Below are 72,089 nucleotides of genomic sequence, written 5' to 3'. Positions count from 1 at the left end.
GTAATGATCGTAAAGATTTATATTGTTCCTGCATGCATTACTTGCAACGAATAAACTCATTTCTAAATATACCTACCAATAATGTTCGTTTGCATTCAACGAAAACGAATAGGGTAATTCCAGGATAGATGCCCCAGTGGGATAGATGACTTGATTTTTATTTCACTATGTTAGGAACACTGTAGGAGTTAAATTTTACTGTAAGTAACGAGTCCTCCCCCTGCAAACCTTAGTGTCGGGAGGAATTTCGACCGGAGTGCATGAGCTTCGTCTGTGTGAGTAAAAATGTTCCGCGGTGAGACGACAAAAGGCGCCAAAATAAGATTCGTAAGTACTTTCAACAGTGTATTTTTTCTCTCGCTTATAATTTTAATTTTTTTTCTATTTGTCTGCTTGCATTGAAGATTAGCCTATGTAAACTGATAGATTTTATAGTAATTGAAACTCAACTTTTGTTTTTATTGATAAGGGCATCTATCCCCTACAAAAAGTATAGTTGCCCCGTTTTTTATTAGGATAGATGCCCCTAAGGGCAACTATCCCCGACTGTTTATTATAAGTGTTGTGTTGTTGCAGGAGAGCAAAATGCCTCGTAAATATAAAAGGAAACAGGGTGTTGTCCCTCGTACTATAACCTAGACCGAAGACAGTATGCTAGCAGCATTTGAAGAGATGAAAAAGGGAGAGAAAGGCGTAAATCAGATTTCTAGAATATAAGAAATACCATCTAAAATATTAAGACGAAGTCTTGCCATTAACAGCAATTCTTATTTTCAAAGTTACTGTATGTGTACTGTTGTTATAAATTGGAATTACTTTTACTTTGTATTGTATTGCATCATATCATTGTAGTTACTGTCTGGCATAATTATTACTGAAAAAAATTATATATATCCAGCATTTATTTTTATTTGTTTTATGAAAACATGCTGTAATAACAAAAAACGACTCGTGGCTCTTACATTCAAATTAGGAGAAGCTGGATTTCCACTGGACCGAACAGCAATACGTCAGTTAGCATACCAGTTTGCTAAAAAGCTACAGCTAAAGTATAACTTTGACAAAGATGGCCAAGAAATTAAAATGAAATTTATTTAAAACACCATAAAGACTGATTATAATAATATAGTTGTTTGATTTCAGAACAAACCGATTACAATGTTCAATCTAAGTCGCCAATCCCCACTAAGGGCACCTATCCTCAGAAGCTTTTTCATGATAAGTCTTCTATCCGCCACAGTAGGCGTCTATCCCATTTTTTAGAGGTCCATAAAATTACAATTTACACAAAATCTACACAGTCTATATCAGAAAGATTCAGATAATATAGAACATTAAGAAATATATTTAATATCTCCCAAAGAACGCAATGCTCTAAGATTATAAAATTCGGAGTTATTTAGCATTTTCGAAAAGTGGGGCATCTATCCTGGACTTACCCTATTGCTATACGCCTCACTGATTACTAGCTCTGTCCCGTGGCTTCGTCCCGTATTTCCTGTAGAAATGACGACCTCCGTGGCGCAGTGGTATCCGCGGTAGATTTACAAGACGGAGGTCCTGGGATCGATCCCGGCTGGGCCGATTGAGGTTTTCTTAATTGGTCCAGGTCTGGCTGGTGGGAGGCTTCGGCCGTGGCTAGTTACTGCCCCACCCGGGCATATTGCTATCACAAGATGTTTAACTAGTGTAGGCACGTATAAATTATATATACAACATGAAAAATTCTTTCTTCATTACAGATTCATACGAGTCATCGAGATAGGTATTGCATTTTTGTATCTATGAATTGCACGATACTGCTATTACAGGCTCTCATTTCATTGGTACTTATCATGTCAAAGAATCTACACTTTGGGTGCTATAAGATACGTAACAATCTGACGACCTAATTTCGTAATCTGCTCGGTTTCCTGACACGGTGAATCGAATACAACGCGACCAACGCAGACTATTTTCGGTTGAGAAAACCAGATGGAAAAAGGGAGAGGAGTGCGCTTACATTTTTAACACACATAAAACACTTGATTGTGTAAGTGAAGTTAATTCATTAAATTTCCTCATTGGTTTAAAAAATTTGGGTTTTTATATAACCGTAGATGATAATAATTAATCTTTTTAAAGTCACTTTTTAGTACTTGTGACAGCACTAAAAATTGCCTTGAAAAAATGTAATTGTACCTACTAAAATCTACTCTGAAAATGATGCATTAAAATAACGAAAAATCATTCCTATCAAAATTGGGTCAGTAGTTTTTAGAGACCGTGGACATGGCTTATCTACGTACGTAATAACATAAAATTTAAAATTTTGAAAAGCCCCCGAATTTCATGAAATTATTAATTACACTCTCGATCAAGTCGTCAACATTCTCTTTCAGTGCGCCATTTCTTTTATTTGAGATCCCACTCGAGTATATTCGCAGACATTCGGTTATTCTTCCCCACTTTCACCTTTCCCCCTCACAATTTTTTAACGGCTCAATCGATTTACATCAAATATGTGTAAGAACAAAATGAATACAAAAAAAAAATGAAATCGCTTCATCCGTTCGCGAGCTATGGTGCCATACACAGACTGACAGACAGACAGACAGATACGTCAAACTTATAACATCCATCTTATTAGCTTGTTTTGTTCTGAGCAATTAGTCACTATGGGACATTAATAAGACAAATAATACCGATAGGATAAAGTTACATATTTTTCCATCTACTATCACTTTCCACTGCAAAACTGGAATTTTTCTAGAACGATCTATTTTAAGTTCGAAGACTGGGTTCGTTGACGTTAAGCTTACCTGAATGACGCACGAACCAAACAAATGCTCGCCGCGTGTGTCAGACTTATAAAATTACTCTTCATTGTCATCATTCAAACGAATAACTTGCAAAAATTCTCTATAATCAGCATATTATTATTATTACTAGCGAAGGTCCAGGACTTTATCCGCGTGGTAATCGGAATTTTAGGTACCCTGTGGTATCAGAGCTCAATTCAAATAAAAAAATTTGACGGCCTTCGTGGCGCAGTGGTATGCGCAGTGGACTTAGAAGACGGAGGGCCTGGGTTCGATCCCCGGCTGGACCGATAGAGGTTTTCTTAATTGGTCCAGGTCTGGCTGGTGGGAGGCTTTGGGCGTGGCTAGTTACCACTATACCGACAAAGACGTATCACCAAGCGATTTAGCGTTCCGGTACCACATCGTGTAGAAACCGAAAGGGGTGTGGATTTCATCCTCCTCCTAACAAGTTAGCCCGATTCCATCTTAGAATGCATCATCACTTACCATCAGGTGAGATTGTAGTCAAGGGCTAACTTGTAAAGAATATAAAAAAAAAAACACAAACAAACAAAAAAAACAAATCTTTCTTCTTCATAATATTAGATTACTTTATATTATACTAGCGCACTAGCTACTAGTGAAATATAGTTTTTCATAAATCCGTCGGCAACCATGGATTTTTCCGGAATGGAAGCCTATGTGTTAATCAAGAGTAAAATCTATTTCCATTCCAAAATTCAGCCAAATCGGTTCAGTGTTGCGGCGTTAAAGAGTAATAAACATCCAAACAAACATCCATACAAACTTTCGCGTTTATAATATTAGTAGAATAAACCATCCAGACACTGAAAAACGTCCACGTTATTACACGGGCTGGGAAAATGCGACTAGATGTTAGCTCTCAAGTGTGAGTCAGAATCGCCTAATGAGGGTTCCGTAGGTAAATAGTTCAGGAATTGAATTGCGAAGTTTTCGCCGAGCTTTTCCCGAATTTCAGACCCCCTGGTTTATAAGATTAAATTACAAATGTGTAGTTTGAGATTTTTTCTTGTATACAAAATACATACATACTTGTTTGTGTTGTGTGTCTTTAACGATGTGTTAAAAGCCAGTTTTCATAGTTTTATCTAATGAGGGTTACCTTTTTTCCATTTTGAGGTAAAGAATCCTAAAACTTTTATAGATCAATAGTTGAAAATAGTAGATTGATTCTTAAAAGTCCTCCTCACTCCTCCTCCTCAAGAGAGTTTTTTTAACGGACGTTAAAAAAGCGTTAAAATATAGTTCTAATATGTGGAATCAATATGGCAACGCTTTTGCATACAAGTGTGAACTTCGGCAGATATTCATCGAAGCGTAGAGAACTATTTGCCTAACTCCTATCATGGTAATAACTTTATAAGTAAGATCGTTCGCAATCATTCATCCGATTATGATAAAACTTTGGATAATTTTTGTCCACAGGTACGGGAAAGCGCGTCGAGTACGCGTGTCACGATTGCTTCTGCACATATCTGAGGCATATACCTACTGAAAAGAGCTATGAATACCTGTAGAAATGTTATTACGATTCTATAAATACCCTACTTGTAGGCTGCGACTTGAAATCATCCACTTTTGATTAATGACAAAAACTATATTGACTTGAAAAAAAAAAAGAATATTTGCCATATCTTTTTTGTATTAAATATTAAATATGACCAATGTTCCCATTTTCCTCCAACTAGTCGGGAAAGACTGTATTAGGAGTGGGTACGACAATAGACCAATAGAGCGAGGATCGAACCACCACCCCTCGGTGATGAGTCCGACCGATCTTACCGTTGAGCTATTAAGGCTACTTGAATAAGAGTAAGGTTGAGGCTACTTGAATAAGTACTTTAATAAATAATAATTAATTTAAATGATGTTGCCTAATTATTTGCTAATAAAAATAATGACAATATTTTTTTCCCACCGATAACGAATAGGTAAATTGATCTGTTTTTGACCACATGGGCCTACTGAAACCACTAACATAGACCTTACGACTCAATCTTATCTATAAATAATTAATTGATAACAGACTCGATTGTTACATGTACAAGTCTAAATTCAAGTTCAAATTATTTATTTGCATCAGAACATGTTTATAAGATGTCAAAAATTTAATAGTAGATACCACAGAACAGACATCGCTAAAAGCTAATGCGTAGATACAATGTACTGGGGTCTAGCATGCAATTTGGTTAATTAACCACTCCGATTAAGTATCTAGAGGAAGTGGATTCGAGTTTAGGTTTTAATTTAAACAGTTTGTTTTAATTTAAATTTTATACCTACTAAAGTGTAATTTAAACTATAGTATCGTCTGTGATATCGTCTACTGGAACGTGGTTTTAGCGACTTTGGGTTAGTTGGGAGTATCAGAATTCAAGGATCCAGACCCTCAATTGTCCAATCATAAAACTTAATTTATTGATATTTTTTCTACGGGATGTCATGAGAAATCTTGTAACCTTTTGAGACAAACCTTCGATACAGAGCTATTAGCCATAATTAGCTTCCATATTAAACTATCCAAAGTCCATTTAAAACAGAAAACTATGTTAAATATCTACTTATCATAATTTTCTTTAGTATAAAAGATTATTCTTGAGTTACTACGATTAAGCTTCTCAATATGATTTGTTTGGAAATTGCGTAATTTTATTTATTGATATGAATTTAGATCGCTGAAACTAAAAAGGCTTTTTGTTCATTTTACATTTCAGCAAGCCATTATGTTGTAACTAGCGGACGCCTGCGACTTCGTCCGCGTGAAATTTAGTTTTTCACAAATCCCTCGGAAACCATGGATTTTTCCGGGATAAAAAGTAGCGTATGTGTTAATCCATGCTATAATATATCTCAATACCAAATTTCAGCTAATTCGGTTAAGTAGTCGAGGCGTGAAAGAGTAACAAACATTCATATCATTAAAATCATCAGTTTTCGCAAATCTCGGGAAACCATGGATTTTTTCGGGAAAAGTAGCCTATGTGTTAATCCACCACCAGATGGACTGACGACATCAAGCGAGTCGCAGGGGTTCGCTGGATGCAGGTGGCTCGGTATCGTGATGTTTGGAAGTCCCTACAAAAGACCTATGTCCTGCAGTGGACGTCCATCGGCTGATATGATGATGATGATGTGTTAATCCAGAGTAAAATCCATTTACATTCCAAATTTTAGCCAAATCGCTTCAGTAGTAACGACGTTAAAGAGTAACAAACATCCAAATATCCATACAAACTTTCGAGTTTATAATATTAAGTAGGATAAAGGGTTATTAATTAGGAACGAAAACTTGGCCGCAGCCCGCACGCCGGCCGCCTCGCTTCTGGAGTCACGTCTAATTTTAGTTCGCGATTAGCAGTTCCTACCTCGTTCTACTGCCGACTTGCTGACATGCGCCATTTTTGGACCGGAATAAAAATATATCAAATTTGTAACAAGCTATATGAGGAAATGTTATATAGCTCATTTTGACGGCCTCCGTGGCGCAGTGGTATGCGCGGTGGATTTACAAAACGGAGGTCCTGGGTTCGATCCCCAGCTGGGCCGATTGAGATTTTCTTAATTGGTCCAGGTCTGGCTGGTGGGAGGCTTCAGCCGTGGCTAGTTACCACCCTACCGGCAAAGACGTACCGCCAAGCGATCTAGCGTTCCGGTACGATGTCGTGTAGAAACCGAAAGGAGTGTGGATTTTCATCCTCCTCCTCTTTCAAGTTAGCCCTCTTCCATCTTAGACTGCATCATCACTTACCATCAGGTGAGATTGTAGTCAAGGGCTAACTTGTCAAGAATAAAAAAAAAGCTATATGAGGAAATGTATTTAGATTTATAAAAATTCTATCAAGCTTTTGTTTGATTTATCCTTTAAGTAACCATGTTTTTTTTTATAGAAATATACCTAATTGACAGACTAAGCAGATGACCCTGTTGGTAAGCGGTCGATCACTATAAACAGAGTCTTCACATGACATGAAAATGTATTGGTGAAATCTTAGAAACCAAAGTAAAACCACTTCTTGACGTTAGATTGGACTCCAATTTGGTTGGCGTGGTTCGAAGATATACAAGTATATCAACACTTGTATATCTTTGATAGATATAGAATAATATGGACCAGCTGGTCTAATGATAGTCTGAAGGTCAAAGGAACTCTTAAATTAAAGAAGATAAGCCTATAGATTTTGGACTTATTTATCTTGTTTATTAAAGTAATATCACTAAATCTACGTTTATCTTAATTATTAAAGTAATTATATAAAAGATTGTTTAATATATTTTTAAATTACTTGCTGACCCGCCAAAATACTAAATTTAAAATGGAAGTAGGGGTAAAAGGGTTAAAATTACTTTATGCCCAAAACATTTGAAAAAAGTCATCAAATTCAGTCGAACCCTTTCGAAAGAGCGCTACCATAAACTTCATGACACAAGATTTTTATTTATATAGATTATTTATTCAAACTCATATGAGTAAGTTTAATTAAAATAAACTTCGATTACAGAAGCTTTTATCAGGTCTGTCCATTTGATAAAAATTATTATAAATAAGCAAGCAGCTCAATCAATAAATATCTACCTCAATAAGTAGACGTTTAATCCTACGCATGTAACCGATTAAGAAAATATAAAAAACGAAAAAGGAAGTGCATTATTAAAAAAATCACAAAGCATCAAAAGCTGGATCACTGAATCAAAGTATTCCTAAAGCTCATAAGTATTTTATTGTTCTTTCTATTAATACAGTTTATATTTACTTCCATATTTATTTATCACGTGATACTGCGTATCTGATACGAAACCTATAAAATAACCTCTACTATAATTTATAGCTCCCGCAATATTTTTTTCTTGAAAGTTAAACCTTTTTTAGCATTAGCAAATTACAGGTCAGTGTCAAAGGAATAACACAATATCTTAGTTCTATTTACAACTTTATTAAACGCATGACCGAATCACCGAAGTGCGTTAGAATTACCTAATTTCAAACCGACAAGAAAAATAAAAAGCTATAGGCTATAAATAATAAGGTGCGCTACCAATTAGGATCGTGGTAGCATTTTTTCTCAAGTAAATTCAGTTAGTAAAAACCGATCTAAAGACATATACATACGATTGGCTAGCATATCTCAAAAGTCACAAATAAATAATTTGTAAATGTTACAAAATAGAAATAAAAATTAAAACTACTCACCTCGCTACATCTAGTGGCGGTATCTTAAACTAATTAAAGGTACAAAGGGAAAAATACCCTTTACAAACAGCTCCATCTAACAGAGCTCAACATAACTAGGAAAATTTGAACTGCAACACACGCCATCTGTTGGTTGACGTTATAACGGAATAACGGTGCGGAAGGCTCCGAAGCTTTCGTCTGACTGAATATCAGAGGCTTCATCTAGTCATTCTATTAATAAATTCCCACGCTGAAATCGAGAACGGCAAGCTGAGTCCTATTTTAAGGTTGCGTGCGAGGCTATAACGAGTAACGACCGCGTTAGACGCAATTCGTAACGATGTGCGTCGTTATTTTCGTTCGTCGTTGGAACGGCGCGATTCTCACGTTGCCTATCACCCACAGCAGATGGCGGGATAGTACACATTTATTGTGCGCTGAAAGCTACTAAAAATATATATGATCTTGAGACTTAAAATAATTGCAAGGATAAACACTTTCCTAAACATCATAATATTTTGAGATGTTTATTGCGATTTCTTAAACAATTTATAAATACTCACTAATCGTCTTTTTAAAATTTTTTTGAGGAGTGAGTATAATACCAAACTATATGTTTTCTATTACTGTAACAATACTAAGCTTTTTGCTAAGCTAATAAGTCCCAAAGGCGAGTCTTTTCTTCTGCTGTATGTAAAGAGGATTTGCATGGTACCTAGGTATATTTTTATTTTATACTTGCAGATCCTCGCAGTTTTGTTTTACTCGCGTAGTACATAATAATGTGGGTATACGGGGATAACACATAATGTTACTCCATGACCATGGAATTTTCTAGTTCTAGCAGTAGTTTTGAGTTTATTCGTTTCATACACAAATACAAATCATTCCTCTGTACAATATATTATGTACATATAGAAGTATCGATATTATGATAGGATGATAAGCATTATAAAGAATGATGATTTAAAAAAAAGCAAGTGCTGTGTATAGCCGGCTTTTCTCATCAGAACCTGCCTTTCGACACAAGTGTACCTATAACTCTTTGACAAAAGTCTTTACAAATAGTCAAACTTGACTTCTTTAAAGAAAGAAAGAAAGATCTTTATTTTTAAGTAATGCCACATATCACATTAAATTTAAATTATATTATGGCTTAAATGTCCACTCAAACAGTGGAGCACTAAAGAATTCCCTGTAATCTCCACATGTTACAGGAAATTCTTTATAGCTTTTTCTAGGTTATGGCATAACCTAGAAAAAGGCCACAACTCAGTATTTTGCAGGTTCAGGTAAAATAGCCTAATTGAAATAAACGAATCTTGATTTTGATTTTTAATCTTTATCATCTGTATCGTGGTTGCAATTCGGTGATATATTTGGGGGAGACAGAGGGATCTAAATTTGCAATAATTAACTAAAACAAAAACTACTGGAGACGTAATGACTTGATGATCATTTATTTGGAGGATTGTATTTCCGGTAGTAGTTCCTGATATCACTACATTGCTCTACTGAAATTTTAGTAGTAGTTTAATTACTCTTTTATCTCAATCTTATCTATAAAAAAAGCCCGCCTTCGCACGAGTATTTTTTTAGAGGACTTTAAAAAAGCGTTCCAATATAATATGAAGTTAAATGAAGGTATATTTCCAACGCCCAAAATTGAAAATGCAACACTGCACGAAAAAAATCGTCATGCTTTAAAAACGCTTTCGTGTGAATGCATGCATGTTATGTATTTAAACGCTTTTTTAACGTCCTTTAAAAAAACTCTCGTGCGAATGAGGCCTTAGGGCTAGTTAAATGTGGCTTAAGATCGCACACATCCGAATGTCCGTCATTTTTCGTAGTATCTAAGTAGGCTTTTAGTACACATATCAATTCATATGTTTTTTTCAAGTGCTCATTTACACGAAACTAAAACACAATCAAGCTTTTTAAAATTCCATATATTTGTGCTTTACAAAAGCTTTAAATTAATGAAGTGGTTGAACTCTTAATAAAACTTACCCAAACTTAAATTTCCTAACTTTTAGAAGGTTCTTATACGGCAGGAAAAATAAGAACATTGGACTTAAAGACTGAAAGTTATTGGTGTTTGTAAATATATCACGGCTAAACGGGTAGCACCACTCTGGTTAAAACTTGGTATAGATCTATTTATTAAAGCTTTATATCTCAATATTTCTACAGGAATAGGATATACGATATAGTAGTAGTAGATAATCATCATCATCATCATATCCGCCCATGGACATTTACTGCAGGACATTAGGCCTTTTGTAGGGACTTCCGAACACCACCTGGTGGGGTCGACTAACACTGCGCTTTCTAGTGCGGGGTCGCCATTCCAGCTCCTTGGGATATACAAGTGCCTATTGTAAATATATATTGATAATGTATTATCTATATAACATAACATAGATATTAGTTTTTCTATATAATCCTCAAAATAATTAATGTAATTAATTATTTCTTTCATGTTTCTCAACAGAGAGGTTCTTGGTTCGGTTCCGAGCTTTTATCAGTTTAGGAGTTTTTATTTTCTAAATTAGCTCAGCTCTGGTCTCATCTGGCGGAAGGCAGCAGTCGTGGCTAGTTACCATGCTACCGGCAAAGATGTACTGCAGCCAAAACATTTAGCGTTCCGGTACGATGTCGTGTAGACACCAAAAGGGCTGTGGATTTTCATCCTCTTCCTAAAAAGTTAGCCCGCTTCCATCTTCCAATCCGCGATGAGATTGCAGTTAAGGGCTAACTTCACATTCCATAATAAAATCAGGCAAAGATTATGAAATTCGTTAGTTTTGAGTTTAAGATCAAATTATTATTTCTAATAATTTAATATTAAACTCCGACAGTAATAAATGAAAAATATTGGATAGATACAGTATATCTTGGAGCATTATATTTATTTAAAAAGAAAAACATAGCAATAATGTTCCAAAGAAAAATATAATTTACACAAATTAAGTTAATTTAGCTATGCCCAATGATAATTTTATACTATAGATTGGTTACGTCCCTACAAAATCACCGCAAAAAGTGATCCGAATAATAGGGTACAAAACAGAGCACACATGCACAATTTTGTCTTTAATTCTATTATATATTTATGTATAGCTATATAGTTTTTACACTTTCTGAACACAGATCTCGACATTGTAGACGATATTTAGGTAATTTAGGTATTATTTGTTTAAATAACATTCGTTGTTGACCACAACTAAATAAAGTTGACTATCCTCTTTTGAGCGCCTCATTTTTCATGTTCTAGTTACACATCAAACAGTATTTAATAACATAGTTATACATATAAAAGCGAAATTCTTTACATTCCCATAATGTTATAAAGTATTATTTAAATGATGTTCTTGTTATGTACACAGTACACACATTTTAAATTTTGTTTTTCTTGCATCATCACACTAATATTTAAAGACGTTAGTTTGTGTATAAGTGTGTATGTGTGTGTAAGTGTGTATGTTTGTTCCTCCTTTGCGCTGCGGCTACTGAAGCGATTTGGCTGAATTTTGGAATGGAATTAGACTTTACTGTGGATTAATACTACTAGTTTTCATCCCGAAAAATCCATAGTTCCCGCGGGATTTGTGAAAAACTGAATTCCACGCGGACGAAGTCACGGGCGTCCGCTAGTACATCCACTAGCGGACGCCTTTTTCAGTATTTATCATCGATATATGCTGAAAAAGTCTCGGTTGTAATAACAAGAAACAAACTTCTTTATTTATTTAAGAAATTCTTGGTTCCTTTGCAGTATGTCTGAATCGTTATAACCAATTTATTTCTTTCTTCCTTACAATTCTAAAGTTTGGACTATAACTATTAATAAGCCTCAATAGCAACCGGACTCAAATCCAAGAAGTCTAGGGTTCGATTTGATTGTAGAGCCCTTTAATTTGTTGAAGAGTTAAGGATAAGTCATGTTTAAATAAAGACAAAATAATGTCCACCATTTTTTTGGTGTTTAGATATTGTAACATTAGGAATAGGTATTTGATGACTAAAAAATACTCATGTGTAGATACAAAAATTCTTTTATTATAAAAAAGGCTATAATAAATGGAAATAAATAAATTTTCTTACCCTAGATACGAATCCAACTTGGTGCTACATGATAGTATAAGATATTACCAGGTACCTAATAGGTAATTCATCTGGATCTCTTATCGGGAAAGAGATCGCACAATCTTACACAACACGCATGACTAGAATTACACGTGGTTACAGTTGCAGTCTTACTACAGCGTCCGTGCACAGTTTTTATACAAAATTAACTTAATATTAATATCACTTGTTGGGATGGGCTGGGTGTTCACTTGCCGAGGAGGATTTTGCGGCCAGCGCCGATGTTCTGTCCTGACTGTGAGGCGCCCTTGTTGGAGCCAGCCTGGAGACCGACGATCGTTTGACCAGCCTTCAAGACTTCCTCGGAGAAGTCACGCTTGCACTCCTCAGAGGGCTTGGGTCCGAGGTATGGGCCGTTCCATTCGGGATGCCTGTAAGTCTGTAAAGAAACGACACGTTAATAATATTGACAAATGTTCCTACTATAACATTGGCATATCTCTACGTCTCTACTCTCTACCACTCCCCATCATGATAATCATGATTTAAGCGAGGCTTGAAGTTCGAGTTCTAGATACAAATCTCATTCACTAAACACTAACTGTTTATTATTTAATTGTTAATTGATTACTATATGACAAGGATTTCTTTCCAAAGCTAACTAACCGAAGCAAAACCCTAAAGTGGAAATTATTTTGTGATAACATCAAAAGAATGCATGGAATCCTTGCAGCAAATATTCAACCGGCCTCTATCGCCTTGGATATTTCTGAAAAGTGAGGTAATGTTACGCGAAGGTCGTAAATCTTTGTGGATATTGGCAAAGTTTCAACTCAAATTTCTAAACGTGTTCTCAAAGCAAACATTTTGTTGCGCGTCATACAAACCTCTAGATTTTTATCATAAACGGATGCATAAACTTCAACAGAATCGTTGATGTTGATGGGTTAACGTTCAATTTTGTAAATAATCTAGATTTCGACCTCGAATTATTTCAAAGTGCAAAAAAAAATCAAGTACCTATGTATGTAATCATTCATACATCGATAGCCACTTTAGGACTTTAATGACGACAGTCCAAAGCATTGTTGCATTGCAACGATGACTCTATGACTGAACCTTCTTTTATGGGAGATATATTGTATCACAAATATCAGTGTTTGGAAGACATTCCAAGAAGCCTATATTCAGCAATAGACGTCTAACGGCTAAAAATTATCATTGTGTATCAAAAATATATGTATGTCTTATGCATTAGTAGTCGGTTTTCTATGAAGTATTTAGTTATATTTGTATACAAAATTGATGAAATGTGAAATTACCTCGCGACCAAGGGCATACAGTGTGCTGACAACTTGCGCGATGTCCTTCTTCTCCCAAAGGTCAACGGTCTGGAACACGTCGATGTCTACGACACCGTAGGCTTTGATGGCAGCTTGGAAGCTGAAATTTAATTACACATTATATAAAAAATCTTAAATTTAATTTAATACACCATGCCGAGATCGAGATTTTCGATAATTTAGACGAATGATAGATTTTCACGCAATTTTTCATATAATTTTTCAGTCAATAATGTTTTTTAATGCCGAAAAGAAAAAAGGACTACTCCTACGAATTCCGTTGACGACAAATAAAAATCAATACTTATACAAATAAAATTGATGCGATGTGATTTCTAAATAACTGTGTTTTTTCAAGTGCTTACGTATAGCTTTTTACACTATACTACGAGTAGAACGTAAACAAGCATCTTTTTTCAATTTTATTCTGTCCGTCTTTCTATTTGTCCGGCCCAATCTGTGAAACAGCTAAACGGATTTTAATGGGACTTTCACTGGGACATAAAGGGGCTTATTAAGCAACATATAGGCTACTTTTTATTTCAGAAAAATCCGTGATTCACGTGGGATTTGTGAAAAACTAAATTTCAGTCAAATACAATGATGTCGCGGGCCTCTGCTAGTATAACATATAAATCTAAACTTTAATCACCCATTTTGTATCGTAACTTTAACGTTGTTTCATCATCATCATTATCAACCCATATTCGGCTCACTGTCTCACTGAGCTCGAGTCTCCTCTCAGAACGAGAGGGGTTAGGCCAATAGTCCACCACGCTTTTTGTTTGCAGGTTTGCAGGTTTCCTCACGATGTTCTTCCTTCACCGTTTGAGACACGTAATATTTAATTTCTTAAAAATTACGTAGTAATTAGTAGTTTAACGTTGTTTATTACTTCTCAATTAAATCGATATTATATAATATATTAATATTAAATTGTGGAAAAGTTCAACGTATGAATTATTATGGAATGCTTAAAGAAGGCAACTCACTTGGTGATGTTTTCCATCATCTTGAACTGTCCGCCAGATGTGTTGATCTTGGGGACAGATCCAGGCTTCAGCTTGTTGATGACCTGGCAGAGGACGGTGCCGTCCTTCAGCACATCCTCAAAAAGTTCACCTGGGGGGAACTTGGCTCCAAGGATGGTCTCGATCCAGGTCTGAGCCTCCTTCTCTTGCTCAGGGTTACGCTTGGAAGCGAGCTGTTGTATAAACACCAAGTTTATTACATGTTCTAAAGTATTATTAGTCAAGGTCAAAGCTATCTTATTTTGTTATTTGTAATATAATTTCCTATTTATAAATATAAGGTTTTATTGAAATCGAATGGAAATAAAATAACCTACGCAGTTTCAAACTTTACAGATTTAGTTATTAAAAATAACATCATTAACTTAATAAAAGTAATAATTCTAGATGAAAATAAAGGTAGATGAAAGTTTTTTGTGTTTTAATTGAATTGTCCAATTTATTTAAATATTTTACTATAAATTATGATATTAGGGGATAAGAAATAAAGATATTTGTAAAATTATATAAATGTAGAAAAGTTATAATTAGTGATGTCTGACCTTAGCGCGGACTTGGCGTTCCAGAGACATGTTTGTTTAGTTGTGTGGTGTTGTGCTGTGGAGTGGTGATCTCTCTTCCGATAGCACCGGTAGACTGAACTCCTGAAAGCCAGATCGAAGTATTTATAGAGCGTGCAGGCTGCGCCCTTCTGGAAGACTCTTACAGCGCGTTACCGCTGACGAGGCTACGGAATAAGCTTCTGACTCAACAACCTTTATTCGAAGGCGCTAATCTGACTATTTAGAGAAATGTCCAACGCCTTTCTTTCTTCTGTAAAGCTATAAATATCTGATTGTCATCGTACGTATTACCTATAAACAGCAGCCAACGACTGACAAAGAACAAAATTAATATTTTGAGGCTTAGAGGCGTTGTTATAGACTTTCTTTTTTTTATTATTTAAATTATTGCAAACATTTCTTTTATTGTTTTGCCACGATATACAAAACTGAATTGGATGAAATTAAATATAGGTAAACAAAATGACCACAAAATTTGTTAGGAAGGTCTGCAAAAGTCAAAAAGTAATTCATAATAATAGAATGTCCTTATGTATGTGAATAGTGTATACTTCAAATTCAGTAAATTAAAAAATATATTAGACGTAACTATTTTCCTCTGTGGTTCTTGAAATCTTATTTTTGTGATTTTTTCTTGATTATAAATTTAAAAAAACAACTGAAAGATCGCTAACGCCTTTAATTTGTCCAGTTCTTTTTTCATGTTCCATAAAATAACATTGTGTATATTTTCGAACAAACTTTACTTACACGTGAGTATTTTCAAACGTATATGTAACCTTTAAAACTATTTCAAGTTTTATATAAAATAGTTTTATGCAAAGAGTATATTTAATGTATGATGTAGAATTAAGTACCTAGATATTAATATATTGTTATTTTTTTTTAGCCTGATTTCTACTGAGCCTATTAATAAGCTATTCGGTATACTAACTTCAGATGAGCTTCGTAGCACCTAAAATGAATGACATCTTTGAAAGTAATCTGAATTAGCAGATTCCTTATTGATTCCTTTCTTACTTACCTTATTTTCTTTTCTCTTTTTTTCTCTGTATCCTTTTGCGTTTTCCTATTTTTTTCTAATAGGTGGCTATTGAGACAAACGAAAAACTACAGTTCAAATCAATTGAATATTTTTTTGAGTTTTTGGGAGATCTATACTCGTCAATTGTTTTATATTATGTAGAGGGAGATCTGGGGTGCAATTCCGCTATTTTTACACTCGTTGATGAACTTTTCGCCTTCTCATTTGAATTTAATTTTTTATGTTTATATGGTACCAAAATTAAAAAGTAAACGGAATTCCCATGGAAACGAACTCTGTCACAGCGACGTAATTATACAGAATGCTGAGGGGTAAAATACAGGCGCGATCGAGGTCTAACAGCAAGGGCATACGGTACCACATTGTAGTATATATTGGTCTAAGATCCGGCATCAGAAATATATACCCTCATCTGTTATTCATTAGTGATAAGAAATAAATTTTTGCGCTCTCAGCGCGATGGAGGTCTAAGCCCTCATTCGCACGAGAATTTTTGTGACGAAGGTTAAAGAAGCGTTCGAATACAACAAATGCATTCCCAAGTATATTACACGACAGCGTTTTTAAAACACACCGCTTTTTTCGAGCAGTGCTGCATTTTCAATTTTGGATGTTGAAAATATACCTTCATTCAACTTAATATGTAGGTTTTATTTAACGTCCGTTAAAAAAACTATGAGGGCTAACAGCAAGGACATGCGGTAGCGCTGTAGCACTAGCCCATGTCTACGAAGTGGTGAAGTAGTGTAGTAGTAGAAGTAAAGGTTTCCACTTAACATCAAGCGTGGCTCGCTTATAGTACCATCTTAAATTAAAAAAAACAAACCCAACTACAAACAACTTCAAACTACTTGAATTCACTTTATATGAAAGGATATTTTCAAAATGAAAGAGAGAAAATTATGAGTGTTTTTGTAAACTTTGTGGTTTGTATAAACAAAAGTTCTATATTTACTCGAATACATTAATTTACAGTAGCTTTTCTCTTGGACTAAGAGACTGTGCTCCCACATAAGTAAGTTAAAAATAACAGCAGGCATTAATGAAGTTGAACCGTGATGGCTTTTTTATATTCCTCTACAGGATATCATGGATAAGTTTATAAAGTAAAAGAACTTTATATATTTCGAATTATTAACCTTTTTTTTATGTGAAAAAAATGGATATTACCTAAGTATAGGAAACAAATATCACCTATATTTTTTTGAAGTTGGCTAATACTCGCTCTACTTAGTAACTAACTGAAAACTTCGTAAGGGAAGTACCAGGGCCAGTAGTGCAATTGGTGAGGATTTAATCCGAGAACTCTCAGATTTGGACTCGGATTTTTTTTTAGTTATATTAATAGTCACTAGTAGACGTCGCGCGGTTTCACCCGCGTGGTTCCCGCTCCAGTAAAAATACGGCGATAATATATGCATGCATATAGCCTACCTCGATAAATGGGCTATCTAACACTGAAAGAATTTTTTAAATCAGACCAATAGTTTCTGAGATTAGCGCGTTCAAACAAAAAAAAAACAAACTTCAGCTTAATAATATTAGTATAGGTACATAGATGTCTTTCGGCAGAAGTATGTTCATTTGACGTCATATATTGTGGGCTCATTTTATTGGCCCATTATAGCCAGGCCTCCCTCCTCTCTTAAAGTAGAAGGAGGCCTGGCCTCCTATATAGAGCTTAGCCCACTCTCCTATAGGAGATGGAATACAGAGCTTAGCCCACCACGCTGCTGCATTGCAGGTCGGGGGCAGTAAGACATCATCATTAACTAACCGATATTCGGCTCACTGTTGAACACGAGTCTCTCAGAATGAAAGGGCTTAGACTAATAGCTCTACAATGCGAATTGGCAGACACATAGACAATTTAATTGAGGCATGCTGTTTTTTTTCGATGTTTTTTCTTCACCGTTTGAGAAACGTGATATTTAATTTATTAAAAGGAACATAACTGAAAATTTGGAGATGTATGGGAATGACATTTGCTATCGACAGGTCACGTGAACAAGATCTGTCATTCCCATACATTTTTGTAGTTTTCGAAGCGTTAGCGATCGTAGAAAGAGAATCGAGCCACTTGGCTAGGGGGGCTGGACCTGATTCGAACCTACACCTTCCTAATAGTAGGCAGAGGTACCAAAACATATTGGATGAAAATAGTTCTTATCTAAAGAGCATAACACCTCTATTACGAAAAGCCAAGAGGCCGCTTTAGTAACGTCTGGTATTTTTTTAGGCAAATACTTGTACGCGTGCGCGCTCCCGTCAGATGAATCATTGCACTTTTTAAACAATCTTTAAAATTATCTCCTCATGTAGCAACCAGAATTTCCATTACAATATTTATTACCTCCATGAAATGTTTAAAACTGTAGCTACAGAGCGGTATTGTAAATATTTCAATTAGCGAATCTAAGCGAAGTTTAGATACATTACGATATTGTACGAATATATGACTGCATAGTAGGTAGATGTTGTAACACATGGGATCGAATCCAGGACCTCCGTCTTGTAAATCCACAGCGCATACCACTGCGTCATGGAGGCCGTTAGAAACATTTTTACCAGCAACTTTGTAACTACAAGGTGTAGTTAATTTTATACGTAATGTTTAACAAAAATCTGATTTTTAAAATCATAATTACAGAAGTTACAGCGTAGAAAAAAATTAAAAAATCCGAATAAAAAATATAGGTACCTAATTTGGTCACCGTAGTGATTTTTTCAAAACTATTTAAATTTGTTTTAGATTAAGGTGGTGTTTCATTTGCGTTTTATCTATTAACTACGGGACAACCTGTATAAAATGGTAACTTACAAGTACAGACTGATAGTTAACTCAGCGCAAGCAAAGCTTTTGCTCGCGTAAAAGTTAAATGGTAAGTAATAAACTGCAACTGAAAATGTTTATTTAGTGAAACACTTAAGCCTACTTTATGAGCAAAATAAAAACATAAACGCTTTTTCTCACATTTTTTATTAAAACACCCTCCACATACTCTTCGGTAATATTACATACACTCAGGGTACAACACTACAATGCATGATACATATTTACAAGAGTTTACATATTTACAACACTGTTTGGCTCCATTGCATTGTTGTTAGTACGTAAACAACATTATAAAATACCGTCCACTTACTATAAATATAAATAAATCTCTGATAAATTAAATTTATAACATAATTCAATGTAAATTAAATTGACTATTACTTTTATTTTGACTAGATCGTATTTTTTTAATTATAAACTATTTCTTATCACAACGCAGTCGCCTGCTAAAATCAGTAAGGTATAAAGGAGACTACATACTATCCAGAACATAAAGTAACATGCTTGCGTCATCCTTGTCCTAGAACTGCTAGAAGCCGTGGCATCCTCATTTTCAGTTTACACGTAGTAAATATTATTTGAACATAGAAATAAAACATACACATACACATACATTGAAGAGAATTATGGACTATCGCTTCTGAAGTTTGTGTAAATAACTCAAACACACTAACAAATTATCCTAATGCAAATAGCATTATTATTTGTGCAGTTTTAAAGCTAGCGTAGATAGATATGCTGGTTATGGTTGTGATTCTACCTTTATATATACCGCGTAGTTTCCGTTCCCGTAAGAACATGGGCATAAAATATAGCATATGACACTAATAAATAAAAGGATCTACTAAACCGATTTTGTTGAAAATTTTTATTCAAGTGGTATAAGAATTTCATCATCAAAATCGGTATAGTAGATCCAGAGATTACCTCCTATAACACCACAAACTTTACCTCTTTAGTATAGAAAAAACTTTCAATTTTGCAAACTATAAATAATGTTTCGTAGATAATATCATAATTTCTACAATACCCTTTTAAAATAGTTAAATTTAAGACTGTGAATGAATAATTAGTGATCTTTTAGTGAGTGCAATTATAGTACAGTACTCATATTACGATGAGTACGGGTCACTATCATGTGTACCGGCAAAGCTTCGCTCGTTCAAACCCATCAAGTTGCAGCGATTCCTAAAATAGTATACAGCAAACACAGTATTATTATACAAGTGTGTAGTCTCCTTTACTGGTTTACACTAATAGCTAGAAAATTCAAACGGTTACACTTATCGTATAAATCCAGTTAGCGTATACAAGACTATATTTACATTCTCGACACTCATTCATATGTTCCTAGACACTAAAGTTTTATTCCCCGGGTATATTACAGGTGCGGTAAGCAGGTGATTTATCACCGCATTAAGATACAGATCCAAGCGGCAATTTAATGGCGCCGACGGTTTAAAAATCATCCCACACAAGTATTACGTTCTTTCAATATAAATTAAACCAAACTACTTAACATTAAATGCAAGAAATTTTTCTCAGTAAATTATATATAATTTGCACAAGGTATCGCAATACATATTAAGTTACATAAATACACAACAAAATTTTTAAAAAGCAAAATGCATTTTGTAATGAGATTGACAAATATCATGATCATAAAAATGTAAACATCACTTTTTATGGAGTGCGAACATTGTTTACAAATTCACTCCCGATTAGAACACCTATTGATATAATTGAATATATTGCGAGTCATCTATACTTAATGGACACAATTGTTTGGCACTTGGAATGTTTCACTTTAAATATTCACTAAGTTATAAAGTTCACTTCTATTAGTTTTTGTCACTTAGAAAACATTCACTATCACTTAAGTGTCATTGACTACTTGGGAATTTCAACTCCGTTTTAGGATCCTGGCTTGTAGGCTTTTGCGTCAACGATATCTTCGAGAAAAGAAAAAGATATTATCGACCAATAGCGACGAAAACGAAAATAATGCTCTCTATTTCGTTGCAATAATAGAACAGAATATTTTGGATGTCGCCGCTACAGGTTATGTCTTTTTGTCATGACGAGATATCACGTGGTGCGCATTGTAAGCCTACAGATCTGTAGCCAAGTTACACTTAAATTCTATTTCTACAATCGCTAAGGCTTAGCTAAAATATGTATGGGGATGACATTCGTAATCGATAGATCACGTGATCAATCATCAATGGGATATATCATACGCATGTTTAGTTTTCAAAGCGTTAGCGCTTGTAGAAAAAAAGACGTGTAACTTGGCAACAGTAGCGCTATACTGCAACGATGTTTTTGTAATTCGATAGAGTGAGCTTCGAATTTGCCTTATCTCTCTCTATCTTTAGTATGGGATTAGACGGTGATAGATAGAGATGAGTTCGAGACACACTGTCGAGTTACAAAAGCATCGTTACAGAATGAGCCTTCAGGCCGTGGTTAGGAGATTGATTAAAGTTTTAGAATAGTTGTGACCATTAGAAAAGATGGTTGTTCGTTTTGGCGAGGGTGCCGAGGTGGTCGGACAGCAGGTAGTTGGGGGGCGCCACGCCGAGGAGGGGAAAGCCCGAGGGCTGGCGCAGCAGCCCGCAGCCTCCGGTCCACTTGCCGCTCATGCTGCTCACTGACTCGGCCCCGCCCACGCCGTTCAACTCTTCGCATAGCTTGTTGGCTGCGAAAATAAGAAAAAATAGTTAGTTTGTTTTTATCTATAATAATATTATAAGGCTGAAGAGTTTGTTTGCTTGTTTGATTGAACGCGCTAATCTCAGGAACTACTGGACCGATTTGAAAAATTCTTTTAGTGTTAGATAGCCCATTTATCGAGGCAGGTTATAGACTATATATTACCCCCGTATTCTTACGGGAACGGGAACCACACGGGTGAAACCGCGCGCTAGTTAATGTGATAAGTCGGGTCAAAATAATGATAACCAGTCAAAATTAATTAAAAAGGGGCAATAAATTGAAAGTCGAAGTAACCAATCGTTAAAGCTACAACTTATTTTTATGGTAATATTTTAATCTCATACTCGTAAATAGAGTCAAACAAAACAAGATTTAAAAAGAAAAGATAATTTTATTTAAATTTGATATTGAGATGATATGATTATGAAATAGTTATGGACTCTGTGAAGGGCACCATGAACCCCTCGCAGTTTTAATTGATGTAACGTACTTTTCACACCCGAGGCTCCAAAAACAAAGATGCTTTATAAAACCGGCCAAGAGCGTGTCAGGCCACGCGCAGTGTAGGGTTCACACCCACAAAATTATATTACAGCTTACTAGTAGTAATAGTCTCTAAGCTAAACCGTAAAAACTGTAAACTACGAAAACCTAGAAAAATACTTTGAATTACGAAAATAAAACACGAGTGTGTTACTATTATTATTTCATTTACTTCTCAAACTCATTTTGCCCTTTGAAATTCATGTTTTATTCGGAGCTCTAATTTTTTATTTGTATACCAAAATGAATTTTTTTTCACTATATTTTTGTTTTTTTTTATTCTTTACAAGTTAGCCCTTGACAACAATCTCACCTGATGGTAAGTGATGATGCAATCTAAGATGGAAGCGGGCTAGCTTGGTATGAGCAGCAAAATCCACACCCCTTACGATTTCTACACGACATCGTACCGGAACGCTTAGTCGCTTGGCGGTACTCTTTGTCGGTAGGACGGTAACTAGCCACGGCCGAAAGCCTTCCACCAGCCAGACCTGTACCAATTAAGATAACCTCAATCGGCCCAGCCGGGGATCAAACTCAGGACACTGCGCCACAGAGGCTGTCAAATTCAATCGTCAATATTTTAGATATATCTGAATATAATAGAGAGAAATGCCCACAAGGGAGTAGTTGCGGCCACTTTGAGTCTATGCTATAGTTTCTGAGATTCTAATAAAATTATTATTAAAATTTCAAAATTATCAAACAAAGTTTAGTAATCGTTAAGTACTAAGATTTCTATTACAGTTACAGAAAATAGTTAGAATCAAGATTCAAATTAAAATAAGACAGTGCCACCCTTCAATTAGATCCCATAATTGGAAACCACTTTTACAGTCTGCTCTAAATTGCAATTACCGCAATGCAAAACTCGTGCATACAAATCCGGAACGCGAAATCAGACTGCAGGTGCGCGGGATATGAAATAATCGTGGTAACACAATTAGGTGCTAATCACCTAATCCTTGCCGCCGCTCCGTTGTTTATTCAAGCCTGAGTGACAATCGCGTGCACAATTAGCGCAAATGAGCCGAAGTGAAAATCTGGCGCGAACGGCGCAACGCGGAACGTTGGAGTAATGTGATTAATCCAGCCGCAAGCCATTATACGCCCTCTAGTTTACCGCTGCCGCACCTGTACTCTACCCGTCTGCTGTCACGGTTTTATTGTGTGACATTGTGTTGTCGCGGCCAATAACAAATTGATATGTACATAAAAAACGTCGTGTTAATCTCTTTAATATTTCTCTTGAGTTGTAAACTCTTTTACCAGTAGTTGAACAATTTTCGCGTTTAGATACCACCATCATCTCCTTACCCTTATCCCACTTAAGTGTGGTCGGAAAAATATGTCAATCTTTTCCATTCATCTCTATTACTCATCAACTCATCGTCCACTCCTTTTACACACATGTCTTCTTTTACACAATCCAACCATCTCTTCCTTTGGCCTTTCTCTCCTTTTATGTCCTTCCACTTGCACATTCAACATTTTTCTAGTAATATGACTTTCCTCCCTAGTTCCCTACGCATAACATGTTCATACCTAACTAACCTCTTCTACTCCTCAATTTTTCTGTCACGTGCGCCACCTTCAGACTTCCTCTTATATACTTATTCTTTATTCGCGTTTAGATACTTAGTTTTTTTAATAAAATTGTAAATTATCTTGCTATTATTTTATTTAATGGTACAATGCACTTATCAACTAAATGTATAGTGCCATTGAATTATTGTGTTGTTAATGTTAAGACAATATTATTAAAAAAAATCAAAAAGATTAGTCACAAATCCAAAGCAACTAAAAACATCTTGGTTAAGTAAGTTCTTAAGCTTGCTTAAGCTTGGTTAAGTGATATAGTTGTAGACCAGTGGATATGACCTCTGCCTTCCTGCGGTTCCGGAGGGTGTGGGTTCGAATCCGGTCCGGGCCATGCACCTCCAACTTGTTAGAGATCAACTTATTGTTCGGAACAGATTGCGAAGGATAAGGCATCATGCTACTGTAAATTTATCGGATAAATCGCATCTAACTATTAAGCTTCAAATTATATTAATAATTTTTATAGTAAAAATTATTTGTAAAAAATAAAAGTTTATTTACACGTATTTAATTTTAAGAAATTAAATATCACGTGTCTCAAATGGAGAATGAAAACATCGTGAGGGAACCTGCATACCAGAGAATTTTCTTAATACTCTGCGTGTATGGTCTGCCAATCCCCATTGGACCAGCTTGGTGGACTATTGGTCTAAACCCTCTCATTCTGAGAGGAGACTCGAGCTCAGCAGTGAGCCGAATATGGGTTATGAACAAACGAAAGTAAGTTCATCTTTCAGCAAGTACAAAGCTTTAATGTATAGCTAGGAGCGCCAGCTGGAACTAAATGAACTACGAAAAACATTGCAAGATAGAAAATTGCTAAGATGTAAAAATGTTACATTGTGTAACCGGTATCGTTCATCCACACACATTATTAAAGATTTAATGATTATACCACGATCATTGTGGCATAATCGTTAAATCTTTTTATACATTAGAAGATACGAATTGTTCCTATGCATTGTAGTATGTAAATCACTGTCATTAAAAACGTTAAATCTCTACCAAAGAATTACATGTAAGCGAAATTAATCGAGAAAATAAGCCCGAGTGAACTGAGCGAGTGAATTCTACCTTCACAAATACGAGGTACACAAATTCTACGGAATAGGAAAAATAATAAAAATGTCCTCCTCCCGACCGATTTTCGACTACGGCATACATACGCAAGATAATATTATATTACAGTGCATAAGTGAGTACACAAACACAGACACACTCAATTCCCTGACACTCATACCCCGATAAGACGGTAAACTGACACGACTGGAAAAAGAGACCTGAGGGTTTTACGTGCTCTACGAGGCACAGGGTGTACCAACAGCTCCAGTTTGCCATTGAGAATTTTCTTGTAAGAAAAATCTATTTCTTTCCGGGTTTTCAGTTCATTGGCCTAACAGGGACCCGAACCTTGGACCTGATTATCGGTAGCCGAACTAGCAGACTGATGAGCAGTAGAATGCCTTGACAGCGTAAAAATTAACATAATTTAATCAATGAATCAATTATAATCATAGATTTAAGAATCGATACAGAGTACCTAAATGTATTCTGTGGACTCGCATAAACCTAGATTCCAGGATACAAATTATGGAAAAAGTCGCCAAAGAATTCTACGAACTTGACCCGATTTGTCGCATGCTATTAATAGCCATATTATTAACAAACTATCATTCTAATGGTGACATTTCAATGCATCATCTAATTTTAAATTCTATTTTGAGGACACGTATTATTTCTGTTGTCGAAATCAGCCTTGTTATGTTCTCCCACGCTTGAACCTGAAATAGTGCGCATTGGGCGATCTAGCGGAATGCGTGACTCATTACTTTATAAGACGGCCGATCAATGTTCATAATATCTTAAAGATTCTGTAGATAACATCTAAAAATACGGTAACAGGATCATCGACGTAATTTGGGTTGGGTAATCGGTGATCTGATGGTCGTAATTTGGGTTTATCGGTGCGGTGTTTTTCTTTGAACTCCGTTTGGTAAATATTGGAAGCGTTTATTTTACGATGATAAAAATAAAACGTATAAAGCGATGAGTTAGAATATATTAGACGTAGCCTTTCATTTGCTGGTCTAATGCGAGCTGCCGTGATGGTGCTAATGTTTGACTTAGTAACGATAACTTTGACCAACCAAGTACCGTAGGTACTTCTTCTACCTTCCAAACTCTAAGCTGTTACTGAGAATTTCTTAAAAGAAAGATAAGTTCAATATTTTATTAGCCAAGCACAGTCTTCAAACTTAGGCCCTCATAATTCGTAGCTATAATAATTATGCTAGGGAGTCAAGTATTACGCTACGCACTATAGCGGGGCAGGGGGTATTTGTTTATTTTTGATGATATGGGGGGTGGGAGGAGAGGGTGGGGGTGCGGTCAAAATGATGAATACGTCAGCAGTAGTTATTTACTTTTTTACACATATGACAATCCTCACATTGTCTATATTTAAAAATAAAACTAATTTTCGAAAATTCCCACAAATAAAAAAATGTATGTTACAATGTTTACGTAAGCATGAAATGGGCGGAAGCCGTATCAATATTTTGTATAAATCTGCTTAATACTTGATCGTCCCCTATTCAGTGGACCAACGGGGTAGTTGAAATCTCTAGCAAGCAGACACCAATTACGAGGATGATAAAAATAATGAGTATTACTCAGAAAACGGCTGAAGCGTAACGGAGTAAACATCTCGATAAGTATACGTCACAGATAACGTTAACACTCACAGTGGGCAGACTAATTTTTCATCGACCACGCTCCTTTCAACGAACCGCCAACATAATTGAATAAAAATAAAAATTATTTCATTGTTATTGTAACACTGTATGTAAAAATAACAGACTGTTTCGCTTCTATTATTTTTTGAAGGTTTGAACCTTCGGTTCGGAGCAAATTTATTTTGTGTGTATATAAAAAATAAGTAAAAATATAGTGTAAACCGAAAATTTTTTATCACAAGAAACATTACATAAAATTACCGAATAGACTAGTGCAATATAACTGTGGTAATTCATTATATCGTCAGTCACTACGGTGATAAGCAAATCGATTAAAATGCGGATTTTCACATATTCAAGGTAACTCTAGACCTCTTTTCTTTTGTCTTTTTGTCAAAAAAAAAATGATTTTCAAAAAATACCAGTTTGCTCTATAATAGTTTTCTTTATGACACGTATTTTCTATGACTATAGACAGTGGCATGCACGTACGTAAAAATTGAACAGTAAAAAAAAGTCTAAGCTTTTTAAGACAATTTGTTCCTTAAATATTGCGGCCAATGCGGTTAGATGAGTTGAAAAATGCGAAAATAAGAAACATTAAAAAAAAAAAAAAAAGATTCATGATGCCAACTTACATGAATATTTTCTCGAGAGACTCAATGTTTAGTTTTTTAGCGTTACTGCGGTTAGCTTCGTTATGATTGATTACTAGTTAACGATGATGACGTGGTTTTTGTTTCGTTTTTACACTAGGACTGAAACTGGTCTGCCTGTTTAATACAGTTGCCAACCAGTCTACTGGTCAACCAGTTTTTGTTACACTCTTTGTTAAATTATAGGTAACACAAGTATAATAGACGTTTTCGGAGTGTGATACTTCGAACACACATTCTTATATACTAACACCTAAAAGAAAACCCTTCAAAACTTCTTTAATGTTATCTCTTCTACAAAACCGAAAAAAATATAATTCTTCTATAAATACTTATTTGAGTCATAACATGATATCTATGTTTTATATTTAATCAAAAAACCCCTTAATCTATACTCTATACTAATATATAAAGCTGAAGAGTTTGTTAATTTGTTTGATTGAACGCGCTAATCTCAAGAACTACTGGTCTGATATGAAAAATTTTTTCAGTGTTAGATAGCCCATTTATCAAAGAAGGCTATAGGCTATAAATTGTCCCTGTATTCCTACGGGAACGAGAACCACGCGGGTGAAACCGCGCGGCGTCAGCTAGTAACATGATATATATGTGTTAAATTAAATTGTCCCTGTATTCCTACGGGAACGAGAACCACGCGGGTGAAACCGCGCGGCGTCAGCTAGTAACATGATATATATGTGTTAAATTAAATTGTCCCTGTATTCCTACGGGAACGAGAACCACGCGGGTGAAACCGCGCGGCGTCAGCTAGTAACATGATATATATGTGTTAAATTAAATTAAAAAACCCCTCAATCATACAATAAAAAAGGCTCTCGCCACCATAAATATTCCTGCGCTATTCGAGCCGTCAGGAATAAGTCGGGATGATGGCAAGAGACCTGATGGATTGACGCTGGTTCCCTGGGAAATGGGGCGGGCCCTAATGTGGGACACTATATGCGTTGACACATTAGCACCGTGTTATATCGGGGAGACAGAATCAAGACGGTAGCCGCAGCAGAAAAAGCTGAAACCGATAAGTGGCACAAATATGCGCCCCTGAGTGAGAGTTACATATTTGTACCTTTTGCCGTAAAGAACCTTGGGCCATTGAGTGGCAGTGGCAAAAAATTTCACCGAATCATTTCACCGCGGCTAGTTGCCTCAACTGGAGACAGAAAGGTTGGCTCATTTTTTGCGCAAAGGATCAGCCTGGGTGTCCAGCGCGGAAATGCAGCCAGTAATCTTGCCACCATTCCACGTGCGCATGATTTGTATAGTTATTAGGATAAGTTAGCTTAAGTTCCATATCGTATTCTTTCTCAATAAAAAAAAAGAAACCCGAATATAAATTATTATGAGAAGAAATAATTTTAATATGAAAATTATCTCATCCACACTTTTAATTTTAACATGACATGTGACAAACGGATTTCACACTTTAAGTGAGCATGACGGCAAAGCAGGTGTTACAGATCAAAATTTCACAACGTTTGTACAAAATGTAACTAAAATACTAAAAAAAATAGCAACAACAGATGGCTTTCACCAAGTAAACGGAAACGAAATACATAAAATAATGATATTACCGCGAAACTACGCCAAAAAAATTCTAAAAACATAATAATTTGTGTTAATCAGATATACAATTATGACCTCTGCCTCGGATTCCTGAGGGTATGGGTTCGAATCCGGTCCGAGGCATGCACCTCCAACTTTTCAGTTGTGTGCATTTTAAAAAATTCAATATCACGTGTCTCAATCGGTGAAGGAAAACATCGTGAGGAAACCTGCATACCACAGAATTATCTTAATTCTCTGCGTGTGTGAAGTCTGCCAATCCGCATTGGGCCAGCGTGGTGGACTAGAAATTAAATATATCGTTTGAGACACGTGATATTTAATTTCTTAAAATGCACACAACTGGAAAGTAGGTGGTGCATATCCCGGACGCCGGACTATTTGGCCTAACCCCTCTAATTCTGAGAGCAGACTCGAGCTCAGCAGTGAGCCGAAAGTGGGTTGATAACGAACCAACGAACTATATAGCGGACTCCCGTGACTTCACGACTGTTGTTAAATTTTTCAGCTATTGGCAGATGGCAATTTCTGACGTAAAAATCGTTATCCTTCTAGTTAAATATTCACGTCGCGTCGGTGGTTTTCTAAATTTTAAAATTTGAACTTGTATTCTTACAATACAAGTTAAAATTGATATTTTCGAAAATGCAGTGAAGATTCTGTAATAGGTATAATTATATAATATATAGGTATAATGACGATAATCTGGTTAAAGCCGACAAGGAAAAAGTATCAAAATACTTGGACCTTGCTCACGAGATTACCGCCATGTGGAATGTTGAGTCAACTATTATTGTTCCGATAGTTGTTTCAGTCAATGGTCTTATAGCGAAAAGCTTCGACCAACACCTTAAGAAGCTTTCGCTTAACTGTTGGATCAAGAGTCGGATACAAAAGGCAGTGATTCTTGAGACAGCGCGTATTGTGAGGAGTGAGTGAGGTTCCTCACTCTGGAGCCCTGAACACCGCAGCGGGAGGGTGAATTTTTTTATGAATTTAAAAAATAAGAAGTAATAAATGAATGAGAGATTTAGTATATGTAGGTATAATATAGGTATAATAAATTTCAATTTGAAAGAACGCTGAAAAATCTAAGTGGATTGTTTGTTACCTGCAGAGGTGATGGGTTTCAAGTCGGGAGGTGATAGGTGCGGTAGCGTGTGGTGCGAAGGCTGCGCGGGCGCGGAGGCGGGGTGCGGGGAGGTGGCGGGCGAGCCTGGCTTGTCCCGTTTGCCTTCAGCCTTTATCGGCGCCTCGCCGGCTTTCTGCTGCGCCAAACGTTCTTGTTTCCGGAATTTTGCTCTTCGATTTTGAAACCATACCTGAAAAATTATAGAAAATTGTGTTTAATTACATTTTCCTGAATAGACAAGAACAACATTTTGTTTATTGAATTTTCCCAAGAGATATTATGAAAGCAACTTCGTTTGTCCCGTACTTCACAAATAGGTTAATTGGACATAAAGAATAACCTTTTCTCATCAATCAATTCATTTTTATCTATGGTTCCTGCGGGTTTTTTGGAAAAAACTGAATTTCATGCCCATTAAGGAGGACGATCGCCATTAAAAATCTGATATCCATGATGCCCGAGTTAAGCAGTGTAAATCTATATAAAAATGAATCATGAATCTTCCTAAGCGCAAATCTCGAAAACGGCTGAACCGATTTCGCTAAATCTTTTTTTAGAGTACTCCTAGAAGTACTAGGATGGTTCTTACTACTAAATAGATTTCACTCTGGATTACACTACTACTTGTAACACTATTACTTTTCATTCCGGAAAAATCATTGGTTCTCGTGGGATTTGTGAAAAACTGGATTCTACGCGGACGAATTCGCGGGCTCCCGCCAGTGTTTAATAAATTCAACTCCGAATAAGTTCAAGTGAGAGCCGTGATAGCCCAGTGGATATGACCTCTGTCTCCGATTCCGGAGAGTGTGGGTTCGCATCCGGTCCGGGGCATGCACCTCCAATCCAACTTTTCAGTTGTGTGGATTTTAAGAAATTAAATATCACGTGTCTCAAACGGTGAAGGAAAACATCGTGAGGAATCCTGCACACCAGAGAATTTCTTAATTCTCTGCGTGTGTGAAGTCTACCAATCCGCATTGGGCCAGCGCGGTGGACTATTGGCCTAACCTCTCTCATTGTGAGAGGAGACTCGAGCCCAGCAGTGAGTATGGGTTGATAACGACGAAGTTCAATTTATTATATACTCACGCTACTACTAACAACCGTTCGAATAGATAACCTCGTAAGGGACAATAAAACCTGCCCAGCGCGAATAAACAAAGTTAGCCGGACTAATGGGAACGCATCCCATGCATCGCACAAAATTTTAATGCAAACCGTTTTATATTCGTTCCGATGCGCGCAAATCCGAATTGATCGTAATTCGATTTGGTGCCAGCGATAATTGCAACTGCCACTGGCGCTGATTGGGCGGCGCAGTAAAAAACTCCGCACGAGCCGACCCGACAATCATACGCACGCCGTGTTTGCTCATCGCCGTCCTCACTGATGATGTTTGCACGCCTTTATGTTTCCCGAGTTCCGGCGACACGGAAACTCTATTAGTGAACTCTTCGGCTGATCCATGTCATCGAGCGTCATGATTTTTAATTTTAAAATCTGTAATGGCTTACATCGAAATGCGTCTCAACTATTTAAAGTTTATCAGAATTGTTAGGACTTTCGTGTACTAACTTTGGAATTTGAAGCATCAATCCACCCCTAAACATTATTTCTGACTAATTGCAGGGAAACGGGAATAATGGTCATATTCTAAAAAATTGCCAAATGTTTTTTTCTAATTTACATTTATATTTTCATCATCATTAATCATAAGTAAGATTGGACATGACATGGACAGCCATGCCATGTTTGCTCATCGCCGTCCTCAGGATGATGTTTGCACGCCTTTATGTTTCTCGAGTTCCGGCGACACGGAAACTCTTCGACCGATCCATGATCCATGTGACTGATGTCATACAACATGATGATTTTTAATGATAAATGTTTGAGATGTATATTAAATTAATGAATGTGTTTTAAATCAAAATATAGAACTTTCGTGTACCTTTTTTTTTGGTTCGTCATTAACAACCCATATTCGGCGCACTGCTTAGCTCAAATCTCCTCAGAATGAGAGGCCAAATAGTCCGCCACGCTGGCAAACCTACTGAACCTACACCCTTTGGTTAAGGGGTGGGGACTACTAAAACCCTCTCAAAGGCTAGCGCATATAATAACTAATTGTAGGGGAATATTGTCGTCATTCGGAGAATAGATCAAAATTCAAAAATATCTCGAAAACGTGTCTCATCCGCTAATGAAGAATTGTCGTCATTCGTGTAATAAATGATTTAATGTTCATGAGTTCACATGTACGCGAACGTAAATTCGCCTTGGCACTGATATTGCAAACGTTAATGAACTCTACGTCTCCAGAAACAATTCTGATGGTTTATTAGTTTGAGAAGCAAACTGTCACTATGCTAACACTTGGCCGTGTGGAGACGTTTTTCATAATATATTTCTGCTAGAAAAAGCTGAACGAGAACCTGTTATAGGCACACCTTCTTCAATTTATAATAGGTGAAATTTACCCAATAGCAAACCTTCGAAAAACATAGATAAAGATAAATATTTTAGGGTCTAGCAAAGAATTGCCACAAAGTTAAGTGTCTGGTTTACTCAAACAATAAGTTTAACAAAAGATATTAGTAATTTTGTTTTTTATTTTTACACTTTTACCGATCTCTCGCAGCGACGACGTAATTTTTTCGTGCCATTTAGTGTGGAGCGATTTTTAGCTATCTCTGGCAACGCCGCAAAATTGACCCTTTAAATCCCTGTAGCTCCGAAAGTAATGATCGCAAATACCCTTGCTAAATTACTTTACTATTAGCATACTCTTAATTTATATACAATTAAAAAAAACTGTCATCATCCCTTTTGTAGAACCTTGAAACCTGCTGCCTCCCATTGCCACCACACTTAGTATAAATTCCTACCCTAATTACCAATAATAGGAGCTGGCCAATTTTTAGTTTTGAAAAAAAGAGGAAGGTATAGTCATCACAGCTCATAGTCCATATGATGTTAGTTGTAATTACTTAATCACACATACATACGTCTAACAGTCATGTGTGTGTGCGCCATAGAGTACCGCCTACACTCTTGTCTTAATAATGATTTGCGCACCTAAATATGGCCACCTGTATATGAGCCACGAGTACCATCAATGTCTTTTATATATCAAATTATAATCAACGTATGTTTTGACATTTCCCTAAAACAATTTTGACATATTTTATATATCCACACACCTGTTAAGTGCATCGGTTATGATGCGATGTATAAATTTAATTTATATAGTTTTACTCCTGACGCAAGCTACATAACCGCAAAATTTGGTTTATTTTAACATGCGCGTTTGGAACCCTCGCAACTTTAATTTTAAGTTTTCGACTTAATTTACCGCCATTAAATCATGACATAACTTGATGTTTCAAAAGTGTTTGTAAACTAAGCCTAATTGCAATAAATGAATTGTGAATTTTAATAATTATCTCAATAATAAAATAAAAGCTAGTAGTTTTGGAAGAATAGCGTGAACAGACTTGTGAGAAACCAAGTAACAAAACTACTTGTGTGCCAAATATTTTCGAATTCTCTTAAAATTTTCGTACTTCATCATAATCAACACATATTCGGCTGCTGAGCTCGAGTATCCTCTCAGAATGAGAGTTCAGCCAATAATCCACCACGCTGGCCCAACGCGGATTGGCAGACTTCTCACACGCAGAGAATTTGGAAAGTCCTCTGGTATGCAGGTTTCCTCACGATGTTTTTCCTTCACCGTTTGAGTCACGTGATATTTAATTTCTTAAAATGCACACAACTGAAAAGTTGGAGGTGCATGCACCGAACCGGATTCGAACTCACACTCTCCGGAATCGGAGGCAGAAGTCATATCCACTGGGCTATCACGGCTCTATTTTGCATACTTAGGTAACATATATTCAAACATACATTTAACATTTGTATTCTATTCATAGAATGCATTGTGTTCATATCACTAAATTCATACAATAAACCATATGTTCGCGTTTTAACCAACATGTTCTATTTATTTGCTACTTATCCAGTTACGGGTTTACCAATCATTAGTCAGAGACATTTACGAGTAATGCTTGTAATTGACTACCCGATATTTCACACACTTAATTTCCTACTTGATGGTATTCTGGCAAAGTATCATATTTACTCAAATATTTCCATAATGACAATATGTATGGCTCTATAAATAGTTAATTAATTTCCTTATATTAGAATGACTGTATGACACATGCAAAATATGACATGTGTCTGACAGATTTAGTGCTGCAATGAAGGCCAAGGTCTATGTGACAACTAGCATCACGATGCATCAAATGATTTCTGCGACAGGGTCGTCAAACGATATTGAAAATTATTCTCGAATAATATTTTGTGAAAAGGTGCATGAATGTAATAAGTTAAAGTGTTTTCCAGATAGCATGGGTATGGTGACAGTTGCCTTATGACATTCTTAATACGTAAAAGTAAGTCTGTCTGTCTGTCTGTTACCTTTTCACGGCTAAACGGCTGAACCGATCAAGATGTATTTTGGTATAATAGTAAATAGGACCTTGGAGAATATAGGCTATTTAGTTTTAATTTAATTAATTATCAACCCATATTCGACTCACTGGTGAGCACGAGTCTCCTCTCAGAATGAAAGGGGTTAGGCCAATAGTCCACCACGCTCGCCCAAATTGGTAGGCTTCACACACGTAGAGAATTAAGAAAATTCTCAGGTATGCTTCCTCACGATGTTTTTCCTTCACCATTTGAGACACGTGATATTTAACTACTTAAAATATACATAACTGAAAAGTTGGAGGTGCATACCCCAGACCGGATTCGAACCTTCGCCCTCCCATCGGATGCAGAGATCATTTTGCACTGGGCTATCGCTGCTCATTAATTTAATTATTAATACTTATGTCTTTGCCTTTTTGTTGTATTATTTTTTATATACATATATTTTTTACATATATTTTGTTGTAATAATAACACGTCACTGTTATTTAAAAACATAAAAAAAAATTCAATCAAGTAAATTTTTTAAATTTTAATAAAAAAAAATCTGTAAGTTGAAACCTTGAGAATAAATAGAGATGCTCTATATTTTTATAGGTGACATTGTAGTTAGCTATAAAAACAATAAAATTTTAATAAAAAAAATTCAACCGACTTCCAACTCAAAAATTAACCTAAACTAAAAAGCAAAAAATAACATCTTACCTATGTGCTACCTTCTGATCAGTTTGAAGGCGGTGCCAAGCCAGTGATGTTTTAATTCAAGCCGTTTAAATTACACAATTTATGTGGTTCTTACAGAAACGGCTTTAATTAAAACATGTCACTGGATTGGCACCGCCTTCAAACTGATCAGAAGGTAGCACATAGGTAAGATGTTATTTTTTGCTTTTTAGTTTAGGTTAATTTTTGAGTTGGAAGTCGGTTGAATTTTTTTTATTAAAATTTTAATTTTTTAATTTTTATTGTTAGCACACCTACTGAGTGTGAACAAAAATTAATGAGCAATTAGTTGAAACGTTATTTTCTACAACTACAATACCAATTTTAAAAATACCTACCTTAACTCATATACAAAATTTCACTCCCCCTTTATCCACACGTAATATGAATATTTAGAAAAACGTGAAAGGTGACTGTCCTCCGTCTTCATCACCAGACCTCCTGTGCAGTCACAATCCATATGGGTGGAAAGTTCTCATAAATATAAAATTTATCAAGTCCAAACACAAGGTAGCTACTGTGAACCGTCGAGGAGTTCCCTTAACTCTCCTTCTTCTCCATCGCCAGACCCCTAATACAGTCACAATCTATCCAGGTGGAAAGTTCTCATCAATACAAAATTATCAAGTCAAAACACAAGGTAGCTACTGTGAACCATGGAGGAGTTCCCTTAACTATCCTTCGTCTTCATCACCAGACCCTTAATACAGTCACAACCCATCTAGGTGGAAAGTTCTCATCAATACAAATAAATCAAGCCCAAACAAAAGGTACCTGCTGTAAATCGTTGACGAGTTCCATCGTCTGTGTATCGGCTCCATCATCAGACCAACTCCAGACCTTCATAAAATTGTAGTGGTTTAAAATACCTTATGGAAACACTAACAAACGCACTAGCCGTCTTTACGATTTTCGAAAGTTCCCCTCGATTTCTCCAGGATGCCATCATCAGATCCTGACATGAAAAAAATGGGACCACCCTGGAATCAAACCCTTCAAAACAAAAAAAGAATTTTCAAAATCGGTCCACAAATGACGGAATTATCGCTGGACATACATAAAAAAAAAAAAAAACATACATACAGCCGAACGTAGAACCTCCTCCTTTTTGGAAGTCGGTTAAAAATATGTGTTTTTGCTTGCGGGAACCTCGTCTCATGGAAAAAGAACTCTTTTTGTGAACGAATTTGATCCAAATTCCAATTCAAAAATTTAAAATTATCGTCATATTTCAACCCAGTTACATAAAACCTTGACAAATTATACGGTGAATGTCTGAAAACCATATAAAAATCCGTTCAGTAGTTTCCGTATTTATCGCGAACAGATAGACAGACGGACGCGATGAAGTACAATGTTATAATATTTTCGACATCCCTTAACTATCACATACATTTTCGTTACTAAATAACGTCTCGCCACGCCTTGCGTTACTAGTAAATTATGTACTTATGCTGCCTCATTTGTTTTGTAATTAGAACATTAATTATTAAGCATAATTAAGTCCAGCATTCGATTTTTACCCGTCAAAATCCGTCCAGTCGTTTTAGAGGTTTTTTTAGCCGGAACGAGCAGATAGGCAGACAAATATTTATTTTTTTCTAAATACTCATACTTTCATATAGCATTTAATGAGAAGCTTTTAATTTAAAATTAAAAACATTTTTTTTTATTAGTCTGATGTTTATAAGATAAAACATGACCAACATCGTGGTTTTAAATAAATATCGATAAAGATAATAAAATTTGCTGAAATACACATCTAAAAATTTTCAACAAATTTTATTAAATTCTATTAGTAGAAAAAGACACGCAGTCGCATTGATATTCGAGAAATAGTTGTTGAAATAGTAACGGTTTTTGGGATCCGCACAATACACATAATACAAATAATAAAGGAAAAATGACAAAATTTGCTGGAATCTAAGAGAAAATCAGTGCTTCCGAGCGTAAAGGTCCCACGTACGTGCGCGGGTTAACCAAGCGACAAGTCTCTGCTAGACTAACGAACGGGGCTCGCTTGATTGGCGCTCGCGAGGCACCGATCGCCCCGGGCTCCACGCCTTCCGCATTATTTCCGAATTGGAAAAAATCAAAGCTCCGCAACGTATGCGGCATCCGCAAACAAACAAATAATACGGAACCGCCGCAAATACAAATGAGCAGCGATACGACGCCGTGCGGAATGCGAAGTCGGAGTCGAGTCGAGCGTGGGATCGACGCAAATAAACGTCCGCCGATGTGTTTGCGGGAATTTGTTGCGATGTTTATTGGATGCGATGCGTGCTTATAATGTAAATATTGAGGCAACATTCGGCGATCATACTTGTTTTAACCCCTCACGTAAAAAAAACAAGTCTTATAACTCTGAAGCGTATGTCTGTGTTGGTCTGTGGCAAACGTAGCTTCTAAACGAATACATCAATTAGTAAAATTGATTGAATAGATCACTAGAAAAATTCAAACATGACATCGAGATACTTCTGTATACGATAAAGATCAGATAAGCCAATACGAAGATGACGTTTTTCATGATGGAAAGAAGTCCTAAAGACATTGTTCTTTAAATTTTCGTCGATAATCGCTAAATTCTTGACTGTTGGTGATTTTTTTAATTTTGACTTTTAATACAAAAACTATTCCTCCTCCTAGATGTCGAATAAAATTTTAAAGACAGTAGTCCAATGGGTAGGAGTAAAAATCATGACCCTCTAACCTCCATCCCCCCTGATCGTGGAACTAGTGAGGCGTATTTTAGCTCCGAAAAGGATGGTTTCTGATGAACTTACAGCCACATGTGGCCTCATTAACAATTAACCTCAAGCTGACGTTAAACAAGTATCAAGGAGGTTTCATCCTGAATGCGTCATCGTCGCCGTCAACAGCTTACATGACCAACTGCAGGGAACAAACAAGCCTCAAAAAAGTAAGAGGAATTTGCAGCTTACACCCACCACGCCACTCCAGTGCGGGTTAGTTGATATATGATGATATATTTTCTATCACTATCAATCATAAATAATATTGATCGTGATCAGAATTGATGGATGCCCTTCGAGGCTCTTTTACCAATTCCAGACTGACATTGAAAATTTCTTGGGGGAAAGCTAAGCCTAGTATTTTTGTTAATAATTAATTTAAACAGGAGGTAACTGAATGTTATCTACAACTAAATAATTAATTTTATTGAACACTAATATACATGATATCACTTATTAACAATAAACAATAATGCTGCCTCATAGGATCTAACGTCAATAATAAATAACATACAGACAGTGGGCAATTAAACACGGGGTTGGGACAATCGGGCAGCATCGAAATGCACTTTGCAAATGAACCGAATTGCAGGCGGCGGGGCGAGAGGGGCACAAATGTAATTAAACGAGAGATGCACTCTGCAGATGCCACCTCTGACCTACACGCTCCAGATGCCGGGTTAGATAAGGGCCCGTTCTAATTGGTGCCAATGATTTTGGACTATTGATAACTATTTTTGGAATATTGATTTTAATCACTGTTATTACGTAGGAGTACGAGTAACTAGGGTGAATAAAATTATTAAAGCAAGTTTCTATGACATACCCTTATTGAGCGTTGAAAGAGTAATTAAAATAAATATCTATGTTTGAAAATTAATGAGTGCGCTGTAAATGTATTCCATACCATACATATTCATAGCTACTATATCAAGTTGTTGTTGTTGCGTTAAAAAATGTCTTATTGACGAGTCGAGACGTGTTTTTGACGAGCAAAAACTTTCTTTTAAAATAAAGGTGGCCAGCTAAATGAAAAATTAAAACTGTCAAGGGCCAATTTTGTGATATTGCGTATTCTGTTTTATTATTTCCTCTAATATGAAGTACTAGCGGACGCCTGAACTTTGTCTGCCCTTAGACCTCTTTAATTCAGCCCTATCGCAAAATCCGTTCTTAGTGGATACCTACTAACTATAAACTACCTCCCTGCCAAATTTCAGCTTCGTACATCAAGCGGTTTTCGAGATTTCGTGATGAATGGCCTTTCACATTTATATGTTCGGGTTTTTGTTGTAAATGATGACAGAATCTGTGGACTTATCTTCTCCTTTAAGTTGTTACGATTAATTGAAGGATTATAGAGAACATTGGTCATGTTTATAAAATGGCTATGACAATATTTGCTGGCCTATTCACTATATTTTTCTTTGTTGAAAACCTAATTAAAATAAACATAAAATTAATTGAGAAAGGTCATATACCTACTGTTATCCACCAGTAGGCACCGGCTGACATTTGTTACATAGAATCTCAATTTCGTATATGTCAACTAGCATACGTCAAAGATAGTGAATTAGCCCGCCGGTGTCCTAATAACAATAATAGTTATGTATCTATACTAATATTATAAAGCCGAGGAGTTTGTTTGTTTGTTTGATTGAACGCATTAATCTCAGGAACTACTGATCCGATTTGAAAAATTCTTTCAGTGTTAGATAGCCCATTTATTAAGAAAGGCTATAGGGTATATATTATACGGGAACCACGCGAGTGAAACTGCCCGGCGTCAGCTAGTACCAAGATAAAGCCACTCAAAATTGTTATCAAAAAGCTTTTGATACAAAATAAATCCAAATAATTGTAGGTAAATAATGAAGGCCGTCTGTCGAGTTGAGGGATTTAGAATGGTCGAAATATTAAGCCAACAGTCTAACAGACACCTTAAACAAATCCGCAAGGGTAGTTTAACACGGTTCCCTCCGCAAACAGCGAGCGAGCGGCGGCCAACAATGGCTGAGTATTAAAATAAACAGTAACATCGCCATGTGGCGCGCCCTGGCGAGCAAATAGCGAACAGTTAATGTATTCAGTTGTGTGTTGTTCTAAATACTGCAGCTAATTCATCTTTCGGCTACTCTGTGCCTTTGGTTAAAACAATTATAACTTTACAAGCAGGCTTTGTAAAGTTAATAATTCTTTCAAGGATAATGCTTTCAAGGTTTGTAGAGCAAATACTTACAGGGCAAGTACTTAATAATTGGATAATTGGGTACGTTTTTATAACAAAATTCCCAATAAAATCACGGACATTTGGAACAACATTATAGATGTTTTATGCAATACTATTATTAATATACAATATACGAACGGACGATCACCATCTTTTTATATACAATATATTTTTATAAACATAAAGAACTTTATTTTCAATAATAAAGTTGGTTTTCAAATACATTCTGTTACCTACTCGTAGAACGAGAACTAGTGAGGCCAGATCAACATCATTTTATTAAAGTAAAATTTTGTCAGCCCAAACTTACCGCAAGTAGGTAAGGCAAGTAAAGGCAAGTATGGACTTTATTTGAAGGGTCACCACAAAGGTTTCAACCTGGCGCTGGGGGCATGATGATATTATTAAAAAAAAACTTCAATAGGTAAATTTATGTACCATTGTTCAGTACTACCTTCCAGAGCCATCATAGTCCTTCACTCTATAATTACCTACTAAACTTACCTCCATGGTAGGAAATATCAACTTTTGTAATAGTTAATACCTATGATGGAGATTAGACCATCACTGGTTCTAAGACCATCATAATATTGCAATATACTGACAAAAACGATAACTATTGTAAGAAAATCAGATTTTTGTAAAGTATTTTATATTTTATAGGACAATTTTCAGAGCCGCATATTTGTTATCGGACACCTAAAGATTGAAAAATTACTTGAAAGATAACGCAGAAGATTGAGCAGTTTTGGCATTAATAATCATTTTGTTCCTGGACCTAAGGACAACTACGTGTTCGCAATTTAGCTTTACAAAACATCATCATATTGTTAGAAAAAGGAAAGATTTGATTGTATACTTGAATTTAATAGGCCCTGAAATTACTGGACCGATTTGAAAATTTATTTCATCATTAGAATAGAATCCTACATAACCTCTAATCCAACGAATTCGCTGGATGTAGGTGGCTCGTGATGTTTGGAAGTCCCTACAAAAGGCCTACGTCCTGCAGTGGACGTCCATCGGCTGATATGATGAAAATCTCTAATACGGGAACGGTAACTAGACGGGTGAAACCGCGAGTCATCTGCAAGTTAGTGTTAATAAAACAGAAAACTATTTGAGAACTCAAAGAACAAAACCGCAGTGATATTTACACGCGTTAGAAATCTCCTACGACACGTCAGAGGGTTTCCGCAGGGCGTATGAAAAACGTGAGGCCGCGTGGAATGATCTAATTGTATTCATTAGCCGGAACGGAGAGCAAATATTGACTCTGCCGACAGCCCCGGGCAGCGCCACTTTGATCCCATATCTATACTGCCCACTGACACTACGACTAACTTTGGGGGTAATTCTGTCGCCAGAAAATCATACGAATATTTTTAAAGAGTTCTTCGTACTTCTCAATGCGAATATTGTTTTAAAAAGCTCTTCATCTCAGAAATGTTAACATCGATGCTAACTTTATATTTACGGTTACATTTTTAATTAAATAACATTGTGACGTGGCGCAGTGGTAAGCGCGGTGGATATACAAGACGGGGGTCCTGGGTTCGATCCCCGGTTGGACCGATTGAGGTTTTCTTAATTGGTCCAGGTCTGACTGGTGGGAGGCTTCGGCCGTGGTTAGTTACCACCCGAAGTACCGACAAAGACGTACCGCCAAGCGATTTAGCGTCCCGGTACGATGTCGTGTAGAAACCGAAAGGGTTGTGAATTTTCATCCTCCTCCTAACAAGTTAGCCCGCTTCCATCTTAGATTGCATCATCACTTACCATTCGGTGAGATTGCAGTCAAGAGTTAAATTGTAAAGAATAAAAAAAAACAAACATTGAGTTTTACAGTTTTCAAAAATTAAGTACTAACGATTCTTGCAAAGAAAATCCTCTTTAAATATTCATATCCTCTAAATATGCGTAGTTTCCATTTCCATGGGAATACAATATAGCCTATGTTACTCCTTGATAATGTAGCTCTCTTTTAGTGCAAGAATTTTTCAAATCGGTCCAGTAGTTTTGAGTTTATTAGTGTAAAGTTTTGTGTTAGCTAGAAATTGCTAGGACAAAAAAAACGAAACTATATAAAATGGATTTCTGTGAAATTTTTCACTCAATCCATTTTAGACCAAAAAAGCTTTAAATCTAAAATATAAATCTGAGGAGCGTGGTAGGCTTAAGCTCTATATCCCGTCTCTTTTCAGGACGGAGGCTTGTGACCATTAAAACATAGCTGATAATGATGATGAGATGGTTGATATACGTATGCCTCTTATAAAAAGAAATCTTAACTTACTATTAAAACTATTGACATCAATTAGATGTGTCTCAGAAGCTCGCAGTTAATTCAATTTAATCCCGCTATTTACCCCATAATAGCAAGTACAAAGTTAATCAATCGCCGAGGCGAGCGATCAAGCGCCAAACACACCCCCTGTTTATACTTAGCGGATGAAAAGGCAACACTGAACGCCCCGGAATAATATTAGCCACCCCTAATAATAGGCCCATTTGCGCTTATCACAAAAAGCGATCTTAATTCGAGTGCAATAAAAACTTTTATAGTTTGTATCGGGATAGAATGATAAGTCATTTGTGGATGATCGCGTTTTTTTACTAACTGGTAACATGTGTTAACATTTGCTGATAATCCAGGATTAACACATCATAATAAAGAGATGAATGCATAGTTTATTTAGTCCGTCTGTCGACGCCATTCGATGGTGTTTAGCGCGAGGCGGCGAGCGACAGGTGCCGTGTGCTAACTCATGCTGTTTAATTAAACCCTATTTCAATAGCTTATTAATTATGCTTACATGTTTGGTAAAGTGTTCATGTATTTTATTGAAATGTGATCTGACTGATAAATGTTCATGACATTGGGGTATTACTCATATTATGAACATTATACCTACACTACGAGTATCATTTATTATATCAGCTAGAATTATTTGTACGAGATCGGAAATTAAGATACTATGAAAATAATTTAACTTGGTTACCCTAAAATATAATTATATTATACTAACTAATATACTACTCTTATAACACCTACTTACATACCATAATTTCTCTAAAATACCCTGGCAAAATGATACAACATAATTATTTAATGTTCAATTCTATTTTAAATAATCATCAATTTATTTCATAAAATCTCTTCACTCTATCCTTATTTTTACAAGAGTTCAAAACCAAACACAACACTGTTTCAAAGGCTTAACAGTGATTCCTCACCAATTTATTTATTGTGTAATAACTATGTTTTACTGGTTTAGCATTTTATATTATGTATCGATATATTGAAAAACTTTTATAACACGTTTTCATTTAACACTATAGTTTATTGCAGTACTCAACTCTGCCCGAGCTTAAAGCTTGTCGTTACGTCTTAAATTAGAAACTTTAAGCATTTATATTATACCTTTTTTATATTATACCTTATTAGGTATTATATAAATACTTAAAGTTGCTAATAATTAAAGATGTTACGCGCGGTTTCAACCGCGTAGTTCCCTTGCCCGTAGGTATTTGGGGATAATAAGCAGGCTAAAGAATTCCTCAATAAATGCTTCCTAAATAAATGGGCTATCTAACACTGAGAATTTTTCAAATCGGACCAGTAGTTCTTGAGACTAGCGCGCTCAACCAACCAAACAAATTCTTCAGCTTTATAATATTAGTATAGATAGTCTTAATAGGTCAACAGTAAAGCGACCGCACTCACCACCGAGGGGTGGTGGTTCGATCCCCGCCTTGCTGGACTTTTTGTCGTACCCACTCCTAATACAGTCTTTCCCGACTAGTTGCACGGGAATGGGAATATTGGTCATATCAAAAAAATATATGGTAAATATTTTTTTTTAAGTTGTTAGAGAAAAGGGTAATAATAGACAAGTATGAAAAATATCTGTTGTCTACTGTTTTACAAAAAGTTTAAGCACGACAGATGCGCCCCCTATGATGGTGTTCGCTCCATTACCTTGAGCATTGAGTAGCCCTTTGCACGGTTTATAAAATAAACATTATTGAATCACTGAAAGAACTGTCACCAACATCATTATTATCCCTTTTTTGCAAATGAAAAGTCTTTGAACTGGATCACCAAAATGGTAAATGTTATTTTTTTATAAAGATAATAAATATTACCAAAATCTTGTGCTTGGAGTGAGCACAGCAAAAATCCAGCGTGCGAGGAGAACCTGGGACCTCTCAGGATTAAGTTCGGTCACTTATCCGTGGAGCTACTTTTTCTTTCTTTTTAATCATCTTCTCTAATCTATAAGTACTTATACTATTTTAATGGCCAGATAGAAAGCCTCGTTTGCCCCTCAAATTATTAACTAAATAGTGCTGCAATTGACAAAATACTATTTTTTTTGCTTTTTACAGTTTTTACAATTTTTTTTTATGATAATATTTGCCTATATTTTGATAACCTGCATTGATGTGCTGTGATGGTAAAGCTGTGTGTGTAAATGGTTAATGTGTCCGATCCAATTCGGATCAATTTTTAGTTTATTTTACAAAATTTCCAACTGGTTCTTTGTCGACCATTTATCCGAATTTAGTCAACGACCCCAAATTGAATGGCAATACCTATGGCTACCTTATAAGTCAGTCATCAAACCAGCTTCATGCTATATTATTGCAATACCATTAAAGATCCACAAGTAGGTATACCATATTTGAGTCAAATTGATCGACAGAAAATGTTTCTAATTTGGGATACCTTGGAAGCTAACAGGGTAAGTTACAAAAGCTTGTAAACTCTAAATTATTTATATAAGTTTTTATATTTGGTATCTATGTTGTCACATCTCTTTCGCAAATAAAAATTTTATTTGTCCGTAACATCTGCCGATCCCTATCGGCTATTTGTCGTGTCACGTGCCGTTAGATTGCTGATTAGTAAGTATTGTCTCCTGGAGTTCATTTTGCGCCCGTCACGGTGATCTATCAAAATCGATTCAAATCTGGACCACTTTTGATCGAACCTTGTGTAGGGAAGTGCCAGTTGTTACGATTGATTTATTGACTTGTTAGAGTTCAATTTATAGCATCCTAGTTGTAGTTTGCGGCTTCGCTCATTACTTTAGAATTTACCAATCAATTTAATGTCCAAAAATCGTACATTTTATATCTTGCAAAGTATTTATTTTTTCAAATGAATGTTTAATATTGCATACCTGTCATAGATAGAATAACATAGAATCACCCGTCAAGTAAAACTGCAAACCCTACAATAAATATATAAATAAATATAATAAGATATTTTTATTTTTAAAATGAAATTCTATGTGAATAAAGTCTCTGACATCTGCAACTTAAAGTATATGTATATATATAGTAGTAGGTACATAATATTTTTATTTTACCACACCGAAAATTATAACACGTTCAATTCAAGTATTTCACAACTTTTACGTCCTACACAAACAGTGGCACACTTTATCAATATTATAATAACACTGAAATAACTCAGACAGATGGCTATCCCATATTTTGATAGAGTTCCCTCACTGTATGAACGGAGTGAGCGGTAAATGAGTCGCGAACCGCTGTGATAAATGCAAGGGATGAATCAGGAGTCAGTCGGTACACGACACTTTCTCTCGTGCTAAATGACACGTGAGCGAAAATCATTTGGAGGATATTATGATATCCCATAAACAAGTGTTATTGTATTCCACTTGTAGCGTTCGTACACTGTAACTATTGAATTTACAAAAAGCTTGATACAGTTATTTAGGTTTTTTTGTAAGGAATTTTGTTGTGTTTAATTTATTGCCGTAAAATGAATAAATTTAAAAATTAAAAAAATTGGAGCTGAAAGAGATCCAAACGAGCGCATCAAAATCAAAAACAAAACATTTTAGAACTCTCGGAAGACTTCGAGAAGAAGTCTGAAATAAATTATGAAGAGTTAGAAGAAATTCTAGTCAATCAGATCGTATGAATAAAATAAATCAATTCGTACGGTTTGTGTATGAAAACTCACTTCCAATGAAATAGTCTTTTTAATCGTAGTTAAATATCTCTAGCTCTACAATAAATGTATGATTTTATTACATCTGCATAGTGTTTTTCTTGTGAGAAATGTCTTCCGTAGAAATCTATGCATATTACTAAATAACGTAACAACTACCTAATTACCTAATAATGTAAGTTTCAGTCACAAAAAAGTTGTGACCATTAACATATTTCCACTTTATTGCATTGTCGTATTGCTTTAGATTTTATGAGTGAGTTGAGTATGTTTATAATAAGAGAATTATAAACGTGGTTTAGTATATTTATATTATTATTGCGTCCAATACTCAGACGAATTATACTTACCTCGTTAGACGTTACCCCTCTGTCAAGGATCAAGAATGTCTGATCAAGAATCAACATTCTAACGCGTTTATAAAAACTGTTTCTATAAAATCGATGATTCATTCTTGTAATCCCGGTGTATTAAATGGAATAAAAGACGATCAACAACTTCTAATTTACTAACAGATAAAGCTACGTTTGTTAAGTATTTCTTATTTAATTATATCAAATTTGTAATAAAAACAATATCTAACTTCAGCCGGAATAGCAAAATAAGTAATCGATTATTCTGTGGATAGTTTGTTAGTATGCATTTAGTATGTGTAAAAATTACACGATGTGTATTGCAAATCAAAGTTATAACAGCCTGTAATGTACATAAGAACACAATATATACTTACTGGTGTTAGATTTTTGTCAATGAGTGAGTTTGTCCGCCTCAAAAAATGACAGACAATTTTGTTGGTGAATTTGGGTGCGATACAAGTCCAAATGTATTTGGTCTAAGGTCCAATAATGTCTACAAAAAGAATATAAAAGTTATTCCTACGTAGGTCTGGCGACCATAGACGCTCCCAAGTCCCTCTATTACTCTGTCATAGGACGCAAATAATCCAACCCTCCTCTGCGTTTAGGAATGGCGATTCAGTTATGATATCCATATATTTCGCTCTTATGATAGTTTTTGACGTCTCTCCTATGCTCCCCCTGCGAGAAGGGCCCTAAATTCAATGAGCAACATGATTTTGCTCTTTTATAGTATAACGGTAAACAATTTTTAATATTTTTATGTCGCATTTACAATGGCGTGCGTCGATTTCCTCTATATTTTAACATAGCAACGGATATATACATAAGTATACACATAATAAAGGTACCTATATCCGGTTAAAATTAATAATTTTTCGATTATAAATTTTAAAAAAGTAAAGTTAAAGTTAATCAATCAAATCTTTCAATAATCTTTATACAAGTACAAGTACAGGAATTTCTAATTTACATTAAGATGATAATTTTTTTTATCCTTATGTTCCTAATGTAATTTTGATCATCACATTAATATCGTCATTGCAAAGTATTTTCATTTTTCAGTTTACAATTTTCATAATAAGACTTAGAATAAAATCCGGAATGTATATTTTTAATACCAAATTAATATTTTTTTTTATTTTTTTTTTTATTCTTTACAAGTTAGCCCTTGACTACAATCACACCAGATGGTAAGTGATGATGGAGTCTAAGATGGAAGCAGGCTAACATGTTAGGAGGAGGATGAACATCCACACCCCTTTCGATTTCTACACGACATCGTGCCGGAACGCTAAATCGCTTGGCGGTACGTCTTTGTCGGTAGGGTGGTAACTAGCCACGGCCGAAGCCAACCACCAGCCAATATAGACAGAATTAAAAAAAAATTCTTTAATCTGTAACACCGCGTAATAACCGATATTTAGTAGGTAGAAGGTAATAAAAGCATTTGCGTGGGAAAAATATTCTGGTTACTTTACGATTACAGATATTGAGTAATTTTTGTAGTCGTGCGAAAACTAGTATAACAAACCCCCAGACACTTGCCAGTAAGTAGTCCCCACGCACCGCGGAACATTTCTCACATTCAAATTGTAGTTTCATTTCATGGGGGCACTTGATCCCATGGCGTCTCCGGGGACTAAACAAGTCGCGAGCTAAATGAAAAATAATTGCGTGAGAGCTCTAAACTTTAGTCGCGTGCTGCTTGTATGAACTGATGAAATTGGTTTTGTTACTATTCACTTTTATTTGACGAGAAAAATGTGATTAAAGTTGTCGAATGTCGATTATATACGTACCTGTACCATTCAACAAATATCTTTCATAAGCAGCTAAATTAAAAGAAAAACATACATATACAGCCATCCATCTATCCATAGCATATATAAGTCCATTAAAAATATGGATATTTTTGTATATTGCCTATTTTTTTATATTCTATTTGTACAAAAAAGGACAAACAATAGGACAGAAACAATAACCACAAGAAGCAGTATACAAAAGGTACTCTTATCGTTAAATAGTAGTTTTTATCAAAATTATATGACCCGGCAGATTTGGTATTGACATGCAAAATTACCTTTTGAGGATGTTTTCTCACACAAAAATCGAGTTATTCTAATTTTGTTTTAGTTTTAGCGAAACGAATGGCAATTTATTTTTGTGTAGAAACAAGGTTCCAAATTTGGTTAAAAAAAAAATTTAAAAATTATTTTTTGTAAATAATTCAACTAAAAAAAATAACAGATTATGATAATATTTCAACGTGACGGCGGTTGTCCGGATTTCGTGTTCCCGGTAGTGTCGTCTCACGCCAGTTTTTAATCACTTAAGTGCTTGTAAGGATTTCCAGCCCTTCTTCAATATTAGCTAATGAAAATACATGCAAAAATAATACTTATTGCATTCCATGATAAAGCACATTTGTCACAGCGTCGTTTTTACAAAAATATTATAATAGATCCTTCGCAATTTATCACTAAGTATTTTATCCCGCTTCTTATAAATAGCAAGTGATTCTTATTTTGAAGAAATGTTATAATTTGTTGCTACGGTCCTGGTATGACTTTTTATACATTTTCACTCTGGAATTTACATAAAGTTTCAACTGTCGCTAATGTATCTATTTACTGTAACTTTCGGATTTCACCTACACTACGAAGTATGGGTAACGTGTCTAAGGAATGACTGGGTTAAGTTTGAAATACGAATTACTATAGAAATAAGTATTTCCTATTAAAGATATTCCGGGATAAAAAGTAGCCTATGTGTTAATCCAGACTATAATCTATCTTTACTTCAAATTTCAGGCTATTCGGTACAGTAACCGGGCGTGAAAGAGTAACAAACATTCATAGCATCAAAATCATCAGTTTTTTGCAAATCTCGGGAAACCATGGATTTTTTCGGGAAAAAGAGTAAGTGTTAATCCAGAGAAAAATCCATTTCCATTCCAAATTTCAGCCAAATTGGTTTAGTAGTTACAACGTAAACAGTAACAAACATCCAAACATACAAACTTTCGCGTTTATAATATTAGTAGGATAGGATTCCCCCCTTTAGGCGATAAGTCGGAACACCGTGGGGCTTTAGTCATTTGAAGTCCGACATCCTTCATCGGGGGAAATCCTCAAGAATACTTTCCTGCCACGGAGAGGGAAGAAGGCATCCATGAGGATTTCCCCACGTAAAAAAATGTGTGTCAGCTCCAACGCACGAATGGAGTTTACTCTTTCAGATCGACTATCTAAATAGGTGTATGTTGCCCCGCATACACTTTGTCAATACATACGCCTGAAAAGTGAAAGGTGCGCAACCGAGTAGCAGCAGACCGCGGCGTGCACGCTGTTGGCGGCAGCGCTCGGTGAAAGGTGCGCAGAATAAGTTGCGCACATTCGGACGCTGTCATTCGTTCATCGAATTTTACTGCCCATAATTTTTTTCATAGGGGGGGCTATATATGAAAAAACGATTCTTAAGGAGTAAACTCTAAAAAAAGATATTCAAAACAAGGATGCATTTAAAAAGACATCAGAAATATGAGATATTCAAAGATTCCCATTAAAGCAGAAAAATAAATGTAATTGTGTACATGTACAATATATTCGTGTGAAATGTTAATCGATTAACAGGGAAGTTTGATCTAGACGGTGTCCCGTGGGAGAGGCAGGTCACGGTGCAGGAGCTAATCGCGCGAGCGATCGCCACTTCCCACGATGCACGGATAATACAGGGTGATTCGGACTTTAGTGCGGACATTTTTTTTCGTGGTTCTGTATCATTAATAGAACATAAATCTACAAACAGTTCGATACATTTTATGTAATTTTTTTTTTCAATTTATGTCTCAGAAATAACAAAATAATGGACACATTCCCAAACAAACTGCGCAACTGCTGGCGGCACTTTGTAAGACGCCGACAAAGAAATACCGGCAGTAGTCATATCGCTTCGGCTTCGGCTGACGGGGGTGGCAGGGTTGAGGGGATCGAAAAATCCCTGAGGACGCCTGCCGAATTGCCGATGGGCGACCAGTGACAGACAATCTGCCGTCGCTTGCGCATTTAAGTCGAATCATCCTTTAATGCAAAAGTTTGCGTAATAATAATCATCATTTGTATTTCATTATTCCAATCGAAAGTTTATAATTTTTATTATTACTACGCATTATTGATGGTCCTAAGCCGAATAAAGTATGAAGGGAAAATCGATTCTCAACTCAAAAGTGACGACCTTTAATTATTATAAAAAATAATAGGTACAAAAATAAACGTAGAAAGGTCAACGGCCCTCGGCGCGGGCGCTCGCTAACCTAGTACCTACCAGCTGATTTTGTAGTTGCCTATTACTGTGCTATTACTTAGTACAGCGATAGGGTGACCCTCAAATTCTGTTTAAATGTTTAAACTTTAGCTAACGATAACTTTGTTATTGTTGAGTTAAAAAAAAAAAGAAAAAATACGTGTTCATTAAATTTTGTTTATGTACAAAATATAAAAATATCCGTACTTGAAAAAATTTCTTCCTGTATATCCAGTGTCGTGTACTGGCGACTAGCTGCCATATCGAATGTCACGCCCTTTGCCAATAGTACCGCTTGACGTTATCATTAATTTGTCAAACTAGGTTTAGGCTTGACAAGACCTTGTGACCCCACTCCTTGTGATGTGGTGATTTTATAGTTTTTTCTTTTACTTTCAACCCCTTACGTTTTTGGCTTCCGCCGTGGCTAGTTACCACCCTACCGGCAAAGACGTACCGCCAAGCGATTTAGCGTCCCGGTACGATGTAGAAACCGAAAAGGGGATCTTCATCCTCCTCCTAACAAGTTAGCTCGCTTCCATCTTAGACTGCATTATCACTTACCATCAGGTGAGAATGTAGTCAAGGGCTAACTTGTAAAGAAAAAAAAACGTAATAATAGGGGTATTACACTGTCTGCGCTTTGATTGATTCTTAAACGGGTTTTTAATTGAAAGTAGATTTTTCAGCGACGGTTTAGATATGTTTCTTCAAAATCAGCATAGCCGTTTAAAAAACATGGATAGGGCGTAAGAGTGAGGATGAACATTCAAATATTTTCATTGAATGTATTTAAATATGACACATTCAAGTCATGCGTCTTATCTTAAGTTAATTAACTAATTTGTTTTTTTTATTGAGAAAGAATACAATAAGGAACTACAATAAGGATACAATAAGCTAACTTTAAAAATAAATAATTACGTATACGATAATTAAACTGTGCATACAAATATACCATGAAGAATATTAAAATTTTCTCGTGTTTCATTTTCTTTCTCTCTCTATCTCTTATAATCTCAATCAGATTGAATGAAAAAGTGACAAAATTCGAGAGGTTTATTAACGCCTCATGCATCATTGTAATCAATCGTTGTTTCATACAACCATATACGATATAGAGCTACCGTGTCTAATGTCACGCCCCTTCCGATTAGTAACGCTAAACCATTACGAGTATATCGTTGGTAATCTAACAGTTCGTACGAGATTAGTTGACAATTTTATGCCATTATTTAGTCTTTAATAAAAAAATTAAAACAATGCATTTTCATTTTAATAATTGTGTAAATCTAATTAATTTGATTAGAAAAGAGTAAAAACAAAGCTTGAATGCATCCTCTAATAGGCGAATATATATTTGTATTATGTAGAATCACCCTATGTGCAGTGCTATCTTTCTATCTGTAGTTAAGTGGCACGTCGATTCTCTTTCTACGATCGCAAACGCTTCGAAAACTAGAAAAATGTATGGGAGTTTGCTATTGCATTTGCTATCGACAGGTCACGTGATCAAGATCTGTAATTCCCATACATTTTTCTAGTTTTCGAAGTGATTGCGATCGTAGAAAGAGAATCGATATGCCACTTGGCTACAGGGGCAGGACCTATAGCCGATTTTCTTTGTATAAACGCTAACGCTTCAAAAATTAAAAAATGTATCGGAATGACATTTATTATCAACAGGTCACGTGGTCAAGTTGTAGATCGGATCATTCCCATACGTTTTGTTAGTTTTCGAAACGTTAGCGTTTGTAGAAAGAGGATCGACGTGCCACATGGCTACAAGCCCAGCTCTATTAGACAGTAACCAGTGACCCTCATTTTCTTATCTCAAAAACGGTTCGCGGTTCTCGTAACAACAATCCCTGGAAGTACCGCAGCTAAGTGATTGCTTAGCTGCGTGAACCGCAATCAACGCGATTAACTACAGCCCTAGTTTCATTAGGGCAAGTTGGCAACCAACCCTTTTGTAACGCTTAACTATTATCTCATTATACTGTTATTGTTACTTCATTATAGAACAAAACTAACGGATTACCTACAAAAAATCAAATAAGAAATCTGAATATACATGCCAAACACATTTTAATTTATAACTGTAAAGTTGTCAAGTAAAGCTATTTTATTTTTCTGTTTTTTCTTTGTACTTTGCAATACGTAACATACCTATTTTTGTTAAAATTTTAATAAAAAATATAACAGGAGGTTATTAAAATTTATACATTAGGTAATACAATAATGAACATTAATTGCACTACCTATTTGTTTATATAAACGCAAACCTAAATCATTTAGTTGTGTATAAACAATTTAATAATTTAGTTTCAATCGCTAAAAATAAAATCCTTGTATTTAAATATGAAAAAAATGCTATTTTACCATGTCATAAAAGTGAAAACAAGATCGATTAGTCATCTACAATTTATCATATTAATTAACTTTCATTACTCGAAACTTTACAAAATATTTATTACCAATAATTATGTTTAGGTGTATGATACGCAATCAACGCAATTAGCTTCGGCCCTTTCATTATAGTACACAAACATGAGATAGCTTGCAAATTATATTTCATTAGCCCCGTATGCAATAGGGTTGTAGTTTACTTTAGAATTGTAGACAAAAATAAGGTATTTTAGGCTTCACTTTATTGGGATTTTATGCAAGTAATAAGCCTTAAAATGTGAATGTTCTTTGTCTGCTATTTATTGAACATTACGTTTTGTTTATTGAATTTAAATTCAAATTAAATTTAATTTGAATTCGTTTATTGAAAGTAGAGTAACTTTACCAACACTGATGAAAGAATTCAATTTAGTCTGTGTGTACTGCTAGTTCAGAAGCCAGTAAATGCCAGAAGAAATAAATGAAAAGATTTTTTAATAATGTAATAATAGTATAATTAGGTAACATTTTTTTTATTATATACTACTTTTTGTGTAATGAAACTATCATTACACAAAAAGTACTAGTACTAGCACGCTTGTGCCTAAGGATTGATGAAATTGAAAATTTAGCAGCTCGAATTCGTATATTGCTTTAATCGCGGTATCAGCTAAAAAGTCTTGATTTTATTTATTGATATTGAAACCTTTAGATTTATTATTGATGTCTGTGTATTTTTAAATCTCACCTACGGCTCAATTTCAATTTTTATTTTAACGCTTATAGCTTTGCAGCGCGTTTTAAATTATATAAATAGTTTTAAAATGGCCTATAACTTTCCTTATTGATTCATCTATCAAACGCAAAAATAATGATTCAAATCCGCCTGTTAATCCCTAAAATTAGTACATTCAAACAAACACTTCAGTTAAATAATATCAGTATAGATTCCGGGCAGTGAATAAACAAACAATAACCATAATGATTTTATCCTCGAAGTGGCAGAGTGGCACACTGGCAAGTGCGTCTAATCACGCGGCACGTTCGCGTGCCAGTCACGTGACTCGCGCGTGCCACCTGCGCAGCGAATTATTATGAAGGGGCATCACTGACGTCTGATTTTCCCATTAAAGTGTTTACAAGTTACCACTCGATAAGGCGTGTAACTAAACTAAGTAATCCGCTTACCTACTCACTTGGTTTTTGATAATTATGTGATTTTGCATGATTAAAAATAATAAACTTCTTCATGATTCACTTGAATTTATTGGAAAAAGTGCTCAGCTAATTTCTGAAAAAAAAAATTAGTTGATTTTGCCGGTATGTAGCTACCCTAGTTCTAGAAGAAACGTAAAATAGGTAAATAGTAGGTATATAGGTAGAAGTAGCTATACCTATCAATTTTATTGTAGTAAAAACTACTCACATTCCACGATTTTATAGTTGAAATCAAATTCGTCTATGCCAACTAGTCTCGATCTATAAGCGATTTTCTAATACCAAAATAAAATGAAAAAAAACGTTAACTGATATTAAAAATACCTACAGGCTACACTATACAACATAAATAAAACAAGAACCATAAGTATTGTTTAGCACTAAATTGAATTAACTTGTTTTTGAAGATATGGATCTCTGAATTGCAGTCTACAGAAATCCCTGGAGCCTCCGCCGGCGCGAGATCTAAGACCTGGATTGACATTTTGTGGTTCTCCCGAAGGTCGTCGCGTCAATCTTTATTGCATAAAGCTCATGTCATATTTTACTGGCCATATGTTTATAAATAATATATGAGCGGCTATTCTTTTATAAGTTTCTAAATAATTTACAGAATGTTAGTATTTATGTGATGTTAGTTTATCTCAAAGATACATCGTTGGTTTATCTACGTTTTACGAAAAACGAAAAATTTTATAATTTAATGTTTCTGTACTTTTCAATTCTACTTCTGTACATGTGGATTTTTTTGACATAAGTCAATCACACGCAAAATGTAATCAACAACAAATAGTCCACAATGTAACGTAAAATGAGACTTATTTATATTATGGAAGATGAAAGTTTGAAGCACCTTTCTTAAAATTTTTCGTTAAAATAACTTAAAACCCATCCCTATGGGGTTTAATTCTTACATACGTTCGAGTTAAATACAGGAATTTCTACTTCGAAGTCTGTAAAACAATAACATTGGCCTGACCATAAAAACGCCATGGCTTATAGTTATTTTATAATTTTAAAAAATATTTTCTGTATTGAAAGCTTTTTCATTAAGCTTAATCATATTTACTTAAAACTATATGCCTGGCCTGGCCTGGCCAAACTATTATTAATTACCATTAATGGTAGTTTGTTTTTTTAGGCAACCTACTCGCCATATATTTTTCAACATACTAAATTTAGCACACTTTTTACCAAAAATCAGATAGGTGAAGGTCGTTTCTAATACTGATCTTTTACAAGAAGAAGCCTTCGTAAATATACCTTAATTCAAAAAAAGTTGTTTACTCGTGAATTCCAAATATTCACGAACTAATCTCTCTCACCATTCATGGATAACAATAAAACCAAAATCGTCCGCAATTATATAGAATTTATCGGTTCGGACGGTGCCGCGCGACCATGTGATGGATTAAATTGCTCTTTCCCTATGACAACGTGGGCACGGAAAAATACGTGTATTATGAAACAGCTGGTCATTTTTCAAGCGTTTCCTTTTGCTCTATCGGTAGCAGGTGGGGTTTTATTGCAGGCCAGATAGAAAATTGTGCGTTTGCTCACGGCGAATTATTTGCCAAGCACCTTTGATGAATTTGAAGAGCCTGTTGTATTAGGACACTTCGTTGTATTTATCTTTTCGTAATGTTAATATTTTTTGGTTATTCTTTGTGGATTTGGTTGACCATTTGCTATCACTTTGTGCCTAAACTAATTATTTAAAAAAAATAAAAAAGTATAATAGCCGTTATTATAATTGTACAACAAACATTTCCCTTCCCCTGAAATAATTAGTCGTAAGTCTGTAATCTGTATTAAGAGTGAGCACGACAAATTAGCCCAACGGTCGAAGTTCGAATCGAGTTGTTGAATTCGGTCTCATCATCAATCGTACTCCTGAGTTCTCATCCATGGGGGAGTGTACTCAAAATGCATCCAATTGCCAAAAGTGGAGGAACACTGCACAAAAGGCGTCGACCACAACCATTCTGCCAACAGTGAACGATTAAGAACCTATTAAAATTAGGTCCTTTTTAAAAGTTATTAGATGATAATGTTTTCTATTAGAAAATAATATTAGCCGAATTTATAATTATTCATAACACATTACACTTAATTTTAAATATTTCAATATAAAGCTTGAAAAGTAAACTTTTAAATCGTAATGATTTAAAAGTTTACTTAGTTATTAGGTATGTTCTTTGCGTTTTTCTCTGTGGATTTAAGTGAATAAAAAATCGGGTGTTGTCATTCTTTAATTCTCCTCCAAAAATAAAAGCATAAAAATAATATTGTAATAAACACGAAACCTCTACGTACTCATACGTACCGACAATCAGGAAGCATACCGTACATCAAAATAATTTAATTACCAGTACATTTGTTTGCACTCTACAATGAATACTGTATTTACCGCGGGTCGTGTGCACCCAATTTTAATTGTAATATGTGAATTCGCATTTTCCAGTCGAGTTTTAATTATCGGGAGTCGCGCGGGGCTGAAATACGCGACCGCTCGCCATATTTATGGCGGCCGCCTGCCATTCCGATACTTTTTAACGTAATGAGCAGGGGATGGGGCGCACCTCTGCCGTTGAATTGTATACATTGTATACGCGTACGAGCGGTATGCTCTTTGCTTTGTTGCTTTATTTATTCTTCTTTGTTTGTGTTACAAACGTTATTTTGTTTTATTTTTTTATTTTGAATAAGCAAGCGCCTAGCTGCAATCATGCCTGATGCCTATTCACTCTTGACTTGAAAATACCCATATTGTAGGTGGTGGGGAAAACTGAAGCTGGGAGAGCATTCCACATCTTTGCAGTGCGTATAAGGAAAGAGGCACTAAACCGCTTAGTACGCGCCCGAGGGATTTCGACAACGTAGCGGTGCAGATCTCTGCGATGCCTAGCAGTCCTATGGTAAAACGGCTTGTTTACTAGCGGACGCCCACGACTTCGTCCGCGTAAAATTCTGTTTTTCACAAATCCCGCGGGAACCATGGATTTTTCCGGGATGAAATGTAGCCTGCGTGTTAATCCAAAGTAAAATCTATTTTCATACCAAATTTCAGCCAAATCGCTTCGGTAGCCGCAGCGTAAAGGAGGAACAAACGTACACACACACGCACACCTAGACTTTCGCCTTTATAATATTAGTAAGATTTTTCTATACCTATAGGTACATATCTTTATTATATACCTAAAGGTACATATTCTTCTATTGATCACGATTACGAAAGCAAAATAGCAAAACTAACAGCTAGCTGTCATCTGTTTTTTCAATATATCCGCCACTTGACACTACAAGCGCCTTGTAAACTTAATACTTTTTCTTTGTTTGTATCTTCGTAAAAATGTTTTTTGTACATTTTGTTTTCCTAAATACATGCTTTGAAAGGTATTACCTTTTAAAATAAAATAAGATGTCACAGAATGAAATACGATTGATGGCTGACTAACAAAATTTTTAGAATTTTGTCATTTTTATATTGTGACTATCATCTACAAGTATTTATATTACTTGTATTATATAGGCTACCATGTAACAGTAAAAGCAATACGACTTAAGAAGTAAGGACGAACCTATCCAAAGTACCCCAACGTACGTATTCAAGCACCAAATGCAATTCCGGTCACAATCATAAGAATGTTTATGAAAAAGAATATCCCGTCTCGGGCGTCGTCGGCCAGAATATGAGATTAGCGCGGAGTCACCAGCGGGTCGCTTGCGGCGCGACGTGATCAGTTCTCGCTCCACTCACCCGATTCTGTCGCATTAAATATTCAATAGCAGCAGGAACGAACGCTGCCAGCGCCGCCTTACATAAAAATGTGAGCCTATTATGAAATTAACAGCTAACCGCGTCTGCTACGTTTTTTTGGCAAGGCACCGTCAGCCGCAGCCGAATTAACGGACACTAATTGGACTGTGGAAATGCAGTGACGGACAGAGCGAAAAAGGTGCTCTTTTTTTTGCACCGTCCAGAGGGAGTACGATATATTTTGATTACTTTACTCCATTAAATCAATAGGAGTTGTAACCATTGCAATTGCATCCGTTACTTGATGAACTAAAATCTAATACTATCGCATGATAGATAGGTACGTCTACAATCCACATTTATAAAGATGAATGATTTGTATTTTTGTAGGTTTGTAACGATTTTTTTTTATTGTTTACAAGTTAGCCCTTGACTACAACCTCGCCTGATGGTAAGTGATGATGCAATCTAAGATGGAAGCGGGCTAATTTGTCAGGAGGAGGATAAAAATCCTAATGGTTTCTACACGACATCGTACCGGAACACTAAATCTCTCACTAAAGTCTTTGCTTAGGGTGGTAACGAGCCACGGCCAAAGCCGTAAAAATATACTATTGGACCGATGAAAATGATGAATGGATTGAAAAATTCTTTCAAAAATATTAAGCTACAACAGATTATATTTTAGCCCAGTATTTTCGTAGGAATGGGAGCTACGCGAAACCGCGAGGTTCTGCTATATTAGAAATATACTTATGTACGTTTCATTGGAATACTTTAACAGTAGTAGTCCTTTACATTTTATGTCTATTTTTTTTTCGATGATAAATTAGCCTACCTGAAATGACGGTGCTGTAGCAAACTAACTGGGAAAAGAAAACAGTTTGTTCTAACCATGCATTTATTTCTTAGGTGGCATCATAGCGGAACTCTCAATCGCTTGGGGGTACGTCTTTGTTGGTAGGTACATGTCCGAAGCCAGAGTAAAAAACCATACATCGACTTGATTCGAATCCAAGCATCTCGGTTAGTTGAAAGCCAAAGCATTCCTGCGACCAATTTTTGATTTCAGTTTTGACTGCGAGGTCGTCAAAACTGAAATCTAGAGAATTCGTATACAACACAATAATATTCAATCTAAAAACTTAAAATGAAATCTTACTAACACTATTTTAAAAAGTTCAAGTACCCACCTGTACTCTAGCTTCAGTGAGATCGATTTTCATGGCTATTTCTTCTCTCGTATAAATGTCGGGGTAATGCGTCTCTTGGAACGCTCGTTCTAACTCTTTGAGCTGCGCCGAAGTGAACGTTGTTCGAATCCTTCGCTGTTTGCGCTTTTCCGTTAGCGAGCCTTCGTGACCGCCATATACTTTGTATGGAAGACCCGCTGCAACAAAAGAAATAATATTGAAACTTCACTGAAAATTGGAAAAAAGCGTATCCTACACTAATATCATAAAGCTGAAGAGTTTGTTTGTTTGCTTGAACGCGTTAATCTCAGGAACTATTTGTCCGATTTGAAAAATTCTTTCAGTGTTAGATAGCCCATTTATCGAGGAAGGCTAGAGGTTATATATTATCCTGCTGGAATGGGAACTACACGGGTGGAACCGCGCGGTGTCAGCTAGTAATTATTATAAAATAGGAATAACAACACAATGAATATCTTCACAATTACTTAACCAAAAGATTTAGGTAGAGTTTCACTTACGAATAAGTCGTTAACTATAGCTCTGGGGATTTTTTAAATCTAACTAAGTAGTAATCTAATAGTTGATAGGCACACATTACATAAAGGACGATATCTTAAAAGCGATTTACTTGATCCTTTATGGTGAATGGGAGAAAAAGTATATGGCGAGGCGGCCATTTTTGTCTCCCCCTCTGAAAGCGCCCTCCGTAGGTACTCACGGTATACCTACACCGACATGTACATACCTACTGTTTATAAATGTAAATACCGTTTGCCGTTTTAATTAAGGAGGAGCGTATTTTTGAGTCTCTTTATTAGGTACAAAAGTATTTTGGGTCATAATTATAATGTACATACTTTTTATTTTATAATTATTATCTCATTAATTATTTAGTCTACCTATTTGGGTGCATTTTGCAATAAACAATTTGTTATTTTTGTGTAACTTATGACCTAACAACAAAGATTTTCTACTATAGATATGTTACGTGCCTACAAAATCATCGCAAAAAGTGATCCGAATTTAACTACTCCACTGAGCGTACAGATGCACAACATTATATTTACTTATATTATAAACTTATATTACACTTCTTGAACACAACTCGACATTGTAGACAATATTTAGGTATTATACGTTTAATTAACTTTCGTTGTTGACCTGAAATTAATAGGTATAATTAGCCACTTTTGACCGCCGCAATTTCGATGCTGTGCCGTACAAGAATTCTTAGTTTGTAACGGACCTAAATCACTATAGAAATTATACTAAAAACGATGTCTAATTTCGATTAAAATAAAATCATAATTTAAGTTATAAAATGTATTACTAGATGGCGCTGCTAGTCCGTTATGCTACGGCAATGTTTGTTGTTATAAATGGTATAAGTAAAATGTCCAATTGCGAATAAATGCCCATACGTTTAGCAGAGTATAATGCGTATCATTTCCCACGGAGAACTTAGATCAACTAGAAACCGAATTCCTTTAACTTTAACAACATCCTGGTACAAAGAACAGCGTTTCGTTAAAGTATGGATTTATACGAATGGCCGTATCGCAATATTTATTGATGTTAATGGTGACAATAAAAACCGTCTGAATTTTTCTTGAGGCTTTTTATGACTATCTAACCTTACTAATCTGTACTTTTTATCATTACAGAAATAAATTTGGCCCTTCAAACGAACACAAATTAAAATCGAAGACAAAAATATTCAACAAATGAATATTTTTGTCTTAGATTTTAATTTGTGTTCGTTAAAGCCGTTTCAGGAAAGGTAAACTCTATATCAATACATATCAATAAATTGAAGTGTATGTCTGTGATTTCAAAATAACTGTGTTTTCTCCAGTACCTATAGTTGTTTACAGGATACTAAAACATATTTAAAACTTTATTTTTTATTTTTTTCTGGTTGCCTGTTTATCCGGGCTTAACTTTGGAACTGGAAGTAGGACTTTCACTGGGAGCTAGTGGAGGTTGTTGAGCAACATACTACCACTACTTTGCATCCCGGGAAAATCCATGTTTACCGCGGGATTTGTGGAAAACTGCATTTAACGCAAAGTCGCGGCAGTGCACTAGTACTTAACTAATACAATGTCAATGGCTAGAAAAATAAAGATAAAAAAAAGTATCAAAGTCGGACTACTCAAAAGTTACAAGTGTTCATACATGACAAAATATATACGTCGAATAGTTAAGCTTCTCTCCGTTTTTCGTCGGTTGACAAAATATAAAATAAGTATATAGATGCCTAATAACATCTCACTGGCTAGAAAAATAAAGATAAAGATAGGAAACGGTAGCGGTGGCATGTCGCGTGTACGTATCGATCGTAGCCACGCCGCTACGACGAGCTACGTAAGGAAATGCACTCTTTTGTTGTTCTACGAGTTACGCCTTACGATAATCAAATCTACAGAACAATTAATTTTTCTCGTTCTATAACAACTCAAGATCGCGCATCAAATAGCTAACAAGACTGTTTAGTTTTTTATACCTGTTGGAAATACAAATAAATACCTATCACTATTTTTGTTTTTAAACAGTGTTTTATCCACGTGTGTTAATTATGTAAAATTATTTGAAATTAATTTTAAATTTTGTTTTATTTTAAATATGTACATATATTTTTAACTATGTTAAATTTTATTAGTGTTTTCTGAAATACTCGGCATCAAACTGAATGTAAAGTAATCAATTATATAAACAATTTATAAGGTTTATTCATAAAGTTAAAACTTGTTACGAACACGTTTGACCTTTTTACGAGAAAATTACAGACAGACAGGTTATAAGGGTTGGAAATTAAAAAAGTAACTACTCGTACTTTACTCGTACCAGAGATGTATTTGAAAACAATAAATAACTTATTTATTTTTATACTTTTCCCAAAAAACTGACGATTCCAAGTAGTTACTCTGTTCTCGTGAAATTCTATTTTACGCTAATCCCGCGGGAACCATGGATTTTCTGGGATAAAAGCTGTGTTAATATAGGCCATACAGACTGACAGACAAACTTTCACCTTTATAATTTTAATGTGATTATACTCGTAATATTACTAACAGACGTTGGCGATTTCGTCCGTGAAAATATTATACTATATACATAAATATTGCCACATTTTTCTTTGTTACGTCGCTAGTCGTAACATGATATTATGGCGTCTTCCTCGATAAATGGACTCATCCAATTTTTTTTAATTTTTAGTACGAACAAACTCTTCAGTTTTATACTTGAAATATTAGTTTAGATGATAATAATGTTATTAAACTTCTGCATTTCATAATAGAAGCCTGCTCCTATTCAACATACTCGTAAAATCCCATGAAACTGTTTAGACATTAGCCGTGCGGACGTGCGGGCGAACCGCAGACCACATCGCAGCGACAATTACCTCAAATGAACCGGAATTAATCGAGACTCGCTTCTTGGGCGAGCTGCGGTCTCATTTGCATTATTAATAGAGGGGGAGACCGGGGTGCGGGGAGCGGAGAGCGTGTCACTGCCCCGCGCTCCCCCCGCAATTTGCGAAACCTAATGAAGAGGATCTCGCCAAGATGTTTCTGTTCTTATGACGTTTAATTCGAGTTTGCAGATCGTGGGTCAGGCGAGGGCTCTCATTGTTATTGCGACCTTTGTAATTTTATAGATCCTTCCGAACGACTGTTGGGGCTGTGTTGAAATATTCGGAACCTGTTGTGAATTGTTTTAATAACTTTTTATTAGACATATGTATTATTAACATTGTAACTGAAAGAGAGTGGAATAATATGAGAAATTAATAGATGTAAAAAAAACTATTATTAGTTTTAGAAAAGAAGAAAAGGACGTCTCACCCGATTTGTGAAATATGGCGAACAATAACATAACTAACTATATTGTTTATTTTTGGTATTTACTGTGGGTGAAAAAATTGTAGGTAAATAAAAATCTGATGCAGTATTAATGATTTTGACGGCCTCCGTGGCGCAGTGGTATGCGCGGTGGATTTACAAAACGGAGGTCCTGGGTTCGATTCCCGGCTGGGCATATTGAGATTTTCTTAATTAGTCCAGGTCTGGCTGGTGGGAGGCTTCGGCCGTGGCTAGTTACCACCCTACCGGCAAAGACGTACCGCCAAGCGATTTAGCGTTCCGGTACGATGCCGTGTAGAAACCGAAAGGGGTGTGGATTTTCAACCTCCTCCTAACAAGTTAGCCCGCTTCCATCTTAGATTGCATCATCACTTACCATCAGGTGAGATTGTAGTCAAGGCCTAAATTGTAAAGAATAAAAAAAATAAAAAAAAATGAATTTATGTTATTGATGCACAATGTCGTATATTATATAGATTTATCTTTTGTTTGATGTATGTACTTCTCGTGTTATTGAGGGAAGTTGACTCATGTCAATATACACAATATTAATTTCGTATAATCGATTTAACGTCAAAATATATCGATATTAATTAATAAAAGTTAAGAGTTGTAAATTTTCCAAACATCGAAAAAGATGTCGTGCATTTTGTGACGTCACGATGTTACTTGATGCACTAAATGACTAAAGGAATAAACTAATTAATAACTAACAATTTTGGCAGTTTGCTTGAGGTTTAAACTCAGTTCTGTCTCAAAAAAATATAATATTTTTTAAGACCCTTTTAAAAAACTGTCAACTTGCTTATAGTTTAATACAATAAACTTATTTATATTTCTATCATTACGCCAACTATTATTTGATGACAAAGTGGCCCAATGAGCGGTGACCCAGAATTCTGTATCCAATGTCTCGCCCATCTCTCCCATAAAAGTGAACGTATCTTTTTACATTAATTAATCAAATGATGATGAATTAAGGACATCCTTTGTTTTGTCATAACCAAAATTCAAAGTCACACCTTTGTTATAGTTCTACCAAACACCTCGGCTTACGTATAAACTCGTTAAGCGGAGCACGTGGTGCTAATTAATCGTCAGACGCCGATTAATTCACAGGTGATATGATCCATGAACCCCCCGTCCCCCACCACCCCGCCTGAGCCACCCGGCGATGTTCCACTAATTATAAGACGGAGCGACTTGAGGGGGCCCAGAGAATCTACTGCATTTACACTTGGGTATCTTGTGATGAATTGTTTAAAATAGAACTTACATAGGTATCTCAATAGCAACTTAAATTACAGTCTAATTATCTCAAATTCTTTAATATTTGCAAAAAAAAAACCTACATATCGTAGAATGAAGTCCTTTGTTGATTATATTAAATGATAATAACTTTAAATAGTTTAAAAAACTAAAAAAGACTTTTTTAGCACGCACTAAAAATTACAAATATTGGATTTAATTCACGTGACTATTTTTTCGTATTTCTGACAGAAAACCCTTTCATTTGATATCCCATTGGGGTGGATTTCAAACAGCCAGTCCGGCATCTTGGGAAGGCCACCATATTGAATTTGCAATGACGATTCTTCGCTAGTCATGTATTGTCTTAGAACTCAGAGCGTGTGCAAAATTTCGTCCTAATCGAAGACCGGGAAGTAGGTCAAATTAAGATTCCAAGATTTTCTTACATACATAGTTACAAGTAAAGCTAATATAAAGCGTGTAAAAATTACATATATATTTTTTTTTGGATCGTATGTCGAACTGTAAGTTTAAAAATATATGGGATATCTTCAAAGACTACGTCAACAGTTGACATACTAATATACCAAAAATGTATTTGGGTCATTGCTTGTAGAAACTTATGCAAATATAGGGTATATTTGCAAGTAAAGATTATTTCAGTGTTGATTCAAATATATTCCACCTTCATCATTAGACCAAGTTCGCGAAACCTTATTATTGCATAGACAACTATACCTACTTGAGTCCAAAATTAGAGTGCAAATTAAAAAAAAATAATTAGTACTTAGTCAACCAGCCTACCGTCCAACTTAATATTTCATAACCCGACCAAAGATTCGATACCATGTCTCAATATCCGAAGCCGCTGGACCAACGAGTCATAGCTTAAAGTTAATATAATAAAAATGTAAAAGAGGCATGAAGACAAGTAAACAATCAGGTAGGTATGAAATGTTCGGGCGTGGAGCAAGTAAATCGTTTCGCTATCCGTCAGTCGGCCGCGGTTCATTTTTCTCGCGTCACGCTCAAAGTTCGCCGACATCCATAATGCAGGCGATGTCGGCGCGTCGTCGCGGCATATTGCGCAGGAAGGGTTGCGATTAATGGAGGTCTGAAGCGAACCTACACTGCTTTTTGCCGAAAAAATGATAGACATCCCTTGTTTTGTCACCTTTATTTGTGTCGCGATAAGCTGAAATTATTGTTTAAACCTATAATCAGGACTTTTATTTATATAGCTATATGAAGAATTGATAGACATACCTTGTTTTGTTACCTTTATTTGTGTCGCGATAAGCTGGAATTATTGTTTAAACCTAAAATCAGGACTTTTATTTATATATGTATATGATAAATGATAGACATTCCTTGTTTTGTCACTTTTATTTGTGTCGTGATAAATTGGAATTATTATTTAAACCTATAATCAGGACTTTTATCTATATAGGTATATGAAGAATTCATAGACGTACCTTGTTTTGTCACCTTTATTTGTGTCGCAATAAGCTGAAATTATTGTTTAAACCTGTATATAGGACTTGTATTTGTACATATATGGGAAGTAGTAGGTAAATACAATATTTATGGAAAGGTGAAGGTTGTATGTTAAACTGTACCTAAACTAAATAGTTTTATAATTTATACACTTCATAATTCATATCACAATTAATATTTCCTAAAAGAAAATTATTACTCGATGAAATCATATTATATTGATTACAGTAAGGCCATAAAAGTAAAAAATTAAATAATATAGGTATCTATTTACCTACATGGATATAAAGTCAATCTTGTCTATGTTCTGTGATTACCAACTTATTTGGGCAACGAATGTTTCCATAACTATGCTAAATGACTAAATGATTCAACAATGTGAAAATATCTGAAAATAAAAACGTTTACTGCTGAAAAAAGCTGTAGTTCTGTGATTACCTACATAACTGAGCAAAGAATGCTTCCATATGTATATAAATGACTAAACGATTCAACAATGACTGAAAATATTTGAAAATAAAAACGTTTACTGCTGGAAAAAAGTAGTTTGTGATTACCTACATAACTGGGCAAAGAATGTATCCATAAATATGCTAAATGACTAAATGATTCAACAATGTGAAAATATCTGAAAATAAAAACGTTTACTGCTGGAAAAAAGTAGCCAGATAAGTTGTAAAAATATAAGAGTGATACAGAATGCCAATATATGTTATACTTTCAAATAAACATGTAGGTAAATTCCCGCAATGGCAGCCATAAAACAGGCACTCCGAAACAGAAGTTAAATTTTCCTCTCGACGACGGGACGTGGGCACTCGTAAAACGTTGTAAGCATTATTACAACATATTATCTTTTCATTTTTTGTATAGTAGCCATCATGTAGTGCATTATACAAATAAAAAGAACTTCTTTACGTAGGTTCAGTTCCTCAATTAATTTTGAACTTGATACTAAATACTGAACTTGGCCCACTTTTGCTCCAAAAGGCCAAAGAAGAGAAGGCAAAGGAGATGATGGTGCCTGAATACTGAAATTAGATGTAAGTACCAGAAACGTTGTAAAATCTCTCTATGCTAGTAGTTTTGGCTTTGATATTACTTAAAAGTAAAAATGTAAAATGTAAATAATCAATACTAATATTATAAATAAAAAAGTGAGCCTATCTATCTGATGTCTGATATCACTACACAGTTAAACTTCTGTATCGATTTTAATGAATTTGTGTATAAAAGTTGAACCTTGGAGCAGAACATATGCTAACATACATTTTGTACCGAAAATTTAAACTTAAGTGCTTGAAACAGGTGTTAATTTGGGAAGTAATTATTAAAAGTAAGCTAACAAAAAAGTTTGATATAAATAAAGCTGTGTAGATAAATCTTTCTGTATAATAAGTTGATCGATGGAATGGCACAAGAATAAAAATTCATAAACAAAATAAACTTTAGCAAGTAATAGTAATCAATGTATTCGCATTATCATACCGCGTCACCGTTTCCAAAAATAAAAGCGGCATCGCTAGTGGAGTGTGGCGTTACATTGTAGAAGTTACGAGCGCGGCTCGCGACGCTGCTCGACTGTGAGATATTGCCTTTTTTATGACCCACTCTACTATACTATACTTACTGGGACAGAACAGATCACATGATGCGATAAAATATTGCCCTCCGTGCTACCAAATTGAATTAACCCGTCCACTTGCATGCAAAGGCGCGCCGACGCGAATACGAATGGCGATATTGGTTTAGGATAGGTACCCAACTATTGGAATTTTCCCTCTGCGTTACAAATCAAATCGAATAAACATCCGTCGATATACTTCGGATATTGTGTTCAATCTACAAGTTTTGGGGACCCGAATTCTGGGATGCTTTTCGAACTGGAAAACCTTGTTAGTGGAGCTCCGCTTAATGATTCGGTGTTTCTTGACTAAATAACATTCTTGGACTTATTTATGTAGTGCAAAAAGTTAAAAAAAAATTAACCCTCATATATCAAGACAACAGAAACTTTAGTTTAAACTGCTAACCGGCAATGAGATATTGCAACGCGACCGTATAATTCTTGTAATTGTACAACAATTAATACACAAAACTTGTAATTAATTTCTGCGTGATTAACGGGCATAAGGCGGGTTTACTCAAGATTACGTGGAGAGAATTATCGTTGCGTGGGCGTCTGCGGGGGTGAGGAAGAGCCCGAGAGGCAGAGGGGCGAGACGCGAGGCGCAGGCTGAGATCCGCAAGGCAAAGGCAAGACTGGCTCGCAGTGCTGTCCTCCCTCTAAGATTCTTGTGGACGCCGCCGCCAATTAGGAGCGCAATCGCTCACGCGGCTGGAACTGGCCCCCTCGCCCCCGGCCCCCCGCCCAGACCACTCTTTGTTTCGTGACGTCGCAACCTTGCGCTCGTTCCCCCATCATCCGCCACTTGTACGGCAAATGAAAACGATTTCACTTTGGCATTACGGGGAATAACAGGTTGAAAAAGTTTCACGGTCTATTTTCTGTTGATACGCGGCTCAATTCGAAAAATTATTGCTTAATTCATTCGAAATGTCATCAGTCATAATTAAAATTTCATAACATCACTTTGTTAGAAAGAAAATATTTTTATCTCACTAAATTAACACAACACCGCCTTAACACCGCCTTCAGACTGATCATCAGTTAGTACATAATATGATATTTAGAACTTATGATATTATTTTTCGCTTGTCAGTATGTTTTATGTTTTTGAAGTCAGTTGAATTTTTTTTATTATTTTTTTTATAAAATCTGTGGCGCTACATGCGACCAAAGAGATAAGAGAAGTAGAAAAAACTAATACATTACATTGGTACAAAAGAGATGGAACTGGGACAACTCCATAGGATGACATTTGTCTATATTTTTAACCGACTTCAAAAAAAGGAGGGGGTTCTCAATTCGACGCGTGCTTTTGTTTGTTACCTCATAACTTCGTCATTTCTTAACAAATTTTGAAAATTCCTTTTTTGTTTGAAAAGCCGATTAAATCATAAAGTTTTGGGATTTTAAGACAGTTTTTTTCTCGTGGTACTTTCAAAAACGGCTTTATTATTTTCAAATACGTCACTGGTTTAGCACCGCCTTCAAAGTGATCAGAAGGTAGCACATGCGATGTTGTTTTTCGCTTTCTAGGTTATTTTTGTGATTTAGAAGTCGGTGCAAATTTTTTGTTAAAAATATTTTATTAACCGACTTCAGAAAAATCAAATCATCAAAAAATGAGGATATCAATTCGTCGGAATCTTTGTTATTTTTTTATATATGCTCACCGATTACTCGAAGACGCCTGAACCGATTTGAAAAAAATCTTTTTTGTTTAAAAGGGTATGCTTTCCAATTGGTCCCATAGTAATCATGTTAGGATCTGATGATGGGATCCTGGGAACTTTCGAATATTATAGGGGCAACTAGTGTGTTTGTTAATGTTTTCATTAAGTTTTTTAAAGCACTACAATTACATGAAAGTCTGGTGTCGATCTGATGATGGAGCCGAAACACAGACGAGGGAACTCCTCATCCATTTACCTTGTGTTTGAACTTAATTAAATTATATCGATGAGAACTTTATCTAGATGAATTGTGATTGCCATTAAGGGTCTGGTGATGAAGACGAGGAACAGTTAAAGAAACTTCTCAACGGTTTATAGTAGCTACCTTGTGTTTGGACTTGATTAATTTGTATTGATGAGAACTTTACATCTAGATGACCGACTTCAAAATCACAAAAATACTAAACTAAAATGGGAAAAATATCATGGTATGGGCTACCTTCTGATCAGTCTGAAGGCGGTACCAAGTTAGCGATGTATTATTTTGAACCGTTAAAATGATAAACATTTAGGATTTTCAGACGGTTCTTTCAGAAACGGCTTTAATGAATACAGCACTGGCTTGGTACCGCCTTGAAACTGATCAGAAGGTAGCCCATACGATTTTATTTTTCGCTTTTTAGTTTAGTAGACAAATGTTTGTGATTTTCAAATCGTTTGTATTTTTTTATTAATTTTTTACGACGAAAATATCATCTTCACTTTATTTTATATAGGGGAAGTAGCGGAAAATAAATATTGAAAAAAGTACCCTAATTTATAGTTTATCTTATGACACATAATCATGTTAAATTACAGTTTTCTAATAATAATAATCTCTGAGCTAAACCCCCGACGGAAGGACACACGGACTTGGCGGCACTGTAGGTAATGGACACTTGACTATGGAACCCTAAAAAGATTACTGTTTATTTTTTAACTTCATGAAATTTTGAACGTAAACGCTCAATTAATTTCAGTTATATAGAAGCCGAAAAAGTAAAGAGCCTTTCAATTGTATAGAAATATTTAAAATGTATATTATTATTAACGACACCTGATATTCTTTTAAATGTATATTTAATACGAAAGAAGTCTTAAACTACTTTGTCAAGCAGTACACTAAGGTAAAATGATCAATACAAAAGTTTAATAGAATTCCAGGATTCCATTATTCACAATTTTATAATACTAATCAACTTAATTAATTATCAATTTAAGAACAATTACAATCTTAATACTTATTTAAGTCCTACTATTAAACTGTATAAATAACAGTTAACATTTACTGAAATAAAAATTATTTGCCATCAAAAAGCACCATGATTTAACTACAATTACACATTCCATTACTGTAAGGTTTGCTCAATAGTCAAAACGAAAGATATAAACGCGTTCGCTACAGCCTGCTACGGTTGCTACGCCGCGTAGCTTATGTCGAAGGGCCTAGCCAAGTTACACAAAAATTCTCTTTCTACAGACGCTAACGGTTTTGAAAACTAAAATATGTGTGGAAATTACATATCCAATCGACATATCGATCACGTGATACGATAACGAATGACATCCTATTTTTTTAGTTTTCGAAGCATTTGTTGTAGAAAGAGAATTGATTTGTGTAACTTAGATACATGCCTTAGACATTCTACCCTATAAGTAGACATGTATACTGTTTATTTGAACATACTTGTAAGATAACGTTTACTTTTCATTAAATCATTATATAAATCGATTCATTATCTATACCTATTTTGTATTATGCGAACGAATACTAAATTAAAGGAACATCAGGTTTTGTTTTTTCTTATTTTTCAACCGAAATGAATTTACGATCTACATAAGTAAGTGTTGAACTTAAAAATGGAATAAAATAAATATTACTACTGAATTTCTTGTGGAGATTGCCTTGTTATCCACTTGTTTACTTGTTTATCTTTACTAACATAATTTTAGTACCTAATGAGTAAATAAAAACTAAATAAAATAAATAAATATTATGCATTACAAATAAATTTTAGGGACGCTTAATAACTATGTTAGCTTGTGTACTAAGGTGAAATTTCCATGCGAGAGTATGCGGCGAATAATTGCGTCCCAACAGCATAGAAAATTTTTATTTGCAAAAATCAACACTAAGTTTGGCATTAGGATTTCAACCATTGCAACAGTGCCGGAATTAGAATTTCAATTAGGTAACATGTAAAAGTGAGATGGTCGGTTGGACTTACGTTGCAGATTCATCGCGGGCGGGAATATGTGGTGGTTCCTCATGGCGGCGTCCTGCGGGCGCGCGCACTGCGGCGGCGGCGGCTGGTAGCGCATGCCCTGGTAGCGGTAGGCCGCCTGCGACATCTGCCCGCACGACGCCAGCTCGCCCCACGACAGCTCGCCGCCGCCCGAGCCCAGGCAGCCGCCGTCGAACCCGCCGCCGGCCCCGCTCAAGTACCCGTACTCCATGACTTGTCTGACTATCCGCTTGCACCAGACATCGACACCCCCGGCCGCGCGACGTCGATGCGAGCTCGCGAATTCACCACATAATCGGATGAGCGGTCGTGTATATCGAATTATGGCGATTACAGATGGTATCGGATCGGTGGGATAGTTTTTTCCGGCGCGTAGGACCGTGCGCTCGCCCCACTTGAAATCGAATGATAAGCCTAATTCAATAAGGGCGAGCCTCGAGGAAGAGGCGGGGCCGCACCCCCGGGAAGGCCAATGGGCGCGCCAGCCGGCGGGGGCGCCGCCCCGAGCACCCCCGCCCTCGCCCCGCCGCGGCGCGCTCGAGGGTGCATGTCACGACACTTGTCTACTTTTCTTTTCGCCGACAGTTTCTT

At 35.6% G+C, this 72,089-nt stretch overlaps 2 protein-coding genes across 2 annotated transcripts; both read right to left on the bottom strand.

The window, feature by feature from the left end:
- Positions 1 to 12,040: 12,040 nt before the first annotated feature.
- LOC112052464 (muscle-specific protein 20) lies at positions 12,041 to 15,165 on the bottom strand. Its single transcript, XM_024091551.2, has 4 exons — positions 15,004 to 15,165; positions 14,423 to 14,634; positions 13,410 to 13,530; positions 12,041 to 12,526 (listed from the first exon to the last, which is right to left on the bottom strand). Exons 1-4 carry the CDS (start codon positions 15,031 to 15,033, stop codon positions 12,335 to 12,337), a joined length of 555 nt encoding a protein of 184 aa, XP_023947319.1. The 5' UTR covers positions 15,034 to 15,165; the 3' UTR covers positions 12,041 to 12,334.
- Positions 15,166 to 19,043: 3,878 nt separating this feature from the next.
- LOC112052469 (paired mesoderm homeobox protein 2B-like) lies at positions 19,044 to 71,844 on the bottom strand. Its single transcript, XM_024091562.2, has 4 exons — positions 71,481 to 71,844; positions 59,297 to 59,493; positions 29,855 to 30,065; positions 19,044 to 21,606 (listed from the first exon to the last, which is right to left on the bottom strand). The coding sequence occupies exons 1-4, from the start codon at positions 71,707 to 71,709 to the stop codon at positions 21,413 to 21,415; spliced, it is 831 nt and encodes a 276-aa protein (XP_023947330.1). The 5' UTR covers positions 71,710 to 71,844; the 3' UTR covers positions 19,044 to 21,412.
- Positions 71,845 to 72,089: the final 245 nt, after the last annotated feature.

This window comes from Bicyclus anynana, chromosome 6, assembly GCF_947172395.1.
Source record: "Bicyclus anynana chromosome 6, ilBicAnyn1.1, whole genome shotgun sequence".
NCBI lineage: Eukaryota > Metazoa > Arthropoda > Insecta > Lepidoptera > Nymphalidae > Bicyclus > Bicyclus anynana.
This window is presented reverse-complemented; position numbering and strand designations above follow the sequence as displayed.

What these genes read in the sequence shown, in the direction of transcription:
- LOC112052464 (XM_024091551.2), bottom strand. Translation starts at nt 15,033, where the DNA reads ATGTCTCTGGAACGCCAAGTCCGCGCTAAG. An exon ending in ATGATGGAAAACATCACCAA is followed by an intron (nt 13,531 to 14,422) that starts GTGAGTTGCCTT and finishes ATTAAATTTCAG; the next exon opens with CTTCCAAGCTGCCATCAAAG. An exon ending in TGTATGCCCTTGGTCGCGAG is followed by an intron (nt 12,527 to 13,409) that starts GTAATTTCACAT and finishes GTTTCTTTACAG; the next exon opens with ACTTACAGGCATCCCGAATG.
- LOC112052469 (XM_024091562.2), bottom strand. Translation starts at nt 71,709, where the DNA reads ATGGAGTACGGGTACTTGAGCGGGGCCGGCGGCGGGTTCGACGGCGGC. An exon ending in GCCCGCGATGAATCTGCAAC is followed by an intron (nt 59,494 to 71,480) that starts GTAAGTCCAACC and finishes CTTTTGTTGCAG; the next exon opens with CGGGTCTTCCATACAAAGTA. An exon ending in GAAACCCATCACCTCTGCAG is followed by an intron (nt 21,607 to 29,854) that starts GTAACAAACAAT and finishes TTATTTTCGCAG; the next exon opens with CCAACAAGCTATGCGAAGAG.